Below are 72,089 nucleotides of genomic sequence, written 5' to 3'. Positions count from 1 at the left end.
TATCAGCACCTTAGCGATCCTGGGACTTGTAGTTCTCCAGGGATTCCGGTTATGCCTTACTGGGTCATAGAGATCCCGGTAAGCTCGGATCCGGTGTGCGGTAAATGCTTCGGGGTGAGCTGGTTAAGCTCCTCTGCCCCTTATGTACTAACTCGCCACTCGCCTTCGGCCTACTCGGGCCCTCACTAGGCTATACACATTAACGGCAGCTTGCCGCGCTTCACCGATCTTATGGCGCCGGCACACCTTAAGCTCTATCTGGGCTCCCTGAATCTATCTAGCAGGAGCCTCGTGCTCCACTGCTGAACTATTAACTGAGTTCTCTAGACTAAACTGAGCTCCACTGCAGACTGACCTCTCTTAGGCTTCTCTACTGCAGGAACTCTTCAGAGGAACTGAACTGCTTAGCTCCACCTTCCCTATTTATATTCCTAACGGTCTCCCTCTGCTGGTCTGAGGTGGAAGGTGGAGATGTGTGAATGTTTATGGGGGCCTCTTGTGGAGGATTCCATCAATACTCTCTTCTAGGATCTGTGATACCAAGCGCAGCGGGGCGTCACAGATGCTATTGACGACGAGGTTAGGTTGTGCCTTCCTGGACAGAGACGGAGTACTGGAAGCAGGTCAACAACTGCATCCTCAACCACAACTCTGCCTCTGACCACAAGTCGTAGTGGCTCTTCAGGTCGCATGGGCTCTAAGCCTTGCATAGCCTGGGCATTTATTCAGATCGATAAGGATGACCCAACTCGTGTTATCTTTAATATTTGTCACCAAACGCTAAGTAGAGGCCAAAAAATCCATAGTTTGAGTACTTCATGCACGTACCGTCTCATGGATATGAAGCATAAGTTGCAGTGGGAAGCTCACTGTGCTACAATGCGACCAAGCAGGCTGGGCCAACCACCGTCTGCCCCATCGTGTGCATCCATGGCCTCTTCATCCTCTGTGACTGGGGGGACAGCAGTCACACATGTTTTTGGATGCAGACCTGCCACCTCTTTACCTGCAACAGCCAGTGTGATGGTCCGGTCGTCAGTTCATTGGGAAGTGGAAACACCTGCTGGTGTTGAGCGCTCTCTGACATCGAGAGCACCACCTTTGGATCAAGGCAACCTAACATGTCCGCCTGCATCTTCCTCACAGACTGGCAGTTTGCCGGGGACCCCCTACACAACCCCGTCAAAGCACAACAGCCAGGCCTCGGTCCCTCAGATGTGAAAAAGTAAAAGACCATTTCCTCCTAGCCATGAGAAAGCTAAGAGGTTGAATTTCACCATCTGCAAGCTGTTGGCTACAGAAATGCTGCCTTTCCGCCTGAAGGACACAGTGGATTTTCGAGACCTTATGTCCGTCGCAGTGCCCCAGTACCAGATGCCCAGTCGGCACTACTTCTCAAAGAAAGGTGTGCCTGCGCTCCACCAGCATGTCGCACACAACATCACCCCTTCTTTGAGAAACTCTGTGCGTGACAGGGTGCATTTCACCACAGACACTTGGACGAGTAGGCATGGACAGGGGCATTACATGTCGCTGACTGGGCACTGGGTAACTATGGTGACAGCAGGACAAGGGGCTGCTGTCCAAGTGTTACCGTCCCCACGAGTTTTGCGTCAATCCTCTTTATCTCGAAGTTCCTCCACTGCTTCTGCCTCCTCAAGCTCCTCTCGGTCCTCCACCTGCACCCAAAGTCTGTCTGGTAATGCCACCTGCTTTCTAACTGCGCAGAAGGAATCCTGCACACCTCCTTACAAAGCTGGCAGCAGGGCTCAACAGCATCAGTGTTTACTTTGAAATGTCTGGGAAATGTGAGTCACACAGCTGAGGTCTTGTGGTCAGCTCTGGAGACCCAGTTTCATGAATGGTTGTCTCCACTGGACCTGCAATCAGGGAAGGCCGTGTGCGACAAGGCTGCAAACCTGGGTGCGGCCTTTCGCCAGGGCAATGTCACACATGTGCCTTGTATGGCTCACGTGTTGAACCTGGTTGTCCATAAATTTTTAGCCCACTAGCCCGGACTAGATGGCCTTCTGCAGAGGGCATGGTCGCTGTGTGCTCACTTCCGCCGTTCGCATCCCACAGCTCAACGACTTACATCTCTACAGAAGTCGTTGGGCCTGCCAGTTCACCGGCTGAAATTCGATGTGCCGACATGGTGGAATTCAACCCTGCACATGTTGCAGCGACTGTGGCTGCACCGACAAGCCCTGGTGCAATACGTTCTGACGTATAGCCTGGGCCAGCGAGATCCAGAAGTGGGGCAAATCACGGTGCAGGAGTGGTCTCAGATCAGGGACCTATGAAGTTGACGCGCCCCCTGGGCCGTGGGGTACCCTGAGCCGGGCCGGTAGACGCTGGGGGTTATAGTCACTGTGGCGGTGACCCGGTCCGTGACCCAGGGCAGTCAATCCAGCGGTAATTTGTATATATGGATTTTATAATGTCCGACTACGCCACCTGTGGAGTGCGGCCTAAGGGGCCGCCGCTGCGGAACAGTCCTCTGAATCTGGTGGTTTTGCAGCAATGGTATTATTACTCACCACAGGAAGAGTGTAGCTTCAGGGCAGTGTGGGTGGATGATGGTGGTTGTAGTGCAGGGAGTCAGTAATGAACACAGAGTCCGTGTGATGCAGTCCCAAGATCTTTACTCACAGTTGTTGCAGTCCAGATTACAGGTACCAGAGCATTCTCACCCATCGTGCTGTGCATACTCAGTGAGGGGCTCAGTCCACCCCCAGATAGCTCCAGAGTACTTAGCAGGACCCCCTACTGTGTGTCCTTTCTCTGGCCTTCTCTCTGAACCTCACACCCAGTGACACTTCTATCCGGTATCCTCGGGACTTGGCGGGCAACTTGTGTTCCGTCCCCTGGGTCCTATGTGGCTATCTTCTTAGTGAGACTGGTGTGGACTTTTGCCTGCAGTACATGAAATGCTGCAGCCTCCGGTTTATAGTTGAGCCTTGCTGTTTCTCCTCTAGTTGAGGGACCGGTTCCCCTTATCTGGCCTGACCCCTCTACCTCCTGGTAGCAGCGGGAGTACGGGTGGCCTTCTGCACGGCCCGTAGCCCTTGGGTCCCTTCGGTTCCTGGAGCCATCCTGCTCCCACTCCTTTCTTCTAACCTTCAGTCCTGGGCCTCCCAGGCTAGGCCCGCCTCCGGAGCAGAGCTCATGCCGAGCCGCTGCTCCTGTCACTTTTCCTCCTCTGACTGGCTTGCTCTTTCTAAGATGGCTTCCTATTTATACTCTCCCTGTCATGTGCTCCCCTAAGCACCCACTACATAGGACCCTCCCACCAGCTAGGGACCTGGGACTGTGCTCTCCCTTAGGAGCAATCTCGCCCTACCCCCACTGCGGGTATGTGTTGGATGCAGGTGTTAGGGTCCCGAGCCATATGCCTTCCTTACCTGAGGGTGAGATACCACACCTCTGGGTGAGATGCAGTAACTCTGTGGCGGCTGAACCCTCAGGGGTGCCACACACCCTTCTGCACAGTTTTGAAATGGCGACGAAGATGTTTAGTGCTGACGACAATGCCATTATAGGCATGACTATTCCGGTGATTTACATGCTGGAGCACACATTAAACAGAATTCAGAGTCAGGTGGTGGGACAAGAGGAGGTGGAGGAAGAAGAGGAGGAGTCGTATGCGGAAGGGATAACATCTCCAAGGTCCAGACGGTTGGCAGCACCAAGGCAGCAGGCATGGGAGGGTGGGGGAGAGGGATTAACTAGGGCGCATGGTAGGAGCCAAACTGTTGAGGAATTTGCAGGAGCTAAGGAAGAAGTGGAGGATGAACTGGCGATGGGCATGGAAGACTCATCAGATGAGGGAGACCTTGATCACATTTCTGTTGTGCGAGGTTGGGGGTAGAGGGCAGAGGAAGGAAGCATGATTCTTACCTCGCTACCAACACAACAAGAACTTGGTCCTCCTGGATGCGCAAGACACATGAGTGCCTTCTTGCTGCACTACCTGCAACATGTCCCTCAGATTGCAGAATTCGAAGTAATCCCGACTACTGGGTTGCCACACTCTAAGATCCCCGGTACAAAAGTAAATTTGCCGAAATAATTCCTGCCATAAAAATTGATTGACCCATGCAGGAGTATCTGCAGACGCTGTTGCAGAATCTTACATGTGCTTTTCCACAAAACACCAGTGGTGAATGAACTGAATCTCACTGTTCTAACTTGCCAACCGTGGGACTGTCGAGTCTTCATCACTCAAACCGTAACAGTAACACAGTATCTGCTGGTAACTGCAATTTTTTGGAATCGTTTCACCACTTTTTTAGACCATCCTTTGCAAGGCCACAGGAGACAAGAAGTCTGACACATAGTCAATGCCTAGAGAGGATGGTGCAGGAGTATCTCCAAGTGAACATCGAAGCCATGACTGTGTCACTGGACCCTTGCTCATTTTGGTATTCCAATCTGGAAAAATGGCCGGAGCTCGCCACTCACGCCTTGGAGATCTTGTCATGCCCTGCAGCTAGTGTTCTAGTGTTCTCTCTGAACGTGTGTTCAGCGCTGCAGATGGTGTGCTGACAGATAAGCGCACGCCGCTGTCCACTGAGAATGTAGACAGACTCACGTTCATAAAGATGAACAAATCATGGATTCGCAAGGACTTTTCTAACCCTGTGTTATCCTTGGGAGACTAAAAGCTTGAGGATTTGGTAATATCACCTCACCAACTGTTTTAAGCAACTGTGGGGCAATTGATGCCACTTAACCCTAGAACGCATGACCATAAAAATCTACACTTTCATATACCTGGGGCCTTTTAGGCCCGTGTGCAAATAACATGGAATAACTCAAACTCAAATGACAAACAACTATATACATGAAGAATACCTAGAGTTTCAAAATTCTAACTAAAGTAATCTTGCAGAAAATAAAAAACAATTAACAGGGCAGGACTGCGAGACCCCAGGTATGCGTTCTAGGGTTAAGTGGTGTCTGTGCCACAATTTTGGGAAAAAATGGAGACTCTTTTTGGAGTCCCTTTGCTGTGTCTTACGTGACGTTGGCATCGTCAATTCCAGGTGGGTTGAGTCTCTCCCTCTCCCTTTTAACTGTAAGAAACTACATACACTATGGCTTGGGGTAACACAGATGGTTGAGTCTGAAGAGCTGTTTACTCAGAAGTCTGCTCCAAATCTTCAGTGTCTGCTAGTCAGCGTAGAATTTTTAACTGCATCTAGCCTAGGCAATACTTTGGGCGTAGTAGCCCAGCTGCGATGCAAGCTGCACCGCCTGTGTATCTAATAAGAATTTTTAAATGCATCTAGCCTAGGCACACTGTGGGGACCGCCAACCAAACCGAGACGCTCAGCCCCCCTACCGCCCCCCTTTCCTTGACAATACAATAATGTAACTCTTACAACTGGATGGGTGAGGATCGGTCACAGCTTTATTAACTCTTTATACTCATTCCATTAGAAAGGCATTTTATTTCTAAAATAATTCAGCTTGTTGCAGCATGCCCTGTGTCTACACACCGGCAAGTTGGCCAACAAGTGTAACTCTCCAACATGTCCTTTCTATTTCCAGGCCACGGAGGATCCTGCGTACTTGTATGCAGGACTCTGACCCCCACCCATCACTCTTAACGCTTGTTCCACTCCATCCTGGAGTCCTAACAGGAATATGTCCAGTCCAATATCCATTAAGTGAACACCGTCGGGCCGTATGAGGCCTGCTTTATCTCCTTCCAGTTGTCGGTGTCGTACCACTACACCGCCTCTGTCTCTTCTAAATTTTGCCATCCGAATATTTATTACCCGCCTTCTCCGTTCGATGGCCGTGATGTCTCGCGCACCTTGCCATACCGCTATCGGCACAATCTCTGACCATACTATAGCTAGTTTTGTCAAAAATTCTCTGAAGCGCTCAGAGTCTAGTTTCATTATTGCCATTAGTTATGCGCTCTTGTGATGACCAAGGTTGTTTCCCCCGGCCTGCATAGCTAAGATGACCAGACATCTTGCCTCTCTCCCTACCTTGATTACCTCCAATAGTACCTGTGGCCATAGCAGTCCTCTAATACCTCTCCAGTTGAAATATGTGTTATGAAACTCTAATTTCCTCCCGCCTGGGCGGACTTTCGCCCTTTTTTCTGCCCAATATATATACGAGTGGCCTATCACCCACACTGTTGGCTTAGCATCACCTGTAAAAGAAACAAGCCACGTTAGGATAACAAGTCAGGTCTTATGTATCTTGCCAAACACGTGGATCGCCATCTCCCTATCCTCTGAACTTCCGTTTCTGACAGTCCTGCTCTTGCTGCTTCCGTGGCCGCGCCTATGCGGAATGAGTGTGTCCCGTAATCTTTGGGGTGGCTCCCTGCCGATGTTATGCATTTATTAAATATTGCTTGGAACTGGTATCTTGATAATGGCGTTCCATCAATGTGTGATAGGAAGAAATTACTTTGTGATCTGATGGTTAGATATGTTTTTACTATTGTTACCCGACTCAGTGTACCGTTTGTGGGTTGCAGAAGTACCCAAGTGCCCCTGCCCGCTGGAACCGTTTTCGATTTGTGTATGCGTAGACGTATTGCATTATTGGCTATGACTACATCCTGGTGTAATAAGCCTCCACTGGTGGTAATTTTGGATTGAGGGACTAATTCGCTTATGCATAGCGCCCCGAAGAAGGTGATCACAAATGCAGTAGACAGTAGTGTTGCTTCAAATTGTGAGTGTCTTGTTAATGGTGTTAGGGATATGATGTGAGAAATCAGTTTTAGTGACACAGGACGGGACGTCTACACTCCTGACTTGGCTGACCCCTTTTCCACCCTTTTATGGATTGTCTGATGATGAATCTTTGTCACATCTCCCCAATTCAGTAGTTGGAAGTGAAATGCTACTCCGGTCAGACACCGCTGCGCTGACGCCCCTGATATGCCCCTCATCATTAGCTGGTGGAGAAATTCTATGGTGACTTGTGATCTGGCTTGTTCACATTGGTCAACCCGTCTGCCTGCTACTAGTCATGTCCACTCTTCCCATGCCTTACCGTATGCTTGCCACGTCGACGGGGCAACTGACGCTCTGATTAATGGCATCAACTATTCGCCACTAGATCCCATAGGGAAGGTGGGCAACTGTTGCCCGATGGGTGGACGTTGTGGAGGAGCTCTGTGAAAATCTGCTAATTGAATTGTTATAAAGCGTTAGCAGCAGCTTTAGACCCCTCAGCATAGTGGTTAGCGCGGACCCATACATTGTGTTTTAGGCACAGGAATGCTAGCCTGGGTAGTAGGCCTAGCACTAGGAGAGACGATGATGGCATCTTATTAATGCAGTGAGCTAGGCTGGTGTTTTTTGTTATGAAGCGTATATTTTTGTAAGCCAGGAGCGCGCCCCATATTTCTATTCCTACCACTATTGGGAAGAAAAATTATTTTCAGGGCTAGATGCAGCTAAAAATTATTATTAATTTAAAAGCTGGTGGAGCTTGGTATAGAAGGCCTAATACAATGAGTCCCACACACTGCTAGAAGGCCAAATATTTTTTCAGAGGTAGATGCAGAAAAAAATTATATTCAGTTTGCAACCTGATGGAGGTCAGTATAGATGGACTAATAGAACAAGTCCCACACACTGCTAGAAGGCCAAATATTTTTTCAGAGCTAGATGCAGAAAAATATTATATTCAATTTGCAACCTGATGGAGGTCAGTATCGATGAACTAAAAGAACAAATCCCACACACTGCTAGAAGGCCAAATATTTTTTCAGAGCTAGGTGCAGATAAAAATTATTTTTAATTTGCAACCTGATGGAGGTCAGTATAGATGGACTAATAGAACAAGTCCCACACACTGCTAGAAGGCCAAATATTTTTTCAGAGCTAGATGCAGAAAAATATTATATTCAATTTGCAACCTGATGGAGGTCAGTATAGATGGACTAATAGAACAAGTCACACACACAGCCTAAAGCCCAAATATTTTTTCAGAGCTAGATGCAGAAAAAAATTATATTCAGTTTGCAACCTGATGGAGGTCAGTATAGATGGACTAATAGAACAAGTCCCACACACTGCTAGAAGGCCAAATATTTTTTCAGAGATAGATGCAGATAAAAATTATTTTTAATTTGCAACCTGATGGAGGTCAGTATAGATGGACTAATAGAACAAGTCCCACACACTGCTAGAAGGCCAAATATTTTTTCAGAGCTAGATGCAGAAAAATATTATATTCAATTTGCAACCTAATGGAGGACAGTATAGATGGACTAATAGAACAAGTCCCACACACAGCTAGTAGCCCAAATATTTTTTCAGAGGTAGATGCCAAAAAAAATTAGATTCAGTTTGCAACCTGATGGAGGTCAGTATAGATGGACTAATAGAACAAGTCACACACACTGCTAGAAGGCCAAATATTTTTTCAGAGCTAGATGTAGAAAAATATTATATTCAATTTGCAACCTGATGGAGGTCAGTATAGATGGACTAATAGAACAAGTCCCACACACAGCTAGTAGCCCAAATATTTTCTCAGAGGTAGATGCTGAAAAAAATTATATTCCGTTTGCAACCTGATGGAGGTCAATATAGATGGACTAATAGAACAAGTCCCACACACTGCTAGAAGGCCAAATATTTTTTCAGAGGTAGACGCAGAAAAAAATTATATTCAGTTTGCAGCCTGATGGAGGTCAGTATAGATAGACTAATAGAACAAGTCCCACACACTGCTAGAAGGCCAAATATTTTTTCAGAGCTAGATGCAGAAAAATATTATATTCAATTTGCAACCTGATGGAGGTCAGTATGGATGGACTAATAGAACAAGTCCCACACACAGCTAGAAGCCCAAATATTTTTTCAGAGGTAGATGCAGAAAAAAAATTTATTCAGTTTGCAACCTGATGGAGGGCAGTATAGATGGACTAATAGAACAAGTCCCACACACTGCTAGAAGGCAAAATATTTTTTCAGAGCTAGATGCAGAAAAATATTATGTTCAATTTGCAACCTGATGGAGGTCAGTATAGATGGACTAATAGAACAAGTCCCACACACAGCTAGAAGCCCAAATATTTTTTCAGAGGTAGATGCAGAAAAAAATTATATTCAATTTGCAACCTTATGGAGGTCAGTATAGATGGACTAATAGAATGATGCTATGCCCAAAAGGTTTTACTTCACTAGGTGCAGTAAAAAAATTAGTATTATATACATAGGTGGTGTATCTTACAACACAGATATGCTACTCCACTGACTAACACACTCTGCAATAGGCCAAAAAGGATTAGCTTTGCTAGATTTAGCCAAATGCTGTGAAAAAAACTTGCACAGCACTGGCACAGACCTGCCTAGCAAAAACTGATAGGAACTGATGTAACCTAGTCCTGAAAAGGACTGCAATTACAATTAGTCTTTACTCCCACAACCTCTCTATTTAAGAGCACAGACCTGCTTGATAAAAGTCGTAGGAAATGCTGTAACCTAGTCCTTAAAAGGACTGCAATCACAACTATTCCCTACTCCCAAGCTATCTGTAGATTTGTGTGAAAATTGGCTTGAAATTAACAAAGTATAGCGCACACAGCAACAGCGGTGCCGTCTAACACGCAGCTGCAGCAGTGAGAAAATGGTGTCGACGGGGAAAATGGGTCTTATAGGGCAAGGACATGTTGCATACACTGCCAATGACACATGCCCTTGCTTGTGTGAAAAATAGCACTTCGCTCCGTGTGTGCGCTGCTGATAGGCTGAGAGATTGCACCTCCCCACTGTAAATGCGGGAAAGAGAAAAAAAAATGGAGATCTTCATTATTCCTGCAGAGATCCATCCCCTGCCCCTCCCCCCACCCCGCTGTACACTCAAACTGCGTATTAACATTAATTTTCATCATTACTGAGAAAAAATCCAGTTATGATTTTGGTGCACGAACAGTTATCGTACATAACCTTGAACAGCCAAATTTTTTTCAAATCGTTCGTGTTCACTGAACGGCTCGAACACCGCCCAAAACAGCTCGAATTTGAGATTGGCGAACAGTTCGAGTCGAACAACGCTCATCTCTAGTTGGTATGTTCGGCAAGCTACTACCTCAGCATCTTCCGCAACTTTTCCCTCCTTGAAAGAGTACCCCGTGCATCAGAGCTTGTGCAATGGGAGGGTCAGAGAAAACTGTCTCAGAACTTTGACAGTGTTCCTCTGCCTCTGCTCAATTGCATTTGTGTCTCTCGTGACTGTATTCCTTTTTTGTCCAACGAACTGTGACCTTTGCAGCCAGAGTTTTCAGATGGGAATTTTTTAAATAAGGGCCTTCTCGTACTGGACCATTTTATTAGGTCTGTCCTGCAAGGGAATAAGAGACAGAAAGTTCTACTTGTAGCGTGAGTCTAAAAGTGTCACCAACCAATAATTACTGTCACCCAAAATTTGGACAATGTGAGGGTCACGGGAAAGGCAGCGTAACATAAACACACCCATGTGTGCCAGACTGCAAAGAGGCAAGACTTCCGTGTCCTCACCAAGAGGACGACTGACCATGATCTCCTTTTCATACTCCTCTTCTTTCCCCTCGTCCCTGTCATCAGGCCATCCACGCTGAACAAATCGTATGACAGTTGTGCAGATAGTATTGTCTGTAGCACAGGAAACTAGCTCCTGTTCTTCCCCCTCCTCTTCCTCATTGTCACCCAATCCACGTTTGGATGAGATGAAGCTGGGCTGTGTGGAATCACCCTGTATGGTTCATTCCTCAATCTCATCGTGCTCAGCCTGCAATACATCCTCTTTATTTGTGAACAGAGAGCATTTCAGAAAACAGAGAAGCTGGATGGTGATGCCAATTATGGCGTCATCGCCGCTCACCATCTTGGTGGAGTCCTCAAAGTTCTGGAGGATGGTAAATATGTCTGACATCCATGTCCAAACCTGAAGTCTTATGAGTGGAGTCTGACCTGAATACCGATGGCCTTGTTGATGCTGATAGTCAACAACTGCCCTCTTCTGCTTACAAATCCTTCCCAATATCTGCAATGTAGAGATCCAACGCGTGGGGACATTACAGATCAGTCGGTAAGCTGGAAGCTGAAAATGCAGCTGAAGCACGGCAAGGGCGGCGGAAGCTGAAGCTGACTTTCTAAAATGGACACATAGGCGGCGTACTTTAACAATCAGTTCTGACAGATCCGGGTAGGTTTTTAGAAACCGCTGAACCATGAGGTTAAGCACATGGGCCAGGCATGGTATGTGTGTGAGCTTGCCTTGCCTCAGAGCCGCCACCAGGTTCCGGCCATTGTCACACTCGACCATGCCTGGCAGTAGGTTCAGTGGTGTCAGCTACAATTCTGCCAGCTCTTTCAGAGCTGTCCACCACTTGCCAGCTTGTACCTTTTGTCACCTTAGCATATTAGATTCAGCACAGCCTGTTGACGCTTGGCCGAGGCAGTATTGCAGTGCTTTCAGCTTGCGACTGATGAGGTAATTTTGGAGATGAATGCAGGAGGCGGAAGAGGAGAATGAGATGCAGGAGCTGTAGAATGTGGGGGCAACCCTGATTGACCCAGGCCCGCAATCCTCAGTGTTGCGAGGACGTGTTCCATCCCAAGGTCCGACTGGGTCCCGGCTCCCACTATATTAACCCAGTGTGTCGTCAGTGAGATGTGCCATCCCTGCCCATAAAGCACTTTTCCATGTGTCCATGGTTAGGTGGACTTTCCCAGTAACTGCATTGTTGAAGGTACGTCTAATGTTGTGGGAGACGTGCTCGTGTAAGGCGGGGATGGCACACCAGGAGAAATAGTTGTGGCTGGGGACCGAGTTCCGAGGTTGTGGAAAGCTTCCGTCTCCAAGAGCCTAAAAGGCAACATTTTGAGCGCAAGCATTCACAAAATGTGATTCAAATACACATACATTGAAAGAGTGACTTACAGTTCACACTGAAGACACTGTGTGAGCAGGTTAGTCAAAATTTGGGTCACATGGCTCTAGAGAGGACCAAAATTGATGGAATGGAAGAAGGCAGAAATTGTTAATTATTTTAATATGCGAACTGCGAATGTAGCCATGGCACAGGAGGTAGAACATTGAAAAAAATCATTGGAGAGCTACTTTGAGAGAAAAGACAATAAATAATGAACATTAGGTATCTTTGATCCATACATTAACATTATAATTATTATATTCCCGAAAGAAAAAAGTTCACACGGTTTTCACTTTGTTTTAGGTTTTTCTCTGAGAAAAAATTTCCATTCCAGGAAGAATTTTATATATTTTGACTGTCTAGTCCAATAATCAAAACTATTTCACAATCGAACAACAATAAGTTCCAATAATTCACAGTGCAAACCTTAGTTGTACAGAAAAGTTATTGGCACAAACAACTACTTTCCAATATATAAAGAACAATATCTATCTGTCCATTAATTAGAACTTTGAACAAGGAGCACCTACTCTGCAATCATAAAGCCTCTGTGTATATTAATTTTCTATCAAAAGCAATACGCTTCATGACAGCAAACTGTCTCGAAAGCAACAAATTCATTACAATATGTCAGGAGTGCACAAATCTCTGTGTTTATCATTAACTTCACAGAGAGTTGCTGATGTGAAATGTCTGCTTATAATTTATATTTTACTAATAAGGTCCATTCTCTACTATGGTTGTCAAAATCATTATTCACACAGCTAAAGCATCATAGATCCTCAAGACAGAATTTAAATTGAATGTTGAGACTTTCGTTTATGCAGGATTTTTCACCTGTCCATATTACTTGATGCATTGCTTTCACTTTTCATATGTTTTGTTTTTTAAAGAACTATAAAGGAAACTTTTCATTATAGCTCACAAATCCTACAACTAAAACATTAGGAAAGGGTACTGCCCCCTATCCTATGTTTTACTCCATGTACTCATCAACACTGCTCAAAAACATAAAGGGAATACTCAAATAACACATCCTAGATCTGAATGAATGAAATATTCTCATTGAATACTTTGTTCTGTACAAAGTTGAATGTGCTGACAACAAAATCACACAAAAATCATCAATGGAAAACAATGGAGGCCTGGATTTGGAGTCACCCCTAAAATTAAAGTGGAAAAGCACACTACAGGCTAATCCAACTTTGCTGTAATGTCCTTAAAACAAGTCAAAATGAGGCTCAGTATTGTGTGTGGCCTCCATGTACCTGTATGATCTACCTACAATGCCTGGGCATGCTCATGATGAGGTTGTGGATGGTCTCCTGTGGGAACTCCTCCCAGACATGGACTAAAGCAACTGCCAACTCCTGGACAGTCTGAGGTGCAACGTGACGTTGGTGGATGGAGCGAGACATGATGTCCCAGATGTGCTCAATCGGATTCAGGTCTGGGGAACAGGCGGGCCAGTCCATAGCTTCAATGCCTTCATCTTGCTGGAACTGATGACACACTCCAACCACATGAGGTCTGGCATTGTCCTGCATTAGGAGGAACCCAGGGCCAACTGCACCAGCATATGGTCTCACAAGGGGTCTGAGGATCTCATCTCGGTACCTAATGGCATTCAGGTTACCTCTGGCGAGCACATGGAGGGCTGTGCGGCCATCCAAAGAATTGTCACCCCACACCATTACTGACCCACCGGTCATGCTGAAGGATGTTGCAGGCAGCAGATTGCTCTCCACGCTGTCTCCAGACTCTGTCACGTTTGTCACGTGTGCTCAGTGTGAACCTGCTTTCATCTGTGAAGATCACAGGGCGCCAGTGGCGACTTTGCCAATCCTGGTGTTCTATGGCAAATGCAAAGTGACCTGCATGGTGTTGGGCTGTGAGCACAACCCCTATCTGTGGACGTCGGACCCTCATACCACACTCATGGAGTCAGTTTCTAACTGTTTGTGCAGACACATGCACATTTGTGGCCTGCTTGAGGTCATTATGCAGGGCTCTGGCAGTGCTCCTCCTGTTCCTCCTTGCACAAAGGCGGAGTTAGCGGTCCTGCTGCTGGGTTGTTAACATCCTACGGCCCCCTCCACGTCTCCTGGTGTACTGGCCTGTCTCCTGGTAGAGCCTCCAGCCTTTGGACACTACGCTGACATACACAGCAAACCTTCTTGCCACAGCTAGCATTGATGTGCCATTCTAGATGAGCTGCACTACCTGATCAACTTCTGTGGTTTGTAGAGTCCGTCTCATGCTACCACGAGTGTGAAAGCACAACCAACATTCAAAAATGACCAAAACATCAGCCAGAAAGCATTGGTACTGAGATGTGGTCTGTGGTCCCCACCTTATTGAGTGTGTCTTGATAATTGTCAATAATTTCCATATATTGTCTATTCCATTTGCACATCAGAATGTGAAATTGATTGTCAATCAGTGTTGCTTCCTAAGTGGACAGTTTGATTTCACATAAGTTTGATTTACTTGGAATTATATTCTGTTGTTTAAGTGTTCCCTTTATTTTTTTGAGCAGTGTATATGGGAATCATATAGGAGATGTATTGGACATGTACTTTATAAACGCCTCACAGAAAAGGACTAGTGATGAGCGAGCACTAAAATGCTCGGGTACTTGTTGTTCGAGTCGAGCAAATTAGAATGCTCGAGTACTCGATCCGAGCAACGAGCACCAATGTAAGTCTGTAAGAAACTCGAACATTTTTCCGTGGCCCCCCCGGTATGCAGAGGGCCTAAAAATTGCCCAAATCGATGGGAACCATAGGCGGATTATAATAGGGCAATCTGGGCTACTGCCCAGGACCCCGGGCTCCGGGGGGCCCATGGCCAGATTGCCCTCATTTTAATATGTGGGCGCCAATACGGCAAATACCGGCAGGCAGAGGCAGGGGGGGCCCCTGACCGCTCCCCCAGCAGCTGCGCACGGCCACTGCTTCTTCTTCGGCAGGGCCAGCACTGCACCTGTTAACTTTCCTGTGTGCTGGCCCGGCCATGTCACAGATAGGAGACACGGCCCTGTGCGCGGCCGTGTCTTCTAGCATGATGTCACTGCTGCACCGGAGAGGAGCTAGATGACTGGAGCCGAGCCAGGGGATGGTGAGTGTGTCAGTGAGTGAGTGTGTGATTGAGTGTGTGATTGAGTGAGTGTGTGCAGGCAGATATAATTGTGTGATGTCTGTTTATATGTATTTTTGTGTTTCAAATGTGTTTGTGTGTATGTATATGTCTGTATATGTTTATGTTTATGTTTGTGCGTTACTGCGTGCGGCATCCTGCTGTCTCTGGGGGGGCCATGCGGCCTACCGCTGTGTATAGACGGCTACGTGCGGCCTCTTGCTGTATCTGAGGGGCACCGTGTGGCCTCCCGCTGTCAATAGATGGCTACGTGCGGCCTCCCAGGTCACTGCTGTCAAAAATGTCAGAGTATTACGTCACTTTTACGGACTCACAATAAAACATGCAAAAACGAAACCAAAATGGATTTTACTGGGAAAAATGTTAAGAATAGTGTTGAGCGAGCATGCTCGACACTGATCAGTACTCGCCCGAGCATCTCACTACTCGGGATGTTTGGCGAGCACCAAGCATTTTCGGGTTATTCAGGCGGGCACTCGAATCTCCGCCCTGGATGTTTGGCGCTCTTTACAGAGCCAATGAACATGCAGGGATCGCCAGCCAGTCACTGTAATGCCGCAGCCATGTTGGTTGTGGGCATTACAGTTATTGGCTGGCCGCACAGCGTCACCTCGAGTATTTAAAACTGGGCGCCGCTATCTTGGACACAGTCGCTCCGGATCAGATAGTGTAGGGAGAGTGCTGCTGAGTAGTGTTGAGCCACCCCCGTAGTGTTCGAGTTCGGTTCGGTTCGTCGAACACCCGTGTGTTCGCCGAACTGTTCGTCGAACACCTTCGAACACCGTTAAAAACAATGGCAGGCAAACAAAAACACATAGAAACACATAGAAAACACCTTCAAAGGTGTCCAAAAGCTGACAAACTGCTCAGAAGACATAACTAACACATGGAAAAGTGACAAGTACATATAGTCATGCGAAAATAAAAGAGGTGGAGGAGTAAAAGGAGGGGGAGACACAGATATAGGCATGTCATGCCCTTCTAAAATCCAAAAAGTGAGAAGCCGACACGGCCAGTCCGCTCCTGCCCGTGCCACCTCCGTGTCGCCGGGTTTGTGCCAGAGCCGCGGTGAACCCTGACGGCCAGCCCCCCTCTCCCAATACTGGTGCCTGTCCGCTGGTGGGTCGAGCGAGCCCCCCTGTGGTGGAGGCAGCTCTAAGCTTTTTAATTTAAATTGTCTCTCTAATCTGAATGAATACACTTTAAATCCACTTACAAGGATCTATTGGAGGGCAAGTCTCATGCCAGCAGCTGCGTAATTCCAGCTCCAGTAGCGTCCACTAAAGCTGCTGCAGTTAAAAAGCTTTTATAAGGATCGAGCTCGGCTGTCCACCGCAAGGCATCCTAATGCCAGTCCCAGCCCCTATGCCTTGGGGTGCCTCCTGATGCTCTTCACTAAGTATCCCATGGTCCCGAATCATTTCCTTTGAAAAAATTAAGTGTCTAAACTACAGGTGGTGTAGCTTGCTTAACAGCCAGGATAATCCGCTGACTAGCAGACACTGCTACTAGGCACAAAGTATTTCTTGGGCTAGATGCAGTTAAAAATTTGCAATTAGATACTCTCGTTGGATGCTAAGAAAGCATTCCATAGAGTCTCCTGGCACGCCATATATGATTCTCTTAAAAAGCTTGGGGTAGGGGTCCCTTTTATAGCCAAAATCACGGCCCTGTATCGCAATACGTCACCTAGGCTGAAGATAAATGGAACTGTAGCACCCTGAGGGCTCGGTTGCTACAGACGTATTTCACCTCACCCAGAGGTGTGATATCTCACTCTCAGGTAAGGATGGAGTGTGGATCAGGACCCGACACCTGCATGCATTACACCACATTGCCGTGGGGCAGGGCGACCAATATGCTCCTGAGATGGGCACGACAGTCCCTGTCCCTGGCTGGAGTGGGGGGAGGGAACACTGAGGAAGGGGAACCCTGTAGTGCAGGAGCAGGGAGGAAGCAGTTCCTGGCTGCATTGAGAAGGGAGTATAAAAGGTGGGCACCATCTTAGTTCAGTGCAGAGAAGTCTGAGCAGAAGTGGCAGGGAGCAGGGGCTCTGCATGAGCTCTGCTCCGGAGGCGGGCCTAGTAACAGAGGCCCAGGCCTGGAAGAGGGAGAAGGAAGGAAGAGGAGCGGAGAAGGCTCCAGGAACGAGGAATGAAGGGATCCCAGGGGTGCGGACGGGCGAGTCGCCACCGCACGCCCGAATCCACCTGCGTGGAGGGGTCAGGCCAAAGGGGGAGACCGGTCCCCGAACTAGTGGAGGCAGGAAACGACCCTCAGCTAGAAACCGGAGGCTCTGACATTTTATGTGGCGCAGCCCCTCGCTACACCCACTAGGAAGGCACCACATAGGGTCAGGGAAACTGGCGCCAAGTTTACCAAGAGGAGGCCCGAGGCAGCCGGACAGAAGTGTTGGTAAGAAAGGCCAGACAAAGGACACACAAAGGGGGTCCTGTGAAGTGCTCCAAAGTTATCTGGGAGTTGTCTGAGCCCCTCACCTGGTGAGCACAGCACGACGTGGGCAGCCGTTACCTGCAGACATGGTATGGATAATAAGAACTGTGAGTAAAGGCCCTGGACTGCATCACTGACTCCGTGTCGTTACTGCTGCTGCCCTGCACCATCACCCCCATCCTCCGCATACACTGCCCTGAGGCTATACTCCTCCCGTGGGGAGTTATGCTACGCTCTGCTGCACCCACAACACCAGCCTCAGCGGTCTGCCCTGGAGCGGCGGTTCACTCTGACCGCAATCCACGGGTGGCGTAGTCGGACATTTAAACATCAAAACCACATAAATAGTTCCGCCACTGGTTTGACCGCCCTGAGCCACGGAACCGGGTTGCCGCCACGGAGACTACAACCACCAGCATCCACCAAAAAGGGTCCGGCTCCGGGTGTCCCAAGGCCCAGGGGGCGCGTCAGAACATTTTCATTACCTTTCACAATCACCAATGGGACAAGGCAGGGATGTTCTCTGTCCCCTCTCTTATACATCCTAGTGACGGAGCACCTGCTCTCATCAATTCGCCATAACCCCAATATTAGGTGGATTGAGGTGGGAGGCACCGAGTACAAGTGCTCTCTATTTGCTGATGATGTCCTAGTATATATCACTCAATCACATATATCCATCCCTGCTGTTATGGCTGAAATAGATCACTTTGTTACATGGTCAAATTTTAAAATCAATGCAGCGAAGTCTGAGGCCCTCGATGTCTCTCTCCCCAAATCCATATAGGATTCCATCCAGTCCAACTTTCCCTTTGCCTGGCCCTCACAGGGTATCAAATACTTAGGAATTCCTATTCATAGAGACCTCTCCCATCTATGTTATCTTAATTTTGGGCCCTTTATTGAACAACTCCATACAGACCACGGTTGGCAAGTTAGAACTGTAAGATTCACTACGTGAACCGCTGGTGTTTTGTGGAAAAGCACATGTACACTGCGTTCCAAATTATTATGCAAAAAGTGTTTAGGAGTGATAAGGGAAGAATTTGTTTGTTTGTCAGTTAAACTCATTGATGGTGATGTGTGTCAGGGCTCTTTATATCACTGTAAGCAATTGCAGACACCTGTGCTAATTAGTTTGGCAGGTGTGTCCAATGAAAGGCAAGACTACTTAAGAAGGCTCTCTCACATTATTAAGCAGCCTACATTTTCTGCCAAAATGGGAAAGAAAAAGGATGTGTCGGCTGCTGAGAAGCAACAAATTGTGGAGTGTTTAGGTCAAGGCATGACTACAATCAACATTGTGCGATGATCAGGATGAAGTGTCTTGGCAATCAAGAAGTATGTAGCTGATTCACAGTACACACGTGTGCGTGCTGATAAGGGCAAATTGAGGACTCTTTCCTACAGGCAATTACGTCAGGTTGAAAGAGCAGCGGCCAAAAAGCCTTGTCATAGCAGCAGACAAGTTTTTGAAGCTGCTTGTGCCTCCAACGTCCCCCGAAAAACAAGATGCAGGGTCCTTCAGAGGTTTGCAGCTGTGCATACGCCATCCTGTCGACCTCCTCTATCCACTTCACACAAGCAGAAACGGCTCCAGTGGGCCAAACATTACATGAAGACTGATTTCTAAACAGTTTTGTTCACGGATGAGTGCCGTGCAGCGCTCGATGGTCCAGATGGATGGAGTGGAGGATGGCTGGTTGATGGACACCCCACGCAAACACGGCTACAGCGCCAACAAGGAGGAGGTGGAGTAATGTTTTGGGCTGGAATCATGGGGAGAGAGATTGTCGGCCCCTTTAGGATCCCTGAAGGCGCTAAAGATGAACTCCATAATGTATGTGGATTTTCTCAAACAGCACTTCCTGCCATGGTTCAAGAAGAAGAACCGTGTATTTCACAGCAAGATCATTTTTCTGCATGATAATGCACCATCTCATGCTGCACATAAAACATCTGCATCTCTGGCTGATATGGGCATAAAAGGGGACAAACTAATGGTGTGACCCCCATGCTCCCCTGACCTCTACCCCATTCAGAACCTTTGGAGCATCATTAAAAGGAGTGTCTATGATGGCGGGAGGCAGTCACATCTAAGCAACAGCTCTGGGAGGGTATTCTGTCCTCATGCAAAACAATTGAAGCAGAAACCATCCAAAACCTGACAAATTCAATGGATGAGAGAGTTCAGAAGCTCCTTTCGAACAAGGGGTCCTATGTGAAAATGTAACATCACCTAGAATAAAGTTTTGAGTTGAAAACTGTTTGATTTCAGTTTCTAACAACCTGCTAATGCTTATAATTTCAAAAATGACCATTTTTTTGGTCTTTATTAAAATGAAAAGGTTGATCGAAAAGTTTGGGGGATCTAAGAGTGTGGCAACCCAGTAGTCATGATTACTTCGAATTCTGACAATATGAGGGTCATGCTGCAGGTAGTGCAGCAAGAAGGCACTTATGTGTCTTGCGCATCTCGGAGCCCCAAAATTATTTTCCGGGCTAGATGCAGCTAAAAATTATTTTAAATTTTAAATCTGGTGAAGCTTTAGTATAGATGGCCTAATAGGATCAGTGCTGCACACTGCTACAAAGCCCAAATTATTTTCCAGTCAAGATACAGATAAACATGATTAGTAATTTGAAAGCTTAAAACGGTTGGTAGGGTGATTTTAACCAATCATCAAGCTTTTACTCTCCCCAGGATGACACAGGGGTAGAAAAGTCGTTTCGGATCCATGATTTGTTCATCTTTATGAACGTGAGTCTGTCTACATTATCAGTGGAGAGCCGCGTGCACTTATCTGTCAGCACACCACCAGCAGCGCTGAACACACGTTCAGACAGAACGCTGGCTGCGGGGCATGACAAGATCTCCAAGGCGTAAGTGGCTAGCTCCGGCCATTTATCCCGATTGGAAGCCCAAAAAGAGCAAGGGTCCAGTGACACAGTCGTGGCTTCAATGTTTACTTGGAGATACTCCTGTACCATCGTCTCTAGGCGTTGATTATGTGTCAGACTTCTTGTCTCCTGTGGCCTTGCAAAGGATGGGCTAAAAAAGTGGTGAAATGATTCCGCAAAATTGATGTTACCAGCAGATACTGTGGTTCTGTTACGGGTTGAGTGCTGAACACTTGACGGTCCCACGGTTGGCAAGTTGGAACTCTGAGATTCACTACGTGCACCACTGGTATTTTGTGGAAAAGCACATGAAAGATTCTGCAACAGTCTCTGCTGATACTCCTGCATGCGTGCATCCCTTTCTATGGCAGGAATAATTTCTGCAAATTTACTTTTGTACCGGGGATCTAACAGTGTGGCAACCCAGTAGTCAGGATTATTTCTAATTCTCACAATTCGAGGGTCATGTTGCAGGTAGTGCAGCAAGAAGGCACTCATGTGTGTTGCACATCCAGGAGCACCAAGTCCCTGTTGTGTTGGTGGCGAGGTAACAATCATGCTTCCTTCCTCTGTCCTCTCCCCCCAACCTCGCACAACAGAAATGTGATCAAGGTCTCCCTCATCTGATGAGTCTTCCATCAGTTCGTCCTCCACTTCTTCCTGGGCTCCTGCACCTTCCTCACTAGTTTGGCTGCTACCATGCGCCCTGGTAAAACCATCTCCCCCACCCTCACATGCCTGCCGCCTTGGTGCTGCCGACCGTCTGGACCTTGCAGATGTTAGCCCTTCCGCATACAACTCCTCCTCCTCTACTTCCTCCACCTCCTCTTGTGCTACCACCTGACTCCGAATTCTGTTTAACATGTGCTCCAGCATGTAAATCACCGGAATAGTCATGCTGATAATGGCATCGTCAGCAATAAACATCTTCGTCGCCATTTCAAAACTGTGCAGAAGGGTGCATAGGTCCCTGATCTGAGACCACTCCTCCAGCGTGATTTGCCCCACCTCTGAATCTCGTTGGCCCAGGCTATACGTCAGAACGTATTGCACCAGGGCTTGTCGGTGCTGCCACAGTCGCTGCAACATGTGCAGAGTTGAATTCCACCGGGTAGGCACATCGCATTTTAGCCGGTGAAGTGGCAGGCCCAACGACTTCTGTAGAGATGTAAGTCGCTGAGCTGCGGGATGCGAACGGCGGAAGTGAGCACACAGCGACCGTGCCCTCTGCAGAAGGCCATCTAGTCTGGGATAGTGGGCTAAAAATTGCTGGACAACCAGGTTCAACACGTGAGCCATACAAGGCACGTGTGTGACATTGCCCCGGCGAAGGGCCGCACCCAGGTTTGCAGCATTGTCGCACACGGCCTTCCCTGGTTTCAGGTCCAGTGGAGACAACCATTCATGAAACTGGTTCTCCAGAGCTGACCACAACTCCTCAGCTGTGTGACTCACATTTCCCAGACATTTCAATGTAAAAACCGCCTGATGACGTTGAGCCCTACTGCCAGCATAGTAAGGAGGTGTGCAGGATCCCTTCTGCGCAGTTAGAAAGCTTGTGGCATGACCAGACAGGCTTTGGGTGCAGGTGGAAGACCGAGAGGAGGTTGAGGAGGCAGAAGCAGTGGAGGAACTTTGACATAAAGAGGATTGACGCATAACTCGTGGGGACGGCAAGACTTGGACAGCAGCCCCTTGTCCTGCTGTCACCATAGTTACCCAGTGCCCAGTCAGCGACATGTAACGCCCCTGTCCATGCCTACTCGTCCAAGTGTCTGTGGTGAAATGCACCCTGTCACACACAGAGTTTCTCAAAGAAGCGGTGATGTTGTGTGCGACATGCTGGTGGAGCGCAGGCACACCTTTCTTTGAGAAGTAGTGCCGACTGGGCATCTGGTACTGGGGCACTGCGACGGACATAAGGTCTCGAAAATCCTCTGTGTCCACCAGGCGGAAAGGCAGCATTTCTGTAGCCAAGAGCTTGCAGATGGTGAAATTCAACCTCTTAGCTTTCTCATGGCTAGGAGGAAATGGTCTTTTACTTGTCCACATCTGAGGGACCGAGGGCTGGCTATTGTGCTTAGACGGGGTTGATAAGGGTGTCCCCGGCAAACTGCCGGTCTGTGAGGAAGATGCAGGCGGACATGTTAGGTTGCCTTGATCCAAAGGTGGTGCTATCGATGTCGGACAGCGCTCAACACCAGCTGGTGTTCCTACCTCCAAAGAAAATGATGACCTGCCAATCACGCTGGCTGTTGCGGGTAAAGAGGTGGCAGGTCTGCGCCCCAAAACAGGTGTGACTGCTGTCCCCCCAGTCACAGAGGATGAAGAGGCCGCGGATGCACAAGATATGGCAGACGGTGGTTGTCCCGGCCGGCTAGGCCGCATTGTAGCACACTGAGCTTCCCACTGCAACTTATGCTTCATGTCCATGTGCCGGTTCATGCATGAAGTACTCAAACTATGTATTTTTTGGCCTCTACTTAGCTTTTGCTGACAAATGTTACAGATAACACGAGTTGGGTCATCTTTATCGATCTGAAAAAATGCCCAGGCTATGCAAGGCTTAGCACCCATGCGACCTGAAGAGCCACCACGACTTGTGGTGAGAGGCAGAGTTGTATTTGAGGATGCAGTTGTTGACGTGCTTCCAGTACTACGTCTCTGTCCAGGAAGGCGCAACCTGACCTCGTCGTCACTAGCATCTTCCTCCACCTCCTCTGCTGACCTCATATCTTGGCTGACTGTGGGTTGACAGTAAGTGGGATCTCCAACCTCATCATCATCACCCTGTGTGTTATCACACCCGTCGTCCTCAGAGCCAACCTGTTCCTGCCCTGACAAAAAACTAAAGTTGTCACTCCAATCAGGTATTTGAGTCTTATCATCGTCTTCCTCATTGTCTCCACCAACAGGAGTTACAGTTTGGGAATGAGGGTCTACATTATGGTCAGAACCTTCTGCGTCTGGTCCTGGATCCGACTCATAAAGATTCTGGGCATCAGTGCAGATCATTTCCAAGTCTGGATTCACAGAAGCGCTGGAGTCGACCTCTGATTCCCAGGCTATAGTATGAGTAAACAGCTCTGCAGACTCAACCATCTGTTCTACCTCCTACTCAGACGGGCAGCTGGAGATTTGGGAGCTGTGAGGAAGCAAGTGCGATTTGGGTGACACCTTTGAGGACTGGAGTATTTGTGATGTTGAAGTTGATGTGGAGGAGAGCCCACTTAAAGGAGCACTTGATATCCGTTGAAGCACCTGCTGTTTTTGTGCCTCATCTTGAATTTGTAGCGATTGGCGTGGCCGTAAGAAAGGGATCTTATCACATTGTCCGCTAAAAGAAGTAGACATTTTAGTTTGGCTGGAAGATGGTCTTTCTTCTGCAGATGTTACTGTTGCTTTAACACTGTTATGTTCTGCTACCAAAGCTAAGGAAAGAGAGGAGATCTGTCCCTACTATAGGACTCAGCTGAATCCCTACGATGTAACAGGGAACCTGATCCTGCGATCAGACCTGCTAAAGTCCTAATCTAGTCTGTACGGAGACCTATAGATGTGGGGAGGGAATCCCTACAAGTACTAAGGACTGGGAGGAATATGGGACACCTCCTAACAGAAATAGTAGCAGACAGACGAACAAACAAAATAGATAGAACATAGAGGTCCGTAGACCAAGCAAACTAACAGAGCTAGATACAGAGCACAGGCTAGCTAGAAAGTAGATATACAATGAAGTCCAGCAAAGCCAGAAGGGCGGAGCAGGATTAAATAGGCCAACAAGGTCATGTGACCAGCAAAGGAAAAAACCTAAGAGCAAGGTTCTAACAGTACCCCCCCTTCTAAGAGGATCCTCCGGATCCCCTAGGACCAGGCTTATCAGGAAATCTCCTGTGAAACGCTCTGATAAGTCTGGACGCGGAAACATCATCTGACCTCACCCAAGAGTTATCCTCGGGTCCGAAACCTTTCCAGGCCACAAGATACTGCAAACTACCTCTATACCGTCTAGAGTCAAGGATGCGAGAAATTTCATATTCCCCGTCCTCCACCACCGGAGGAACAGAGGCAGAGGCGTCACCATCCGACACAACAGCTTTTTTTAACAGAGAGACATGAAAGACCGGATTAATTCTCCAGGAGGTAGGAACCTCCAACCTAACAGCAGATTGGTTGACAACCTGAAGCACCTTAAAGGGCCCTACAAACTTGGGACCCAATTTCTTAGAAGGAATCCTCAACCGCAGATTCCTAGAGGACAACCAAACCATGTCACCAACAGCGAACAAAACCTCCTGTCGTTTCCTATCAAAGTAGTCTTTAGATTTTCTGTTGGCCTCCTGAAGATTACCACGCACATCCGTCCAAACTCTTTCCAAATCACCGGAAAAATTCTCCTCCTCAGGCACGGCAGATCCCAACTTGGAGAACGACCCAAACGACGGATGTCTCCCAGAACAACAAAAAAAAGGCGAACAACCAGCAGAAGAAGATGTATGATTGTTCAGAGCAAATTCGGCAAGTGGCAGAAACTCAGACCACCCCTCTTGATTGTCTGCCACAAAACAACGCAAGAACTGCTCAACATCCTGGTTTTTCCTTTCTGTCTGGCCATTAGATTCAGGATGATATCCGGACGAAAACGACAAATGAATTCCCAACCTGTCACAAAAGGCACGCCAAAAACGAGCCACGAACTGAGGACCCCTATCAGAAACAATGTCAGTAGGAACGCCATGAAGTCTGACAATTTCCTTGACAAAGGCCTTAGCGAGAGTTTTAGCGCAGGGCAGTTTGACGAAGGGAACCAAGTGACACATCTTGCTAAAACGGTCCACGACCACCCAGATGACAGTAAAACCCTCAGAGGGGGGAAGGTCAGTTATAAAGTCCATAGCCAAATGTGTCCAAGGAGCACTGGGGACCTCCAAAGGACAAAGTAACCCCGCAGCAGGAGTATGTGAGGACTTAGATCTAGCACATATAGTACATTGGCGCACCCACTTAATGACTTCCTTCTGCCATCCAGGCCACCAAAAACTGCGACCCACCAGTCTCTTGGTCTCAGAGATTCCGGGATGACCTGCCAACCGAGATTCGTGACACTCAACAAACAAATCTCTCCTAAAGTTCCCAGGCACAAACAACCTCCCATGAGGAGTGTTAGATGGGGCATTCTCCTGAGCTTTAAGAATCTCATCTTCCAAAACGGAGTCTAAAGCAGCTATCACAACACCTTCTTGTAAAATGTTTTCCTCTTTCTCAGCACCGACTATGGGAGAAAAACTGCGAGACAAGGCATCCGCCTTAACATTCTTAGTACCAGGGATGTAAGTAACGGAGAAATTAAACCGCGAGAAAAACATTGCCCACCTAGCCTGACGGGCATTCAGGCGCTTGGCAGCATCAAGATATATCAGATTTTTATGATCCGTAAGAACCTGAACGGGAAATTCCGCACCTTCCAAGAAGTGGCGCCAGTGTTCAAATGCGAGTTTAATAGCCAATAATTCCCGATTACCAATATCGTAATTCAATTCAGTCTCCGAAAATTTTTTTGAAAAAAAGGCACAGGGATGTAATCCATCCCCGTTATCCTGAGACAATACTGCGCCAACCCCCACAGAGGAAGCATCAACCTCAACCAAAAACGGCCTAGTAACATCAGGCTGCATAAGGATGGGAGCAGAGGTGAACCTCTCCTTGAGATACACAAAAGCTTCAATGGCCTCAGAAGACCACTGAACCGCATCAGCACCTTTCCTGGTGAGATCAGTCAGAGGTTTGACAATACTAGAAAAATTTTTTATGAATTTTCTATAGTAATTGGCGAAACCCAAAACCTCTGTATCGATTTCAAACCAATAGGCCTAGGCCATTCCTGCACAGCCTGAACCTTAACCGGATCCATCTCAAAACCTTTGCTGGAGATAATGTAGCCCAAAAAACTAATTCTCTGTACAGCGAACTCACATTTCTCCAGCTTAGCAAAAAGCGAATTGTTCATTAATAACTGTAATACCTCACGCACGCTCCGCCAATGAGACTCCAGATCTGGCGAATAAATCAAAATGTCATCCAAATACACAACCACATTTTTACCGATCAAAGGTCTAAGGATGTCATTAATCAGATTCTGAAAAAATGCAGGAGCATTAGTAAGACCAAAAGGCATAACCAGATTCTCAAAATGACCCACAGGAGTGTTAAAAGCAGTCTTCCATTCATCACCCTCCTTCATGCGCAACAGATTGTATGCCCCCTTAAGGTCAATTTTAGAGAAACACTTGGCCCCCAATAACTGGTTAAACAGATCAGGAATCAATGGCAGTGGGTAAGGATTGCGTACCGTAATTTTGTTAATCTCACGAAAATCCAGACAAGGACGTAAACCGCCGTCCTTTTTTTTTACAAAAAAAAAATCCAACCGCCACAGGAGACTTAGAGGGCCTAATGTGACCGGCGGCCAAACTTGTCTGTATGTATTCCTCCAAAGCCTTCCTCTCAGGAATAGTAAGGTTAAATAAACGACTTTTAGGAAGAATCGCTCCAGGGACAAATTCAATAGAACAATCATAGTCTCTATGGGGAGGCAAAACCTGCGATTCTTTCTCAGAAAAAACTCTCCAAAAATCCTGAATAGGAACAGGCAATTCTCCCCTATCCAAAGCTGCAATACGCCCGTTACAACACTTGTCATAACATTTATGGCTCCAGGATTTAATTTCACTGGTAGACCAATCCAGTACAGGATTGTGAAATTTTAACCAGGGCAAACCCAATATTACTGGAGAAGGCAAGTTATTCAACACTACCAAATCCAATTTCTCATGGTGAACACCATTAATAGTGAGAGGAAATTCACTGACCTTGAGAGTAATATTCTTCAAAGGGGAGCCATCCACAGAAACCACAGCAATGGGGGATGATAAAGGTTCAGGTTTTAAATTGAGTTTTTCCACGAATCCCACCATCAATTAGATTCAGTGTAGACCCGCAATCAACAAACACCCGAAATTCCATTAATTTTTCCTGAGCAATCGTGGAAGCAGCTAAAAATATACCCTTGGAGTTTAAACAGGCAATACGGGCGTGACTGACCATTTTTTTTTCTTTCTTCATACGAAGCTCACAGCCTTTAATCAAATGACCAGATTTTCCGCAATAGAAACACAAGCCTTCCGAAAAACGACGGTCTTTTTCTTGAGAGCGAGGTGCCACCGATCCAATCTCCATCGGTTCACCACTGTTAGTACACACATTATCATAACCAGAAACTGACATAGCAGAGGATTTGCTCTCATTAACCCTAGCACGCAGTCTTCTATCCACCCGTATAGCTAATTGCATAGCCTGTTGCAAATCCTCAGGTGTAGGATAAGCAATTAGCAGGTCTTTAACCCTTTCACTGAGCCCAGCAAGAAATAGACTTTTCAGAGCAGAATCGTTCCACCCTGTTTGAGTGGACCAACGACGAAAATGAGTACAATATTTTTCCACATTACCTGATCCTTGTTTTAAACGTCTCAACTCAGTCTCAGCTGATGCCACACGGTCAGGATCATCATATAATAATCCTAAAGCAGAAAAAAAACTATCCACTGATCTGAAGCATGTATCACTAGGTTGCAAAGAAAAGGCCCACTCCTGAGGCTCTTTGCGCAAAAGTGACATTATGAACCCTACGCGCTGGGATTCATCCCCAGAGGACTTGGGTCTCAAACGAAAATACAATAAGCAAGCATTTTTAAATGAAAAAAATTCTCGATGTTCACCAAAAAATAAATCCGGCAAACATACCTTAGGCTCCAAGAAATATGCTCCAGGACAGTTACTCACGTGCTGATGGAGCTCGGCCACTTCCAGAGAGAGTCCCTGCAGGTGTTTAGCCAAATCCTGAACCGACACCATGATGGAACAAAAAAAAAAAAAAATCTTTCCTTAGAGAATTTGCAGGCTGGACTTACTGTTATGTTCTGCTACCAAAGCTAAGGAAAGAGAGGAGATCTGTCCCTACTATAGGACTCAGCTGAATCCCTACGATGTAACAGGGAACCTGATCCTGCGATCAGACCTGCTAAAGTCCTAATCTAGTCTGTACGGAGACCTATAGATGTGGGGAGGGAATCCCTACAAGTACTAAGGACTGGGAGGAATATGGGACACCTCCTAACAGAAATAATAGCAGACAGACGAACAAACAAAATAGATAGAACATAGAGGTCCGTAGACCAAGCAAACTAACAGAGCTAGATACAGAGCACAGGCTAGCTAGAAAGTAGATATACAATGAAGTCCAGCAAAGCCAGAAGGGCGGAGCAGGATTAAATAGGCCAACAAGGTCATGTGACCAGCAAAGGAAAAAACCTAAGAGCAAGATTCTAACAAACACCTACCCCACGGACACAACCTTTTTTCCCCTTCCCAACACGCCTATTCCCCTTTCCACCAGCAGCAGGCCTTTTTCCACTCATTTTGGTGGTTAACTAATTCACAACTCTGGAGTTGTTTGCACAAAAAAACAATGGATGGTAACCGAGCAGAGCTGAGTGGCCAAACTGTGGTATTAGGCCAAAACTATTGGCTGGGTTAGATGCAGAAAAAAATTATATTCAATTTGCAACCTGATGGAGGTCAGTATAGATGGACTAATACAACAAGTCCCACACACAGCTAGAAGCCCAATATTTTTTCAGAACTAGATGCAGAAAAAAAATATATTCAGTTTGCAACCTGATGGAGGTCAGTATAGATGGATTAATAGAACAAGACCCACACACAGCTAGAAGCCCAATATTTTTTCAGAGCTAGATGCAGAAAAAAATTATATTCAGTTTGCAACCTGATGGAGGTAAGTATAGATGGATTAATAGAACAAGACCCACACACAGCTAGAAGCCCAATATTTTTTCAGAGGTAGATGCAGAAAAAAATATATTCAGTTTGCAACCTGATGGAGGTCAGTATAGATGGACTAATACAACAAGTCCCACACACAGCTAGAAGCCCAATATTTTTTCAGAGGTAGATGCAGAAAAAAATATATTCAGTTTGCAACCTGATGGAGGTCAGTATAGATGGATTAATAGAACAAGACCCACACACAGCTAGAAGCCCAATATTTTTTCAGAGCTAGATGCAGAAAAAAATATATTCAGTTTGCAACCTGATGGAGGTCAGTATAGATGGACTAATACAACAAGTCCCACACACAGCTAGAAGCCCAATATTTTTTCAGAGGTAGATGCAGAAAAAAATATATTCAGTTTGCAACCTGATGGAGGTCAGTATAGATGGACTAATACAACAAGTCCCACTCACAGCTAGAAGCCCAATATTTTTTCAGAGGTAGATGCAGAAAAAAATATATTCAGTTTGCAACCTGATGGAGGTCAGTATAGGTGGACTAATAGAACAAGTCCCACACACTGCTAGATGGCCAAATATTCTTTCAGAGCTAGATGCAGAAAAAAATTATATTCAGTTTGCAACCTGATGGAGGTCAGTATAGATGGATTAATAGAACAAGACCCACACACAGCTAGAAGCCCAATATTTTTTCAGAGCTAGATGCAGAAAAAAATTATATTCAGTTTGCAACCTGATGGAGGTCAATATAGATGGATTAATAGAACAAGACCCACACACAGCTATAAGCCCAATATTTTTTCAGAGCTAGATGCAGAAAAAAATTATATTCAGTTTGCAACCTGATGGAGGTCAGTATAGATGGATTAATAGAACAAGACCCACACACAGCTATAAGCCCAATATTTTTTCAGAGCTAGATGCAGAAAAAAATTTGATTCAGTTTGCAACCTGATGGAGGTCAGTATAGATGGACTAATAGAATGATGCTATGCCCAAAAGATTTTACTTCACTAGGTGCAGTAAAAAAATTGGTATTCTATACACAGGTGGTATATCTTGCAACACAGATAGGCTACTCCACTGACTAACACACTCTGCAATAGGCCAAAAAGGATTAGCTTTGCTAGATTCAGCCAAATGCTATGAAAAAAACTTGCACAGCACTGGCACAGACCTGCCTGGCAAAAACTGATAGGAACTGATGTAACCTAGTCCTGAAAAGGACTCCAATTACAATTAGTCTTTACTCCCACAACCTATCTATTTAAGAGCACAGACCTGCCTGATAAAAGTCGTAGGAAATGCTGTAACCCAGTCCTTAAAAGGACTGCAATCACAACTATTCCCTACTCCCAGGCTATCTGTATATTTCTGCGAAAATTGGCTTGAAATTAACAAGGTATAGCGCACACAGCAACAGCGGTGCCGTCTAACACGCAGCTGCAGCAGTGAGAAAATGGTGGCGACGGGGAAAATGGCTTGGTCTTATAGGGCAAGGACATGTGACATACACTGCCAATGACACATGCCCTTGCTTGTGTGAAAAAAAGCACTTCGCTCCGTGTGTGCGCTGCTGATAGGCTGACAGATTGCACCTCCCCACTGTAAATGCGGGAAAGAGAAAAAAAAATGGAGATCTTCATTGTTCCTGCAGAGATCCATCCCCTGCCCCTCCCCCTACCCCGCTGTACACTCAAACTGCGTATTAACATTAATTTTCATCATTACTGAGAAAAAATCCAGTTATGATTTTGGTGCACGAACAGTTATCGAACATAACCTCGAACAGCCGAATTTTTCTCAAATTTTTCGTGTTCGCCGAACGGCTCGAACACCGCCCAAAACAGCTCGAATTTGAGATTGGCGAACAGTTCGAGTAGAACAACGCTCATCTCTACTGCTGAGCTAGGGAGAGATTTATACTGCAAAATAGGTAGTGTAGGGTCTCTAAAGCCTGCAAAATCAAACACACAGTCCTTCTGAGGACTAATATCCATCCCAGATACCAACAAACACTGCATTACAGTACTGTGTGCTGCTGCTGTTCAAATTGGTAGACTTAGCTCCAGGTCTCAGGGGCCAGGAAAAATCCTTTTTTTTTCATCTAAATCCTCTTTTTTTTTTTTTTTTTGGTTCAGTGTCTCGCTGACTGTTCAGACACAAATATATCTGTTTAAAAGATTCTGGTGTAGGACAGCGAAATAGAACTGTGGTTTTCCTCTTCCTAGGTTCAAATCTGGGTGTAATCCACCTTTTTGCCTTTTTTGCATAAAAAAAAAAACAGTTTGAGTGTCTCGCTGACTGTTCAGACACAAATATAGCTGTTTAAAAGATTCTGCTGTAGGCCAGAGAAATAGAACTGTGGTTTTCCTCTTCCACGGTTCAAATCTGGGTGTAATCCACCTTTTTGCCTTTTTTCCATTAAAAAAAAACAGTTTGAGTGTCTCGCTGACTGTTCAGACACAAATATATCTGTTTAAAAGATTCTGGTGTAGGCCAGAGAAAAGAGCTGTGTTTTTCCTCTTCCACGGTTCTAATCTCCGTTCTATAATCCCTTTTGCCATTGATAGTGTGAGTGTTAGCTATTTTACTTGATTTACAATGGGCAAAGTGCGTGGCAAGGGATTTGGACCTGGACATTCTGGTGATGGTGCGTGCAGAGGACGGGGCCTTGGCCAAGGTGAAAATGTCCAACAACCAACAGCCACATCTTCTCGCTCCCAGTTCTTGACAGAATTACTAGGGAAGCACACAACACCACTATTGCGAACTGATCAGTGTGAACAGGTTATTAATTGTATAGCAGATAATACTTCCAGTCAACTGAGCACCACCTCCTGTGGTCTGTCTTCCACATGGTCAAGTGTTAGTAGCCGTGCGTCTCGACCGCATACTCCTACTCACCCTGATGCTCCTTCCTCCCACCATGCCGAGTGTCGTCAGGCAGCAACTGATCCCACAGTTGTACACTCTGAAGAGCTGTTCACTGGTCCATTTACATATTTGGGCCCATCGCCTGCTCCACTTGATGTGGTGGAAGAGGAGATCCCATGTAGCGATGCCCAAATATTTGAACAGCCACAGCCAGAGGAAGTCGACGCTGTCAATTTGTCACAAGAGGTGGACGATGACGAGACACAATTGCCACGAAGTGAGGAGGAGGATCGTGGTGCGCAAGTGGAAGAGGAGGAGGTGGTGGATGATCTAGTAACTGACCCAACGTGGCAGGAGGACATGCAGAGTGAGGCCAGCAGCACACAGGGGAGGGAGGCAGAGTACCCCAACAGGCAGGAAGAAGCAGTGTGGTGGCCCCAGACAGAAGGAGGACAACCGTTCCCCGTAACACCAACACGAGGGATGTTGCCAATACAACCGGTAGGTCTTCCAGAGTCTGGAATTTTTTTAAAGACTCTGCTGATAACCCCAAAAAGGCCATTTGTACCAACTGCCAGGCCAGCATCAGCAGGGGTGACAAAACTACCAGCCTGACCACCACCAGCATGATCAGGTACATGTCAACAAAGCACCCGACTTTGTGGGGTGTACCCCGGGGGCCACGACCAGTGTCAGCGGGTGTCACCACTGCTTCCTTTCGCTGTTGTGCGTGTAAGAGAACCCCCTGTAGTGCATGCAAGGCAATCTCCTGTCCATACTGCATGCAAAGATGCCCCCTCCTCTCAGTCTTCACTTGTTATGGCAGTTTCTCAAGAAACATCATCAACGTCAACGTCCACGTCCCATCACAGCGTTCAATTGTCCATATCCCAGACCTTTGAATGAAAGCGCAAATTCGCAGCCAACGCCCCACAGGCCACAGTCTTAAATTCACAAATTTCACAACTGCTTGCATTGGAAATGCAGCCTTTTAGGCAGGTGGAGACAGAATCCTTCCGCAACCTTATGGCGGTGGCCGTCCCTCGGTACTCGATCCCCAGCCGACACTATTTTGCCCAGTGTGCCATCCCCGCACTACACAAGCATGTGTCCCAAAACATCTGCCGTGCCCTCAACAACGCAGTTACTGGGAGAGTCCATCTGACAATGGAGACGGGGACAAGTGCTTGTGGCCAGGGATGGTACATCTCCCTGACGGCACACTGTCGGACCTTGGGACGGAACACATCCTCCCCACACCGAGGATTGCGGGCCCTATGTCAGTTAGAGTTGCCCCCACAGTGTATAGCTCCTGCGCCTCATCCTCCTCCTCCTCATATTCAGCCTCCATCTCAGATAACACCACATCAGTTACAAGCTGGAAGCACTGCAGTACTGCCTCAGACAAGCGGCAACAGGCTGTGCTGAAACTCATAAGCATAGGTGATAAACCTCACACTGCTTGTGAGTTCTGGACAGCTGTGAAAGAGCAGGCAGATCTGTGGCTGAGACAGCTGAACCTACATCCAGGCATGGTCGTGTGTGACAATGGCCGTAACCTGGTGGCGGCTCTGAGGCGAGGCGAGATCACACACGTACCATGCCAGGCTCATGTGCTTAACCTCGTGGTTCAGAGGTTTCTTAAATCATACACCGAGTTGCCAGATCTGCTCATCAAAGTACACCGCCTGTCAGCTCAATTTCGCAAGTCGGCTACAGCTTCCGCCGCCCTTGCTGTGTTGCAGAAGCGTTTGCAGCTTCCGGCACACCGACTGGTGTTTGATGTCCCCACACGATGGAACTCTACCCTCCACATGTTGCAAAGGATTTGTGAGCTGAAGAGAGCAGTTGTGGAGTACCAGCTGCAACAAGGCCGTCGATATTCAGGTCAGACTCCACACATAAGACCTCAGGAGTGGAGCTGGATGTCTGACATGTGTACCATCCTGACAATCTTTGTGGAGTCCACCAAAATGGTGAGTGGCGATGACGCCATCATTAGCGTCAGCATCCCACTTGTCTGTCTTTTGCAATGCTTTCTGCAGAGAATTAAAGAGGAGGCATTGTAGCCAGATTATGATGAGATGGATCAAGAAGCCATAGTGGGCAATTCCACACAGCCCAGACTCATCTCATCCCAACGTGCAATGGGGAACAATGAGGGAGAGGAGAAGGACGAGGAGGAGGAAGAACAGGAGCTGGTATCATGCACTGTAGACGATAGTACCATTACAACTGTCATACAGTCGGTTCTTCGTGGGTGGCCTGAGGACAGGGGGGAGGAGGAGGAGAAGGAGGAGAGCATGGTCAGTCGTCATCTTGGTGAGGACACGGAAGTCTTGCCCGTTACCAGTCTGGCACGCATGGCTGACTTTATGTTACGCTGCTTTAACCGTGACCCTCGCGTTGTCAAAATGTTAGTTGACAGTCCTTACTGGTTGGTGACAATTTTAGACCCCCGCTACAAGGAGAACTTTCACTCTCTTATTCCTGAGGTGGAGAGGTCTACAAAAATTGGGCAGTACCAGAAGGCCCTTGCTGCAGAACTGTTAAAAAAATTCCCATCTGAACACGCTAGCGGCAGAGGTTACAGTTCATTGCCCAACCAAGGCGTACAGGTGACAGAGATGCAACTCCAATCCAGTAGAGGCAGGGGAACACGGTCAACATTCTGGGACAGTTTTCTGAGACCTGCCCAGCTTACAGACCCTGAGGCGCGGGGTACTCTCACAAGGAGTGGAAAGTTTCAATAGATGTGAGGAAGTACCTTGTCAACCGTACCAGTGTCCTCCATGATTCCTCTGTGCCTATTAATTAGTGGGTATCCAAGCTGGACACTTGGAATGAACTCGCTCTGTATGCCTTGGAGGTCCTGGCCTGCCCTGCCGCTAGTGTGTTATCGGAGCGTGTTTTTAGTGGCTCTGGGGGAATTATAACTGATAAGAGCATTCGTCTGTCAACTGACAATGCTGACAAGCTGACCCTTATCAAAATAAACAAGGGCTGGATTGGGCCAGACTTCTCATCACTAGAGATGAGCGGTGTTTGAATCAAACTGTTCGCCAATCTCAAATTTGAGCTGTTTTGGGCGGTGTTCGAGCCGTTCGGCGAAAACGAACGATTTGAAAAAAATTCGGCTGTTCGAGGCTATGTTCGATAACTGCTCGTGCACCAAAATCATAACTGGATTTTTTCTCAGTAATGCTGAAAATTAATGTTAATACGCAGTTTGAGTGTACAGCGGGGCGGGGGGGCAGAGGATAGATCTCTGCAGAAATAATGAAGATCTCCATTTTTTTTTCTCTTTCCCGCATTGAGAGTGGGGAGGTGCAATCTGTCAACCTATCAGCAGCGCACACACGGAGCGAACTGCTTTTTTTCACACAAGCAAGGGCATGTGTCATTGGCAGTGTATGTCACATGTCCTTGCCCTATAAGACCCAGCCATTTTCCCCGTTGCCACCATTTTCTCACTGCTGCAGCTGCGTGTTAGATGGCACCGCTGTTGCTGTGTGCGCAATACTTTGCTAATTTCAAGCCAATTTTCGCACAAATCTACAGGTAGCTTGGGAGTAGGGAATAGTTGTGATTGCAGTCCTTTTAAGGACTAGGTTACATCATTTCCTACGACATTTATCAGGCAGGTCTGTGCTCTTAAATAGATAGGTTGGGAGTAAAGACTAATTGTAATTGCAGTCCTTTTGAGGGCTAGGTTACATCAGTTCCTATCACTTTTTGCCAGGCAGGTCTGTGCCAGTGGTGTGCAAGTTTTTTTCACAGCATTGGCTAAATCTAGCTAAGCAAATCCTTTTTGGCCTCTTGCAGTGTGTGTTAGTCAGTGGAGTAGCCTATCTGTGTTGCAAGCTACACCACCTGTGTATAGAATACCAATTTTTTTACTGCACCTAGTGAAGTAAAACCTTTTGGGCATAGCATCATTCTATTAGTCTATCTATACTAACCTCCACCAGGTTGCAAATTCAATATAATTTTTATCTGCATCTAGCTCTAAAAAAATATTTCAGCTTGTAGCAGTGTGTGGGACTTGTTCTATTAGTCCATCTATACTAACCTCCACCAGGTTGCAAATTCAATCTAATTTTTTTCTGCATCTAGCTCTGAAAAAATATTTCGGCTTGTAGCAGTGTGTGGGACTTGTTCTATTAGTCCATCTATACTAACCTCCACCAGGTTGCAAATTCAATATGATTTTTTTCAGCATCTAACTCTGAAAAAATATTTCGGCTTGTAGCAGTGTGTGGGACTTGTTCTATTAGTCCATCTATACTAACCTCCACCAGGTTGCAAATTCAATATAATTTTTTTCTGCATCAAGCACTGAAAAAATATTTCGGCTTGTAGCAGTGTGTTGGACTTTGTCTATTAGTCCATATATACTAACCTCCACCAGGTTGAAAATTCAATATAATTTTTTTCTGCATCTAGCTCTGAAAAAATATTTCGGCTTGTAGCAGTGTGTGGGACTTGTTCTATTAGTCCATCTATACTAACCTCCACGAGGTTGCATAATCAATATAATTTTTTTTTACACCTAGCTCTGAATAAATATTTCAGCTTGTAGCAGTGTGTGGGACTTGTTCTATTAGTCCACCTATACTTACCTCCACCAGGTTGAAAATTCAATATAATTTTTATCTGCATCTAGCGCTTAAAAAATATTTTGGCTTTTAGCAGTGTGTGCGACTTGTTCTTTTAGTCCATCAATACTAACCTCCACCAGGTTGCAAATTCAAGCTAATTTTTTTCTGCATCTAGCTCTCAAAAAATATTTCGGCTTGTAGCAGTGTGTGGGACTTGTTCTATTAGTCCATCTATACTAACCTCCACCAGGTTGCAAATTCAATATAATTTTTTTCTGCATCTAGCTCTGAAAAAATATTTCGGCTTGTAACAGTGTGTGGGACTTGTTCTATTAGTCCATCTATACTAACCTCCACCAGGTTGCAAATATAGTATAATTTTTATCTGCATCTAGCTCTGAAAAAATATTTCGGCTTGTAGCAGTGTGTGGGACTTGTTCAATTAGTCCATCTATACTAACCTTCACCAGGTTGCAAATTCAATTTAATTTTATCTGCATCTAGCTCTGAAAAAATATTTCGGCTTGTAGCAGTGTGTGGGACTAGTTCTATTAGTCCATCTATACTAACCTCCACCAGGTTGCAAATTCAATATAATTTTTTTCTGCATCTAGCTCTGAAAAAATATTTCAGCTTGTAGCAGTGTGTGGGACTTGTTCTATTAGTCCATCTATGCTAACCTCCACCAGGTTGCAAATTCAATTTAATTTTTTTCTGCATCTAACTATGAAAAAATATTTCGACTTGTAGCAGTGTATGGGACTTGTTCTATTAGTCCATCTATACTAACCTCCACCAGGTTGAAAATTCAATATAATTTTTTAATTCTTCAAGCTCTGAAAAAATATTTCGGCTTGTAGCAGTGTGTTGGACTTGTTCTATTAGTCCATATATACTAACCTCCACCAGGTTGAAAATTCAATCTAATTTTTTTCTGCATCTAGCTCTGAATAAATATTTCAGCTTGTAGCAGTGTGTGGGACTTGTTCTATTAGTCCATCTATACTAATCTCCACCAGGTTGCAAATTCAATTTAATTTTTTTCTGCATCTAGCCATGAAAAAATATTTCGACTTGTAGCAGTGTGTGGGACATGTTCTATTAGTCCATCTATACTAACCTCCACCAGGTTGCAAATTCAATATAATTTTTTTCTGCATCTAGCTCTGAAAAAATATTTCGGCTTGTAGCAGTGTGTGGGACTTGTTCTATTAGTCCATCTATACTAACCTCCACCAGGTTGCAAATTCAATTTAATTTTTTTCTGCATCTAGCTATGAAAAAATATTTCGACTTTTAGCAGTGTGTGGGACTTGTTCTATTAGTCCATCTATACTAACCTCCACCAGGTTGCAAATTCAATATATATTTTTTCTTCATCTAGCTCTGAAAATATATTTCGGCTTGTAGCAGTGTGTGGGACTTGTTCTATTTGTCCATCTATACTAACCTCCACCAGGTTGAAAATTCAAAATAATTTTTATCTGCATCTAACCCAGCCAATACTTTTGGGCTAATACCATAGTTTGGCCACTCAGCTCTGCTCGGTTCCCATCCATTGTTTTTTGTGCAAACAACTCCAGTGTTGTGAATTAGTTAACCACCAAAATGAGTGGAAAAAGGCCTGCTGCTGGTGTAAAGGGAAATAGGCGTGTTGTTAAGGGACAAAAAGGTTGTGTCCGTGGGGTAGGTGTTAAAGCAACAGTAACATCTGCAGAAGAAAGACCATATTCCAGCCAAACTAAGATGTCTACTTCTTTTAGCGGACAATGTGATAAGATCCCTTTCTTACGGCAACGCCAATCGCTACAAATTCCAGATGAGGCTCAAAAACAGCAGGTGCTTCAACGGATATCAAGTGCTCTTTTAAGTGGGCTCTCCTCCACCTCAACTTCAACATCACAAATACTCCAGTCCTCAGAGGTGTCACCCCAATCACACTTGCTTCCTCACAGCTCCCAAGTCTCCAACCGCCCGTCTGAGTACGGTGTAGAACAGATGGTTGAGTCTGCAGAGCTGTTTACTCATACTATAGCCTGGGAATCAGAGGTCGGCTCCAGAGCTTCTGTGAATCCAGACGAGGAAATGATCTGCACTGATGCCTAGAATCTTTATGAGTCGGATCCAGGACCAGACGCAGAAGGTTCTGACCATAATGTCTACCAAAGTTCCCAAACTGTAACTCCTGTTGGTGGAGACAATGAGGTAGACGATGATGAGACTAAAAAACCTGATTGGAGCGACAACTTTAGTTTTTTGTCAGGGCAGGAAGATGTTGGCTCTGAGGACGACGAATGTGATAACACACAATGTGATGATGACGAGGTTGGAGATCCCACTTACTGTCAACCCACAGTCAGCCAGTCGATGAGGTCAGCAGTGGAGGTGGAGGAGGATGCTAGTGACGATGAGGTCAGGTTGCGCTTTCCTGGACAGAGACATAGTACTGGAAGCACGTCAACAACTGCATCCTCAAACAAAACTCTGCCTCTGACCACAAGTCGTGGTGGTTCTTCAAGTCGCATGTGTGCTAAGCCTTGCATAGCCTGGGCATTTTTTAAGATCGATAAAGATGACCCAACTCGTGTTATCTGTAACATTTGTCAGCAAAAGCTAAGTAGAGGCCAAAAAATACACAGTTTGAGTACTTCATGCATGAACCAGCACATTGATATGAAGCATAAGTTGCAGTGGGAAGCTCACTGTGCTACAATGCGGCTTAGCCGGCCGGGCCAACCACCATCTGCCACATCTTGTGCATCTGCGGCCTCTTCATCCTCTGTGACTGGGGAGACAGCAGTCACACCTGTTTAGGGACGTAGACCTGCAACCTCTTTACCAGCAACAGCCAGCGTGATTGGCAAGTCATCATTTTCTTTGGAGGTGGAAACATCAGCTGGTGTTCAGCGCTGTCCGACATCAATAGCACCACCTTTGGATCAAGGCAACCTAACAAGTCCGCCAGCATCTTCCTCACAGACCGGCAGTTTGCCGGGGACACACTACTCAACCCCGTCTAAGCACAACAGCCAGCACTCGGTCCCTCAGATGTGGACAAGTAAAAGACCATTTCCTCCTAGCCATGAGAAAGCTAAGAGGTTGAATTTCACCATCTACAAGCTCTTGGCTACAGAATTGCTGCCTTTCCGACTGGTGGACACAGAGGATTTTCGAGACCTTATGTCCTTCGCAGTGCCCCAGTACCAGATGCCCAGTCGGCACTACTTCTCAAAGAAAGGTGGGCCTGCGCTCCACCAGCATGTCACACACAACATCACCGATTCTTTGAGAAACTCTGTGTGTGACAGGGTGCATTTCACCCCAGACACTTGGACGAGTAGGCATGGACAGGGGCGTTACATGTCGCTGACTGGGCACTGGGTAACTATGGTGACAGCAGGACAAGGGGCTGCTGTCCAAGTCTTGCCGTCCCCATGAGTTGTGTGTCAATCCTGTTTATCAATGTTCCTCCACTGCTTCTGCCTCCTCATCCTCCTCTTGGTCCTCCACCTGCACCCAAAGCCTGTCTGGTCATGCCACAAGCTTTCTAACTGCGCAGAAGGGATCCTGCACACCTCCTTACTATGCTTGCAGCAGGGCTCAACGTCATCAGGCGGTTTTTACTTTGAAAGGTCTGGGAAATGTGAGTCACACAACTGAGGAGTTGTGGTCCGCTCTGGAGAACCAGTTTCATGAATGGTTGTCTCCACTGGACCTGAAACCAGGGAAGGCCGTGTGCGACAATGCTGCAAACCTGGGTGCGGCCCTTCGCCGGAACAATGTCACACACGTGCCTTGTATGGCTCACGTGTTGAACCTGGTTGTTCAGCAATTTTTAGCCCACTATCCCGGACTAGATGGCCTTCTGCAGAGGGCACGGTCGCTGTGTGCTCACTTCCGCCGTTCGCATCCCGCAGCTCAGCGACTTACATCTCTACTGAAGTCATTGGGCCTGCCACTTCACCGGCTAAAATGCGATGTGCATACCCGGTGGAATTCAACTCTGCACATGTTGCAGCGACTGTGGCAGCACCGACAATCCCTGTTGCAATATGTTCTGACGTATAGCCTGGGCCAACGAGATCCAGAGGTGTGGCAAATCACGCTGGAGGAGTGGTCTCAGATCAGGGACCTATGCACCCTTATGCACAGTTTTGAAATGGTGACGAAGATGTTTAGTGCTGACGATGCCATTATCAGCATGACTATTCCAGTGATTTACATGCTGGAGCACATGTTAAACAGAATTCGGAGTCAAGTAGTGGCACAAGAGGAGGTGGAGGAAATAGAGGAGGAGGAGTTGTATGCGGAAGGGCTAACATCTGCAAGGTCCAGATGGTTGGCAGCACCAAGGCGGCAGGCATGTGACGGTGGGGTAGATGGTTTTACCAGGGCGCATGGTAGCAGCCAAACGAATGAGGAAGGTGCAGGAGCCCAGGAAGAAGTGGAGGATGAACTGATGGAAGACTCATTAGATAAGGGAGACCTTGATCACATTTCTGTTGTGCGAGGTTGGGAGGAGAGGACAGAGGAAGAAAGCATGATTGTTACCTCGCCACCAACACAACAGGGACTTGGTGCTCCTGGAAGCGCAAGACACATGAGTGCCTTGTTGCTGCACTACCTGCATCATGACCCTCAAATTGTGAGAATTAGAAATAATCCTGACTACTGGGTTGCCACACTGTTAGATCCCCGGTACAAAAGTAAATTTGCAGAAATTATTCCTGCCATAGAAAGAGATGCACGCATGCAGGAGTATCAGCAGAGACTGTTGCAGAATCTTTCATGTGCCTTTCCACAAAACACTAGTGGTGCACGTAGTGAATCTCACAGTTCCAACTTGCCAAACGTGGGACCGTCGAGTGTTCAGCACTCAAACCGTAACAGAAACACAGTATCTGCTGGTAACATCAATTTTGCGGAATCATTTCACCACTAGAGATGAGCGTTGTTCTACTCGAACTGTTCGCCAATCTCAAATTCGAGCTGTTTTGGGCGGTGTTCGAGCCTTTCGGCGAACACGAACAATTTGAGAAAAATTCGGCTGTTCGAGGTTATGTTCGATAACTGTTCGTGCACCAAAATCATAACTGGATTTTTTCTCAGTAATGATGAAAATTAATGTTAATACGCAGTTTGAGTGTACAGCGGGGTGGGGGGAGGGGCAGGGGATGGATCTCTGCAGGAACAATGAAGATCTCCATTTTTTTTTTCTCTTTCCCGCATTTACAGTGGGGAGGTGCAATCTGTCAGCCTATCAGCAGCGCACACACGGAGCGAAGTGCTTTTTTTCACACAAGCAAGGGCATGTGTCATTGGCAGTGTATGTCACATGTCCTTGCCCTATAAGACCAAGCCATTTTCCCGTCGCCACCATTTTCTCACTGCTGCAGCTGCGTGTTAGACGGCACCGCTGTTGCTGTGTGCGCTATACCTTGTTAATTTCAAGCCAATTTTCGCACAAATCTACAGATAGCTTGGGAGTAGGGAATAGTTGTGATTGCAGTCCTTTTAAGGACTAGGTTACAGCATTTCCTACGACTTTTATCAGGCAGGTCTGTGCTCTTAAATAGATAGATTGTGGGAGTAAAGACTAATTGTAATTGGAGTCCTTTTCAGGACTAGGTTACATCAGTTCCTATCAGTTTTTGCCAGGCAGGTCTGTGCCAGTGCTGTGCAAGTTTTTTTCACAGCATTTGGCTGAATCTAGCAAAGCTAATCCTTTTTGGCCTATTGCAGAGTGTGTTAGTCAGTGGAGTAGCCTATCTGTGCTGCAAGATATACCAACTTTGTATAGAATACCAATTTTTTTACTGCACCTAGTGAAGTAAAATCTTTTGGGCATAGCATCATTCTATTAGTCCATCTATACTGACCTCCATCAGGTTGCAAATTGAATATAATTTTTTTCTGCATCTAGCTCTGAAAAAATATTGGGCTTCTAGCTGTGTGTGGGACTTGTTGTATTAGTCCATCTATACTGACCTCCATCAGGTTGCAAACTGAATATATTTTTTTCTGCATCTACCTCTGAAAAAATATTGGGCTTCTAGCTGTGTGTGGGACTTGTTGTATTAGTCCATCTATACAGACCTCCATCAGGTTGCAAACTGAATATATTTTTTTCTCCATCTACCTCTGAAAAAATATTGGGCTTCTAGCTGTGTGTGGGACTTGTGGTATTAGTCCATCTATACTGACCTCCATCAGGTTGCAAACTGAGTATATTTTTTTCTGCATCTACCTCTGAAAAAATATTGGGCTTCTAGCTGTGTGTGGGACTTGTTCTATTAATCCATCTATACAGACCTCCATCAGGTTGCAAACTGAATATATTTTTTTCTGCATCTACCTCTGAAAAAATATTGGGCTTCTAGCTGTGTGTGGGACTTGTTCTATTAATCCATCTATACAGACCTCCATCAGGTTGCAAACTGAATATATTTTTTTCTCCATCTACCTCTGAAAAAATATTGGGCTTCTAGCTGTGTGTGGGACTTGTGGTATTAGTCCATCTATACTGACCTCCATCAGGTTGCAAACTGAGTATATTTTTTTCTGCATCTACCTCTGAAAAAATATTGGGCTTCTAGCTGTGTGTGGGACTTGTTCTATTAATCCATCTATACAGACCTCCATCAGGTTGCAAACTGAATATATTTTTTTCTGCATCTAGCTCTGAAAAAATATTTGGCCTTCTAGCAGTGTGTGGGACTTTCTCTATTAGTCCATCTATACTGACCTCCATCAGGTTGCAAATTGAATATAATTTTTTTCTGCATCTAACCCAGCCAATAGTTTTGGCCTAATACCACAGTTTGGCCACTCAGCTCTGCTCGGTTCCCATCCATTGTTTTTTTGTGCAAACAACTCCAGAGTTGTTAATTAGTTAACCACCAAAATGAGTGGAAAAAGGCCTGCTGCTGGTGTAAAGGGGAATAGGCGTGTTGGGAAGGGGAAAAAAGGTTGTGTCCGTGGGGTAGGTGTTAAAGCAACAGTAACATCTGCAGAAGAAAGACCATCTTCCAGCCAAACTAAAATGTCTACTTCTTTTAGCGGACAATGTGATAAGATCCCTTTCTTACGGCCACGCCAATCGCTACAAATTCCAGATGAGGCACAAAAACAGCAGGTGCTTCAACGGATATCAAGTGCTCTTTTAAGTGGGCTCTCCTCCACATCAACTTCAACATCACAAATACTCCAGTCCTCAAAGGTGTCACCCCAACCGCACTTGCTTCCTCACAGCTCCCAAATCTCCAGCTGCCCGTCTGAGTATGAGGTAGAACAGATGGTTGAGTCTGCAGAGATGTTTACTCATACTATAGCCTGGGAATCAGAGGTCGACTCCAGCGCTTCTGTGAATCCAGACGAGGAAATGATCTGCACTGATGTCCAGAATCATAGAATCATAGAATCATAGAATGGTAGAGTTGGAAGGGACCTCCTGGGTCATCTGGTCCAACCCCCTGCTCAAAGCAGGATTCACTAGATCATCTCAGACAGATGTCTGTCCAGCCTCTGTTTGAAGACGTCCATTGAAGGGGAACTCACCACCTCTCGTGGCAGCCTGTTCCACTCATTAATCACCCTAACTGTCAAAAAGTTTTTTCTAATATCTAATCTGTGTCTCCTCCCATTTAGTTTCATCCCATTGCTTCTAGTCTTTCCTTGTGCAAATGAGAATAAAGATGATCCTTCTACAATGTGACAGCCCTTGACATATTTGTAGACAGTTATTAAGTCTCCTCTCAGTCTTCTTTTTTGCAAGCTAAACATTCCCAAATCCTGCAACCGTTCCTCATAGGACATGGTTTGCAGACCAGTCACCATTCTGGTCGCTCTTCTCTGAACTTGCTCCAGTTTGTCTATGTCTTTTTTAAAATATGGTGCCCAAAACTGTACACAGTATTCCAGATGAGGTCTGACCAAAGAGGATTAAAGACCGATAATGACTTCACGTGATCTAGACTGTATGCTTCTGTTAATACATCCCAGAATTGTATTTGCCTTTTTTGCTGCTGCATCACACTGTTGACTCATGTTCAGTCTATGATCTATTAGTATACCTAAGTCTTTTTCACATGTACTGTTGCTTAACTCTATTCCTCCCATTCTGTATATGCTTTTTTCATTTTTATTGCCCAGATGTAGTACTTTGCATTTTTCCCTGTTAAAAACCATTCTGTTGGTTGCTGCCCACTGCTCCAGTTTATTTAGGTCTTTTTGAATCCTCTCTCTCTCTTCTCTAGTATTAACTATCCCTCCTAGCTTTGTGTCATCAGCAAATTTAATCAGTTTACCCTCAATTCCTTCATCTAAATCATTGATAAAGATGTTGAACAATACAGGTCCCAGGACGGAGCCCTGTGGTACCCCACTTGAGACATTCATCCAGCTGGATGTGAAGCCATTTACAACCACCCTTTGAGTCCGATCACTAAGCCAGTTATGAATCCACCTAACAGTTGCCTGGTCCATTGCATACTTGGTCATTTTTTCAATAAGGATGGTGTGAGATACTTTGTCAAATGCTTTGCTGAAGTCAAGATATACTATATCTACAGCATTTCCCTGATCCACCCAGTCAGTGATTCTGTCATAGAAGGAAATTAAGTTAGTCTGACATGACTTGTTAGTTACAAACCCATGCTGACTCTGGTTAATCACTTCATTCTTATCCATGTACTTACACACATGTTGTTTAATAATTTGTTCAAAGATCTTTCCTGGTATAGAAGTCAGACTCACCGGCCTATAGTTCCCTGGGTCCACCTTCTTCCCCTTTTTGAAGATAGGAACAACATTTGCTCTTCTCCAGTCTTCTGGGACTTCTCCTGTTCTCCAAGAATTTTCAAAGATTATGGAGAGTGGTTCTAAAATTTCTTCTACGATCTCCTTCAGTACTCTGGGGTGTAATTCATCTGGACCTGGAGACTTGAACTCATTTATGTTAGCTAAATATTCCCTCACAATCTTTCTGTTTACAGATAACTTGGATTCCTCTATTCCTTTAAAAGGACAGTGAAGATCAGTTGATGTTTCATTTTCTTTCTGAGAGAAAACAGATGCAAAATAGGAATTAAAAAGTTCGGCCTTCTCAACATCCTCTCTTACCATTTCTCCATTTTCATCCTGTAAAAATCCTATAGCATCTTTGACTTTTCTTTTACTTTTGACATATCCCCAAAATCCTTTTTTATTGCTTTTGACATCTCTTGCAAGCCTTAATTCATTGTCAGCTTTAGCTAACCTGATACGTGCCCTGCAGGATCTGCAGACTGCATTATAATCTTCTTTAGATATGCCTCCCTCTCTCCATTTAATAAACATTTCTTTCTTTCTTTTTAGCATGTGTTTAAGTTCTGTGTTCATCCATCCTGGTTTCCTTAAATGCTTCCCATTCTTCCTACTTTTCGGGATTGTTAACGATTGTGCTTTGAGAATCTCATTTTTAAAAATTTCCCATTCTTCCTGGACATTTTTGTCCTTAAGGACATCCAGCCATTGGATCCCTCCTATTCTCTTTCTGAGTCTCTTAAAATCTGCCTTTCTAAAATCTAACCTTGAAGTCTGAGTCTTCACATGTCTTCCTCCTCTAGTTATCCAAAATTCTATAATAGCATGATCGCTGCCTCCTATGGTCCCAGCCACCTTTACCTCCTCAACCATTTCCTCCCTGTTTATAAGGATTAGATCCAAAGTAGCAGATCCCCTTGTTTTCTCCCCTACCTTTTGGAAGATAAAGTTGTCAGCAAGAGAGGATAAGAATTTGCTTGACCTGTTAGTGTTACTTGAGAGAGATTCCCAACAAATGTCTGGATAGTTGAAATCTCCCATGACCACTACGTCATATTTTTTGGAGAACTTGGTCATTTGATACATAAAGAGTTCATCCATATCTTCAGCTTGCCCAGGTGGCCTGTAGTAAATGCCTACAATGGTGTCCTTTCCGTTGTTCTCTCCTTGCATTCTTACCCAAACAGTTTCCACAGAACTCCCAGTCTCTGAAGCTTCAATCTCTGTGCAGATATACGCTTTTCTAACATACAATGCAACACCTCCTCCTCGTTTATCAAGTCTGTTTCTTGCAAATAAGTTGTATCCTTTTAGCCTTTTATTCCAATCATGTGTATCGTCCCACCAAGTTTCAGTGATTCCAATGACATCATATTCCTTTTCCTGCATTAGTAGTTCCAATTCTCCTTGTTTGTTGCCCATGCTTTGTGCATTTGTATAAAAACATTTTAGTTTGTGATTGGTTTCTCTTCCTCCCATATTTTTATTATTTAAATTGTTTTGTCTTTGTTCTTCCTTTCCACTTCCAGTAGCAGAGATCTCAATAGTATTTGTCAGCTGTATGGCTTTTTCTGGCCTTTTGCTTCCCTTCCCACATTGTTCTAGTTTAAAGCTCTTCTGATGAGTGTAGCAAGGCGACTTCCAAATACATGTTTTCCAGTCTTCGTAAGGTGCACCCCATCTCATCAGAGGTCGACTCCAGCGCTTCTGTGAATCCAGACGAGGAAATGATCTGCACTGATGCCCAGAATCTTTATGAGTCGGATCCAGGACCAGACGCAGAAGGTTCTGACCATAATGTAGACCATCATTCCCAAACTGTAACTCCTGTTGGTGGAGACAATGAGGAAGACGATGATAAGACTCAAATACCTGATTGGAGCGACAACTTTAGTTTTTTGTCAGGGCAGGAACAGGTTGGCTCTGAGGACGACGGGTGTGATAACGCACAGGGTGATGATGATGAGGTTGGAGATCCCACTTACTGTCAACCCACAGTCAGCCAAGAGATGAGGTCAGCAGAGGAGGTGGAGGAAGATGCTAGTGATGACGAGGTCAGGTTGCGCCTTCCTGTACAGAGACGTAGTACTGGAAGCACGTCAACAACTGCATCCTCAAACACAACTCTGCCTCTCACCACAAGTCGTGGTGGCTCTTCAGGTTGCATGGGTGCTAAGCCTTGCATAGCCTGGGCATTTTTTCAGATCGATAAAGATGACCCAACTCGTGTTATCTATAACATTTGTCAGCAAAAGCTAAGTAGAGGCCAAAAAATACATAGTTTGAGTACTTCATGCATGAACCGGCACATGGACATGAAGCATAAGTTGCAGTGGGAAGCTCAGTGTGCTACAATGTGGCCTAGCCGGCCGGGCCAACCACCGTCTGCCATATCTTGTGCATCCGTGGCCTCTTCATCCTCTGTGACTGGGGGGACAGCAGTCACACCTGTTTTGGGGCACAGACCTGCCACCTCTTTACCAGCAACAGCCAGCGTGATTGGCAGGTCATCATTTTCTTTGGAGGTGGTAACACCAGCTGGTGTTGAGCGCTGTCCGACATCGATAGCACCACCTTTGGATCAAGGCAACCTAACATGTCCGCCTTCATCTTCCTCACAGACCGGCAGTTTGCCGGGGACACCCTTATCAACCCCGTCTAAGCACAATAGCCAGCCCTCGGTCCCTCAGATGTGGACAAGTAAAAGACCATTTCCTCCTAGCCATGAGAAAGCTAAGAGGTTGAATTTCAACATCTGCAAGTTCTTGGCTACAGAAATGCTGCCTTTCCACCTGGTGGTCACAGAGGATTTTCGAGACCTTATGTCCGTCGCAGTGCCCCAGTACCAGATGCCCAGTCGGCACTACTTCTCAAAGAAAGGTGTGCCTGCGCTCCACCAGCATGTCGCACACAACATCACCGCTTCTTTGAGAAACTCTGTGTGTGACAGGGTGCATTTCACCACAGACACTTGGACGAGTAGGCATGGACAGGGGTGTTACATGTCGCTGACTGGGCACTGGGTAACTATGGTGACAGCAGGACAAGGGGCTGCTGTCCAAGTCTTGCCGTCCCCACGAGTTGTGCGTCAATCCTCTTTATGTCAAAGTTCCTCCACTGCTTCTGCCTCCTCAACCTCCTCTCGGTCTTCCACCTGCACCCAAAGCCTGTCTGGTCATGCCACAAGCTTTCTAACTGCGCAGAAGGGATCCTGCACACCTCCTTACTATGCTGGCAGTAGGGCTCAACGTCATCAGGCGGTTTTTACATTGAAATGTCTGGGAAATGTGAGTCACACAGCTGAGGAGTTGTGGTCAGCTCTGGAGAACCAATTTCATGAATGGTTGTCTCCACTCGACCTGAAACCAGGGAAGGCCGTGTGCGACAATGCTGCAAACCTGGGTGCGGCCCTTCGCCGGGGCAATGTCACACACGTGCCTTGTATGGCTCACGTGTTGAACCTGGTTGTCCAGCAATTTTTAGCCCACTATCCCGGACTAGATGGCCTTCTGCAGAGGGCACGGTCGCTGTGTGCTCACTTTCGCCATTCGCATCCCGCAGCTCAGCGACTTACATCTCTACAGAAGTCGTTGGGCCTGCCACTTCACCGGCTAAAATGCGATGTGCCTACCCGGTGGAATTCAACTCTGCACATGTTGCTGCGACTGTGGCAGCACCGACAAGCCCTGGTGCAATAAGTTCTGACGTATAGCCTGGGCCAACGAGATCCAGAGGTGGGGCAAATCACGCTGGAGGAGTGGTCTCAGATCAGGGACCTATGCACCCTTCTGCACAGTTTTGAAATGGCGACGAAGATGTTTAGTGCTGACGATGCCATTATCAGCATGACTATTCCGGTGATTTACATGCTGGAGCACATGTTAAACAGAATTCGGAGTCAGGTGGTGGCACAAGAGGAGGTGGAGGAAGTAGAGGAGGAGGAGTTGTATGCGGAAGGGCTAACATCTGCAAGGTCCAGACGGTCGGCAGCACCAAGGCGGCAGGCATGTGAGGGTGGGGGAGATGGTTTTACCAGGGCGCATGGTAGCAGCCAAACTAGTGAGGAAGGTGCAGGAGCCCAGGAAGAAGTGGAGGACGAACTGATGGAAGACTCATCAGATGAGGGAGACCTTGATCACATTTCTGTTGTGCGAGGTTGGGGTAGAGGACAGAGGAAGGAAGCATGATTGTTACCTCGCCACCAACACAACAGGGACTTGGTGCTCCTGGATGCGCAACACACATGAGTGCCTTCTTGCTGCACTACCTGCAACATGACCCTCGAATTGTGAGAATTAGAAATAATCCTGACTACTGGGTTGCCACACTGTTAGATCCCCGGTACAAAAGTAAATTTGCAGAAATTATTCCTGCCATAGAAAGGGATGCACGCATGCAGGAGTATCAGCAGAGACTGTTGCAGAATCTTACATGTGCCTTTCCACAAAATACCAGTGGTGCACGTAGTGAATCTCACAGTTCCAACTTGCCAACCGTGGGACCGTCAAGTGTTCAGCACTCAAACCGTAACAGAACCACAGTATCTGCTGGTAACATCAATTTTGCGGAATCATTTCACCACTTTTTTAGCCCATCCTTTGCAAGGCCACAGGAGTCAAGAAGTCTGACACATAGTCAACGCCTAGAGACGATGGTACAGGAGTATCTCCAAGTAAACATTGAAGCCACGACTGTGTCACTGGACCCTTGCTCTTTTTGGGCTTCCAATCTGGATAAATGGCCGGAGCTAGCCACTTACGCCTTGGAGATCTTGTCATGCCCCGCAGCCAGCGTTCTGTCTGAACGTGTGTTCAGCGCTGCTGGTGGTGTGCTGACAGATAAGCGCACGCGGCTCTCCACTGATAATGTAGACAGACTCACGTTCATAAAGATGAACAAATCATGGATCCGAAACGACTTTTCTACCCCTGTGTCATCCTGGGGAGAGTAAAAGCTTGATGATTGGTTAAAATCACCCTACCAACCGTTTTAAGCTTTCAAATTACTAATCATGTTTATCTGTATGTTGGCTGGAAAATAATTTGGGCTTTGTAGCAGTGTGCAGCACTGATTCTATTAGGCCATCTATAATAAGCTCCACCAGATTTAAAATTACTAATCATGTTTATCTGTATCTTGACTGGAAAATAATTTGGGCTTTGTAGCAGTGTGCAGCACTGATCCTATTAGGCCATCTATACTAAAGCTTCACCAGATTTAAAATTAATAATAATTTTTAGCTGCATCTAGCCCGGAAAATAATTTTGGGGCTCCGAGAAGCGCAAGACACATAAGTGCCTTCTTGCTGCACTACCTGCAGCATGACCCTCATATTGTCAGAATTCGAAGTAATCATGACTACTGGGTTGCCACACTCTTAGATCCCCCAAACTTTTCGATCAACCTTTTCATTTTAATAAAGACCAAAAAAATGGTCATTTTTGAAATTATAAGCATTAGCAGGTTGTTAGAAACTGAAATCAAACAGTTTTCAACTCAAAACTTTATTCTAGGTGATGTTACATTTTCACATAGGACCCCTTGTTCGAAAGGAGCTTCTGAACTCTCTCGTCCATTGAATTTGTCAGGTTTTGGATGGTTTCTGCTTCAATTGTTTTGCATGAGGACAGAATACCCTCCCAGAGCTGTTGCTTAGATGTGAACTGCCTCCCGCCATCATAGACACTCCTTTTAATGATGCTCCAAAGGTTCTGAATGGGGTAGAGGTCAGGGGAGCATGGGGGTCACACCATAAGTTTGTCCCCTTTTATGCCCATATCAGCCAGAGATGCAGATGTTTTATGTGCAGCATGAGATGGTGCATTATCATGCAGAAAAATGATCTTGCTGTGAAATACACGGTTCTTCTTCTTGAACCATGGCAGGAAGTGCTGTTTGAGAAAATCCACATACATTATGGAGTTCATCTTTAGCGCCTTCAGGGATCCTAAAGGGGCCGACAATCTCTCTCCCCATGATTCCAGCCCAAAACATTACTCCACCTCCTCCTTGTTGGCGCTGTAGCAGTGTTTGCGTGGGGTGTCCATCAACCAGCCATCCTCCACTCCATCCATCTGGACCATCGAGCGCTGCACGGCACTCATCCGTGAACAAAACAGTTTTGAAATCAGTCTTCATGTAATGTTTGGCCCACTGGAGCCGTTTCTGCTTGTTTGAAGTGGATAGAGGAGGTCGACAGGATGGCGTATGCACAGCTGCAAACCTCTGAAGGACCCTGCATCTTGTTGTACGGGGGACGTTGGAGGCACAAGCAGCTTCAAAAACTTGTCTGCTGCTATGACAAGGCTTTTTTGCCGCTGCTCTTTCAACCTGACGTAATTGCCTGTAGGAAAGAGTCCTCAATTTGCCCTTATCAGCACGCACACGTGTGTACTGTGAATCAGCTACATACTTCTTGATTGCCAAGACACTTCATCTTGATCATCGCACAATGTTGATTGTAGTCATGCCTTGACCTAAACACTCCACAATTTGTTGCTTCTCAGCAGCCGACACATCCTTTTTCTTTCCCATTTTGGCAGAAAATCTAGGCTGCTTAATAATGTGAGACAGCCTTAAGTAGTCTTGCCTTTCATTGGACACACCTGCCAAACTAATTAGCACAGGTGTCTGCAATTGCTAACAGTGATATAAAGAGCCCTGACACACATCACCATCAATGAGTTTAACTGACAAACAAACAAATTCTTCCCTTATCACTCCTAAACACTTTTTGCATAATAATTTGGAACACAGTGTACATGTGCTTTTCCACAAAACACCAGTGGTTCACATAGTGAATCTTACAGTTCTAACTTGACAACCGTGGTCTGTATGGAGTTGTTCAATAAAGGGCCCAAAATTAAGATAACATAGATGGGAGAGGTCTCTATGAATAGGAATTCCTAAGTATTTGATACCCTGTGAGGGCCAGGCAAAGGGAAAGTTGGACTGGATGGAATCCTATATGGATTTGGGGAGTGAGACATCGAGGGCCTCAGACTTCGCTGCATTGATTTTAAAATTTGACCATGTAACAAAGTGATCTATTTCAGCCATAACAGCATGGATGGATATATGTGATTGAGTGATATATACTAGGACATCATCAGCAAATAGAGAGCACTTGTACTCGGTGCTTCCCACCTCAATCCACCTAATATTGGGGTTATGGCGAATTGATGAGAGCAGGTGCTCCGTCACTAGGATGTATAAGAGAGGGGACAGAGAACATCCCTGCCTTGTCCCATTGGTGATTGTGAAAGGTGATGAAAATGTTCTGACGCGCCCCCTGGGCCTTGGGACACCCGGAGCCGGACCCTTTTTGGTGGATGCTGGTGATTGTAGTCTCCGTGGCGGCAACCCGGTTCCGTGGCTCAGGGCGGTCAAACCAGTGGCGGAACTATTTATGTGGTTTTGATGTTTAAATGTCCGACTACGCTACCCGTGGATTGCGGTCAGAGTGAACCGCCGCTCCAGGGCAGACCGCTGAGGCTGGTATTGTGGGTAGTGTTGAGCCACCCCGTAGTGTTCGGGTTCGGTTCGGTTCGTCGAACACCGGGATGTTCGAGGAACTGTTCGTCGAACTGTTCGTCGAACACCTTAGAACACCGTCGAACACCGTTAAAACCAATGGCAGGCAAACAAAAACACATAGGAACACATAGAAAACACCTTCAAACGTGTCCAAAAGCTGACAAACTGCTCAGAAGACGCTTTCTTTAAAAAAGCCGGCCGGCAATTCAGCAGCGGCATACACCGGTACCCGACAATTTAGACATGAAGGAATAGAGCATCACACATAGATTAGATAGATAGAAACATGTCAGTCACATATATATGAAGTACAGTGACAGTGTTGCTTACTGTACTTGTCATTTAGTGTAAAGGATTTATTAAAAAATATAATAGTGTTTTCGTGCACCGTCTCTTTAAAAAAGCCGGCCGGCAATTCAGCAGCGGTACCCGACAATTTATAACAGACAGAATAGAGCATCACACATAGATTAGATAGATAGAAACATGTCAGTCACATATATATGAAGTACAGTGACAGTGTTGCTTACTGTACTTGTCATTTACTGCAAAGGATTTATTAAAAAAAATAATAGTGTTTTCATGCACCGTCTCTTTAAAAAAGCCGGCCGGCAATTCAGCATCTGTACCCGACAATTTAGAATAGAAGGAATAGAGCTTGACACATAGATTAGATAGATAGAAACATGTCAGTCACATATATATGAAGTACAGTGACAGTGTTGCTTACTGTAATTGTCATTTAGTGTAAAGGATTTATCAAAAAAAATAATAGTGTTTTCATGCACCGTCTCTTTAAGAAAGCCGGCCGGCAATTCAGCATCTGTACCCGACAATTTATAACAGACAGAATAGAGCTTCACACATAGATTAGATAGATAGAAACATGTCAGTCACATATATAATAAGTACAGTGATAGTGTTGGTTACTGTACTTGTCATTTAGTATTAAAATAAAGGATTTATTATTAAAAAAAATTGGCGTGGGATTCCCCGTAATTTTAGTCTCTAGCGGAGGTTAAGCAGACGGCTGGGGCAGATGTTTGAAGCCTGGGAAGGGGGTAATACCCACGGAGCTTCCCAGGCTACTAATATCTGCCCCCAGCTGAATACCTAGCCTTTACTAGCTATTAAAATGGAGGACCCCCCAAAAAAAATGACGTGGGGTCCCCCCTAATTTAATAGCTAGCAAAGGCTAGGCAGACAGCTGGGGGCTGATATTAATAGCCCAGGAAGGGAGCCATGAATATTGGCCCCCTCCCAGGCTAGAAACACCAGCCGTCAGCCGCCCCAGAAATGGCGCATCCATAGGATGCGCCAATTCTGGCACTTAGCCTCGCTCTTCCACGCTGCCCTGGTGCGGTGGCAGGGGGTAATAGGGTTGGGGTTGATGTCAGCTTATAAAGCCAGCTGACATCAAGCCCAGGTTAGTAATGGAGAGGCGTCTATAAGACACCCCCATTACTAACCCCATAGTCAAAGTTAAAAAAAAAACACAAACACCCAGAATAAAGTCCTTTAATTGAAATAAAGACACAATTCTTTATTGTTCTAAATTAAACCATACTTACCATCACGCCCATTCCAGCTGAAGCCAACGATCTCCTGCAATAAAAGAAAGATAATAAAGCAACCTCATCCTTACCTTTCCATGGTTCCCAGGACAGCTCCAGCTCTGCTACATCGAGATGACTGGCTGGACCGCAGCAGAACGCTGCCATCCAGCCTGTCATCCCACGGACACTGAGAAGCGCAGGCATGCTTGCGCTCCTCAGTGTCTGACTGTGACGGCATCCAGATGAGCCGACAATGAACTCGGCTCACCTCATGTACGTCACTGACAGCGTGGGAAAATTCTCCTGCACTCAGCGCTTCAGCGTGAGAATTTTCCCACGCTGTCAGTGACGTGCATGAGGTGCGCCGAGTTCATTGGACATGACCTCGGCTCATCTGGATGCCGTCACAGCCAGACACTGAGTAGCGCAAGCAAGCCTGCACTTCTCAGTGTCTGCGGGATGACAGGCTGGATGGCAGCGTTCTGCTGCGGTCCAGCCTGTCATCTCGATGTAGCAGAGCTGAAGCTGTCGTGGGAGCCATGGAAAGGTAAGGATGATGTTGCTTTATTATTTTTCTTTTATTGCAGGAGATCGTTGGCTTCAGCTGGAATGGGCGTGATGGTAAGTATGGTTTAATTTAGAACAATAAAGAATTGTGTGTTTATTTCAATTAAAGGACTTTTTTCTGGGTGTTGTGTTTTTTTTAAATACTTTACTAGAAATTCATGGTGGTCATGTCTAATATTGGCGTGACCCCATGAATTTCGGGCTTAGGGCCAGCTGATAATGCCAAGCTGGCCTTAACCCCTTTATTACCCAGTGAGCCACCGCACCAGGGCCCTGGATGAGTTGGGTACAGCGCCAGAAGATGGCGCTTCTATGAACGCGCCATTTTCTGGGGCGGCTGCGGACTGCAATTTGCAGCGGGTGGGGCCCAGAAAGCTTGGGCCTCCCTGCGCTGCAGATTCCAGCCCCCAGCTGCCTAGTTGTACCTGGCTGGACACAAAAATAGGGCGTAGCTCCACGCATTTTTTTTTTAGATTCATGAAATTCATGGAATAATTAAGAAAAAAAGGGCTTCCCTATATTGTTGTGTCCGGCTAGGTACAAATAGGCAGCTGGTGGTTGGGAGCAGCCCGTTGCTGCCTGCTGTACCTGACTGGACACAAATATAGGGCGAAGCCCCACATCAATTTTTTTTTCATTATTTCATGAATTTCCTGAAATAATTTAAAAAAAATTGACGTGGGGCTTCGCCCTATATTTGTGTCCAGTCAGGTACAGCAGGCAGGAACGGGCTGCCCCCAACCACCAGCTGCCTATTTGTACCTGGCCAGACACAACAATATAGGGAAGCCCTTTTTTAAAAAAATTATTTCATGAAATAATTAAAAAAAAATTGACGTGGGGCTTCGCACTATATTTGTGTCCAGCCAGGTACAGCAGGCAGGGACGGGCTGCCCCAAACCACCAGCTGCCTATTTGTACCTGGTTGGACACAACAATATAGGGAAGCCCTTTTTTTCTTAATTATTCCATGAATTTCATGACATAATTTAAAAAAAAAATGCGTGGGGCTTCGCCCTATTTTTGTGCCCAGCCAGGTACAACTAGGCAGCTGGGAGCTGGAATCCGCAGCGCAGGGAGGCCCAAGCTTTCTGGGCCCCACCCGCTGCAAATTGCAGTCCGCAACCGCCCCAGAAAATGGCGCGTTCATAGAAGCGCCATCTTCTGGCGCTGTACCCAACTCATCCAGGGCCCTGGTGCGGTGGCTCACTGGGTAATAAAGGGGTTAAGGCCAGCTTGGCATTATCAGCTGGCCCTAAGCCCGAAATTCATGGGGTCACGCCAATATTAGACATGACCACCATGAATTTCTAGTAAAGTATTTAAAAAAACACAAACACCCAGAATAAAGTCCTTTAATTGAAATAAACACACAATTCTTTATTGTTCTAAATTAAACCATACTTACCATCACGCCCATTCCAGCTGAAGCCAATGTCTTCTGCAATAAAAGTAAAATAATAAACCAACATCATCCTTACCTTTCCATGGTTCCCAGGACAGCTTCAGCTCTGCTACATCGAGATGACAGGCTGGACCGCAGCAGAAAGCTGCCATCCAGCCTGTCATCCCGCGGACACTGAAAAGCGCAGGCTTGCTTGCGCTCTGCAGTGTCTGGCTGTGACGGCATCCAGATGAGCCGAGGTCATGTCCAATGATCTCAGCTCACCTCATGCACGTCACTGACAGCGTGGGAAAATTCTCCTGCACTCAGCGCTACAGCGTGAGAATTCTCCCACGCTGTCAGTGACGTGCATGAGGTGAGCTCATTCATGTCCAATGAACTCAGCTGACCTCATGTACGTCACTGACAGCGTGGGAGAATTCTCACGCTGAAGTGCTGAGTGCAGGAGAATTCTCCCACGCTGTCAGTGACGTGCATGAGGTGCGCCGAGTTCATTGGACATGACCTCGGCTCATCTGGATGCCGTCACAGCCAGACACTGCAGAGCGCAAGAATGCCTGCGCTTCTCAGTGTCTGCGGGATGACAGGATGGATGGCGGCGTTCTGCTGCGGTCCAGCCTGTTATCTCGATGTAGCAGAGCTGAAGCTGTCCTGGGAACCATGGAAAGGTAAGGATGAGGTTGCTTTATTATTTTTCTTTTATTGCAGGAAATCGTTGGCTTCAGCTGGAATGGGCGTGATGGTAAGTATGATTTAATTTAGAACAATAAAGGAATGTGTCTTTATTTCAATTAAAGGACTTTATTCTGGGTGTTTGTGTTTTCTTTTAACTTTGACTATGGGGTTAGTAATGGGGGTGTCTTATAGACGCCTCTCCATTACTAACCTGGGCTTGATGTCAGCTGGCATTATAAGCTGACATCAACCCCAACCCTATTACCCCACTGCCACCGCTACAGGGCAGTGGGAAGAGCGAGGCTAAGTGCCAGAATTGGCGCATTCTAAGGATGCGCCATTTCTGGGGCGGCTGACGGCTGGTGTTTCTAGCCTGGGAGGGGGCCAATATTCATGGCACCTTTCCTGGGCTATTAATATCAGCCCCCAGCTGTCTGCCTAGCCTTTGCTAGCTATTAAAATAGGGGGGACCCCACGTCATTTTTTTGGGGGGTCCCCCATTTTAATAGCTAGTAAAGGCTAGGTATTCCGCTGGGGGCTGATATTAGTAGCCTGGGAAGCTCCGTGGGTATTACCCCCTTCCCAGGCTTCAAACATCTGCCCCAGCAGTCTGCTTAACCTCCGCTAGAGACTAAAATTAAGGGGAACCCCACGCCAATTTTTTTTTAAATAAATCCTTTATTTTAACACTAAATGACAAGTACAGTAATCAACACTGTCACTGTACTTCATATATATGTGACTGACATGTTTCTATCTATCTAATCTATGTGTGAAGCTCTATTCTGTCTGTTATAAATTGTCGTTTACTGCTGCTGAATTGCCGGCCGGCTTTTTTAAAGAGACGGTGCATGAAAACACTATTATTTTTTTTGATAAATCCTTTACACTAAATGACAAGTACAGTAAGCAACAATGTCACTGTACTTCATATATATGTGACTGACATGTTTCTATCTATCTAATCTATGTGTGAAGCTCTATTCTTTCTGTTCTAAATTGTCGGGTACCGGTGTATGCCGCTGATGAATTGCCGGCTTTTCATGTTTCACTGTGAGCACTGTTCCCATCGATTTGGGCAATCACTGTAATGCCACAACCACCATGGCTGTGGCATTACAGTGAGTGGCAGACAATCCCTGCATGATTGGTGCTCTAAATAGCGCCAGACATGCAGGACACGATTTTGGTGCACGAACAGTTATCGAACATAACCTCGAACAGCCGAATTTTTTGCAAATCGTTCGGGTTCGTCGAACAACTCGAACACCGCCCAAAACAGCTCGAATTTGAGATTGGCGAACAGTTCTAGTCGAACACCGCTCATCTCTAGTTGTGGGTGCAGCAGAGCGTAGCATAACTCCCCACGGGAGGAGTATAGCCTCAGGGAAGTGTATGCGGAGGATGGGGGTGATGGTGCAGGGCAGCAGCAGTAATGACACGGAGTCAGTGATGCAGTCCAGGGCCTTTACTCACAGTTCTTATTATCCAGACCACGTCTGCAGGTAACGGCTGCCTACGTTGTACTGTGCTCACCAGGTGAGGGGCTCAGACAACTCCCAGATAACTTTGGAGTGCTTCACAGGACCCCCTTTGTGTGTCCTTTGTCTGGCCTTTCTTACCAACCCTTCTGTCCGGCTGCCTCGGGCCTCCTCTTGGTAAACTTAGCGCCAGTTTCCCTGACCCTATGTGGTGCCTTCCTAGCGGGTGTAGCGAGGGGCTGCGCCACATAAAATGTCACAGCCTCCTGTTTCTAGCTGAGGGTCGTTTCCTGCCTCCACTAGTTTCGGGGATCGGTCTCCCCCTTTGGCCTGACCCCTCCACGCAGTTGGATTCGGGCGTGCGGTGGCGACTCGCCCGTCCGCACCCCTGAGATGCCTTCGTTCCTCGTTCCTAGAGCCTTCTCCGCTCCTCTTCCTTCCTTCTCCCTCTTCCAGGCCTGGGCCACTGTTACAAGGCCCGCCTCCGGAGCAGAGCTCATGCACAGCCCCTGCTCCCTGCCACTTCTGCTCAGACTTCTCTGCACTGGACTAAGATGGTGCCCACCTTTTATACTCCCTTCTCAATGCACCCAGGAAATGCTTCCTCCCTGCTCCTGCACTACAGGGTTCCCCTTCCTCAGTGTTCCCTCCCCCCACTCCAGCCAGGAACAGGGACTGTCGTGCCCATCTCAGGGGCATATTTGTCGCCCTGCCCCACGGCAATGTGGTGTAATGCATGCAGGTGTCGGGTCCTGATCCACACTACATCCTTACCTGAGAGTGAGATATCACACCTCTGGGTGAGGTGCAATACTTCTGTAGCAACGGAGCCCTCAGGGTGCTACAGTTCCATTTATCTTCAGCCTAGGTGACGTATTGCGATACAGGGCCGTGATTTTGGCTATAAAAGGGTCCCCTAGACCCCTACCCCAAGCTTTTTAAGAGAATCATATATGGCGTGCCAGGAGACTCTATGGAATGCTTTCTGAGCATCCAACGAGAGTATCTAATTACAAATTTTTAACTGCATCTAGCCCAGGAAATTCTTTGTGCCTAGTAGCAGGGTCTGCTAGTCAGCGGATTATCCCGGCTGTTAAGCAAGCTACACCACCTGTAGTTTGGACACTTCATTTTTTCAAAGGAAATGCTTCGGGACCACGGGATACTCAGTGAAGAGCATCAGGAGGCACCCCAAGGCATAGGGGCTCGGACTAGCAGTAGGATGCCTTGCGGTGGACAGCCGAGCTCGATCCTTATAAAAGCTTTTTAACTGCAGCAGCTTTAGTGGACGCTACTGGAGCTGGAATTACGCGGCTGCTGGCATGCGACTTGCCCTCCAATAGATCCTTGTAAATGGATTTAAAGTGTATTTATTCAAATAAGAGAGACAATTTAAATTAAAAAGCTTAGAGCTGCCTCCACCAAAGGGGGCCTCGCTCGACCCACCAGCGGACAGGCACCAGTATTGGGAGAGGGGGGCTGGCCGTCAGGGTTCACCGCGGCTCTGGCACAAACCCTGCGACACGGAGGTGGCACGGGCAGGAGCGGACTGAACGTGTCGGCTTCTCACTTTTTGGATTTTAGAAGGGCATGACATGCCTATATCTGTGTCTCCCCCTCCTTTTACTCCTCCACCTCTTTTCTTTTCTCATGACTATATGTACTTGTCACTTTTCCATGTGTTAGTTGTGTCTTCTGAGCAGTTTGTCAGCTTTTGGACACCTTTGAAGGTGTTTTCTATGTGTTTCTATGTGTTTTTGTTTGCCTGCCATTGGTTTTAACGGTGTTCGAAGGTGTTCGACGAACAGTTCGACGAACAGTTCGGCTAACACACGGGTGTTCGACGAACCAAACCGAGCTCGAACACTACGGGGGTGGCTCAACACTATTCACCACTTTTTTAGCCCATCCTTTGTAAGGCCACAGGAGACAAGAAGTCTGACACATAGTCAACGCCTAGAGACGATGGTACAGGAGTATCTCCAAGTAAACATTGAAGCCATGACTGTGTCACTGGACCCTTGCTTTTTTTGGGCTTCCAATCTGGATAAATGGCCGGAGCTCGTCACTTACGCCTTGGAGATCTTGTCATGCCCCGCAGCCAGCGTTTTGTCTGAACGTGTGTTCAGCGCTGCTGGTGGTGTGCTGGCAGATAAGCGCACGCCGCTCTCCACTGATAATGTAGACAGACTCACATTCATAAAGATGAACAAATCATGGATCCGAAACGACTTTTCTACCCCTGTGTCATCCTGGGGAGAGTAAAAGTTTGATGATTTGTTAAAATCACCTCACCAACCGTTTTAAGCTTTCAAATTACTAATCATGTTTTTCTATATCTTGGCTGGAAAATAATTTGGGCCTTGTAACAGTGTGCAGTACTGATTCTATTAGGCCATCTATACTAAACTCCACCAGATTTAAAATTACTAATCATGTTTATCTGTATCTTGGCTGGAAAATAATTTGGGCCTTGTAGCAGTTTGCAGTACTGATTCTATTAGGCCATCTATACTAAGCTCCACCAGCGTTCAAATTAATAATAATTTTTAGCTGCATCTAGCCCGGGAAATAATTTTGGGGATCTTAGATGCGCAAGACACATGAGTGCCTTCTTGCTGCACTACCTGCAACATCACCCTCAGATTGTCAGAATTCGAAATAATCCTGACTACTGGGTTGCCACACTCTTAGATCCCCCACACTCTTCGATCAACCTTTTCATTTTAATAAAGAACAAAAAAAATGGTCATTTTTGAAATTATAAGCATTAGCAGGTTATTAGAAACTGAAATGAAACAGTTTTCAACTCAAAACTTTATTCTAGGTGATGTTATATTTGCACATAGGACCCCTTGTTCGAAAGGAGCTTCTGAACTCTCTCGTCCATTGAATTTGTCAGGTTTTGGATGGTTTCTGCTTCAATTGTTTTGCATGAGGACAGAATACCCTCCCAGAGCTGTTGCTTAGATGTGAACTGCCTCCTGCCATCATAGACTCTCCTTTTGATGATGCTCCAGAGGTTCTGAATTGGGTTGAGGTCAGGGGAGCATTGGGGTCACACCATAAGTTTGTCCCCTTTTATGCCCATATCAGCCAGAGATGCAGATGTGTTATGTGCAGCATGAGACGGTGCATTATCATGCATGAAAATGATCCTGTTGCGGAATACACGGTTCTTCTTCTTGAACCATGGCAGGATGTGCTGTTTGAGAAACTCCACATACATTGTGGAGTTCATCTTTACCCCTTCAGGGATCATAAAGGGGCTGACAATCTCTCTCACCATGATTCCAGCCCAAAACATTACTCCACCTCCTCCTTGTTGGCGCCGTTGCCATGTTTGCATGGGGTGTCCATCAACCAGACATCCTCCACTCCATCCATCTGGACCATCGAGCTTTGCACGTCACTCATTGGTGAACAAAACAGTTTTGAAGTCAGTCTTCATGTATTGTTTGGCCCACTGGAGACATTTCTGCTTGTGTACAGTGGATAGAGGAGGTCGACAGGATGGCTTACGCACAACTGCAAACCTCTGAAGGACCCTGCATCTTGTTGTTCGGGGGACGTTGGAGGCACCAGCAGCTTCAAAAACTTGTCTGCTGCTATGACAAGGCTTTTTTGCCGCTGCTCTTTTAACCTGACGTAATTGCCTGTAGGAAAGAGTCCTCAATTTTCCCTTATCTGCACGCACACGTGTGTACTGTGAATCAGCTACTTACTTCTTGATTGTGCGATGATCAGAATGAAGTCTCTTGGCAATGTTGATTGTAGTCATGCCTTGACCTAAACACTCCACAATTTATTGCTTCTCAGCAGCCGACACATCCTTTTTCTTTCCCATTTTGGCAGAAAATGTAGGCTGCTTAATAATGTGGGACAGCCTTCTTAAGTAGTCTTGCCCTTCATTGGACACACCTGGCAAACTAATTATCACAGGTGTCTGCAATTGCTTACAGTGATATAAAGAGCCCTGACACACATCACCATCAATGAGTTTAACTGACAAACAAACAAATTCTTACCTTATCACTCCTAAACACTTTTTGCATAATAATTTGGAACACAGTGTACATGTGCTTTTCCACAAAACACCAGTGGTTCACGTAGTGAATCTTACAGTTCTAACTTGCCAACCGTGGTCTGTATGGAGTTGTTCAATAAAGGGCCCAAAATTAAGATAACATAGATAGGAGAGGTCTCTATGAATATGAATTCCTAAGTATTTGATACCCTGTGAGGGCCAGGCAAAGGGAATGTTGGACTGAATGGAATCCTGTATGGATTCGGGGAGGGAAACATTGAGGGCCTCAGACTTCGCTGCATTGATTTTAAAATTTGACCATGTAACAAAGTGATCTATTTCAGCCATAACAGCAGGGATGGATATATGTGATTGAGTGATATATACTAGGACATCATCAGCAAATGCAGAACACTTGTACTCGGTGCCACCCACCTCAATCCACCTAATATTGGGGTTATGGCGAATTGATGAGAGCAGGTGCTCCGTCACTAGGATGTATAAGAGAGGGGACAGAGGACATCCCTGCCTTGTCCCATTGGTGATTATGAAAGGTGATAAAAATGTTCTGACGCGCCCCCTGGGCCTTGGGACACCCGGAGCCGGACCCTTTTAGGTGGATGCTGGGGGTTGTAGTATCCGTGGTGGCGACCCCGTTCCGTGGCTCAGGGCGGTCAAACCAGTGGCGGAACTATTTATGTGGTTATGAGGTTCAAATGTCCGACTACGCCACCCGTGGATTGCGGTCAGAGTGAACCACCGCTGCAGGGCAGAACGCTGAGGCTGGTGTTGTTGGTGCAGCAGAGCGTAGTATAACTCCCCACAGGAGGAGTATAGCCTCATGGCAGTGTATGCGGAGGATGGGGTTGATGGTGCAGGGCAGCAGCAGTAACAACACGGAGTCAGTGATGCAGTCCAGGGCTTTTACTCTCAGTTCTTATTATCCAGACCACTTCTGCAGGTAACGGCTGCCCACGTCAAACTATGCTCACCAGGTGAGGGGCTCGGCCAACTCCCACATATCTTTGGAGCGCTTCACAGGACCCCCTTTGTGTGTCCTTTGTCTGGCCTTTCTTACCCCACCAGTGACCACGCTTCTGTTCTGCTGCCTCGGGCCTCCTCTTGGTAAGCTTTTCGCCAGTTTCCCTGACCCTATGTGGTGCCTTCCTAGCGGGTGTAGCGAGGGGCTGCGCCACATAAAATGTCACAGCCTCCAGTTTCTACCTGAGGGTCGTTTCTCGCCTCCACAAGTTTCGGGGACCGGTCTCCCCCTTTTGCCTGACCCCTCCACGCAGGTGGATTCAGGCGTGCGGTGGTGACCCGCCCGTCTGCACCCCTGGCATCCCTTCGTTCCTTGTTCCTGGAGCCTTCTCCGCTCCTCTTCCATCCTTCTCCCTCTTCCAGGCCTGGGCCTCTGTTACTAGGCCCGCCTCCGGAGCAGAGCTCATGCAGAGCCCCTGCTCCCTGTCACTTCTGCTCAGACTTCTCTGCACTGAACTAAGATGGTGCCCACCTTTTATACTCCCTTCTCAATGCACCCAGGAACTGCTTCCTCCCTGCTCCTGCACTACAGGGTTCCCCTTCCTCGGTGTTCCCTCCCCCCACTCCAGCCAGGGACAGGGACTGTCGTGCCCATCTCAGGAGCATATTGGTGGCCCTGCCCCACGGCAATGTGATGTAATGCATGCAGGTGTCGGTGTCCTGATCCACACTCCATCCTTACCTGAGAGTGAGATATCACACCTCTGGGTGAGGTGCAATACCTCTGTAGCAACCGAGCCCTCGGGGTGCTACAGTTCCATTTATCTTCAGCCTAGGTGACGTATTGCGATACAGGGCCATGATTTCGGCTATAAAAGGGTCCCCTAGACTCCTACCCCAAGCTTTTTAAGAGAATAACATATGGCGTGCCAGAAGACTCTATGGAATGCTTTCTCAGCATCCAACAAGAGTATCTAATTACAAATGTTTAACTGTATCTAGCCCAGGAAATACTTTGTGCCTAGTAGCAGTGTCTGCTAGTCAGCGGATTATCCCAGCTTTTAAGCAAGCTACACCACCTGTAGTTTGGACACTTAATTTTTTCAAAGGAAATGCTTCGGGCCCCCGGGATACTCAGTGAAGAGCATCGGGAGGCACCCCAAGGCACAGGGGCTGGGACTGGCGGTAGGACGCCTTGCGGTGGACCGCCAAGCTCGATCCTTATAAAAGCTTTTTAACTGCAGCAGCTTTAGTGGACGCTGCTGGAGCTGGAACTCTTTTTTTATTATAAAAATAGAAAACCATACAAAATACATATTCCACACTTAACCAATTCCCCTACCACAACCCAACCATAAACACAAAACCTTAACGAAACATGTCCTCATCTGGATCCACACTAAAATGGGAAAGAAAACATATAAACTTTATAGACCTTATACAAGGCCCATATGACCTCAGAAATAAAACAAACACCCTAGCAGAGTTCAAAGAGATTTTTAGGAGTCCCGGATGTCCATCAGGCTCTGTCAAAAAGTTTCCTTACCGGAGGGAGCATTAGAGTCCATGAGTCATTGAGTCCTAGAATCTCTTGTAAGTCCTGGCATGGGTAAACAAAAGTCCGTTTCCCAGCCTGCTCTGCTCTGATCCTTTCCTCTCCTTAGTTTTAGTTTATACTTTACTCCTTAGCTTACTCCTCTTCTTCTCCTTCTCCTTCTCCTCCTCTTTGACTCCTTAACCCTTCTCCTCCTCCCGAGCTCCTCACCCTTCATCCTCCAGGCTCCGACATAGGACAAGGAGAGAAAAAAAAAGAGAGAAGGGCCCGCATTACACACTATCACACTTCCTTCACTTCTCAACCTACAAAAAACCCCGGTCCACCGCCCCAACATAATTCATATGGCAATCCGCCAAACCAAACTATAACTAAAACTTATCCCATCCACACTATACACACATATATATATACATACACACACATACATACATATATATATATATATACACATACATATACACCGACATATACATATTATTATTTTTTAAAAAAAAAATTTTATTTTTTTTTTTTATTTTTATTTATTTTTTTTCCCCCAACTCTTATCACAAAAGAAAGGATCATAGCTTTAACACCTAAAACATATATAACACATATAACGCATATAACACATATATAACACCTCAAAACACATATTTACTCTTACCCATCAACCTAACCTGTGGGGTTTACCTTCACCCCACTACTGCATTTCCCCTAATATTTATCACAGCTGACTAACAACTGTGCATATTTCTCCCAGAACAAAATGACATAACAACATAACATCTCACCAAAAACAATACATTTCTCAGCCATGGCTCGGTGCTTGCGAGCCCCATACATTGCCTAGAGTTTTGAAAACAAAAGACTGCGGTGGAAGTTGACAGCCCACCACCAGGAGCCGGAAACAGGTTTATTTTTGTGTAGTAGGGAAAGTGCCTATCTTACCCTCACTATCTCAAAACTGCCCCTAATTAAAAACCTATCCCTATCTATCCCTCCCTGCCCCTATCGCTCTATCTACCTCACCACGTGCCTAACAATCTTTCCCTCCTCTGTCCCTAGCTGTCCCTATGCGTATCTCTCCCTTCTGCCTAAATACCTGCCCCTACTGCTGTTACACTGAAAATAATCTGGCCCTCAAGGCACTTCAAAAGAAAGACCCCTCCAGAGGCGGGAGGCCTTCTTAGTGCCCAGCCTGTCAAATTCCAGCGAGCGCACTTTACCGAGGTCACCCAGAATGTTCCTAACCACCTCATCCATGGGGAGGGTTTTCTGCTGAGTGGACACTAGACAGCGTGCATTCCACGTGTAGAACCTGACCACTAAACTAACTAGGAATAACCCCAGGGACCCGAATGCTCCGTACGCCCACTCCGGATAGGAGAGGCGAGCCAGCCTAGGCCAGCCTATGGAAGCACCCACCCTGTTGTAGACCCCTGTATTAAAGGGGCACTGAAGGAGGAAGTGCTCCATGCTTTCCAGCACGTCGCAGCAATCCTCACGGGGGCAACCCCGGTCATCAGAATTCCTGTACTTCAAATTGCCCCTTACATACAGCCTCCCGTGAAAGCAGCGCCAGGCCAAGTCCCAAAACTTCAAGGGTATCCGAGTAGAAATTAGCAACCTCAGCCCCCCCTCCAGATCCCGACCTGGGCAATCCTTGAGGACCAGAGGCTTCTGGAAACGGGTCAACAGAAACTTTCTGTCAAGGAATTTCCTCGGCATAGTTCTGATCTCCCACATTCCCAGACCCCACTGGCGGATCACCTTCAAAACCAGGGTAACATAAGCTGGGAGATGCCCGTGTGGTGTACGTAGGTCCCTAACTCGCCCTCCTGACTCCCATTCCTGGAAGAAGGGTCGAAGCCATCCCTTGCAGGAGAAAACCCACGGAGGAGCCCTCTCTGGCCAGAGGTTCCCTATGTTGGTTTTAAGGAAGGCATTCACTAAGAATACCACCGGGTTGACCATACCCAACCCGCCTAGTCTCCTCGTACGGTATGTGACCTCCCTCTTGACTAGGTTGAGCCTGTTTCCCCACAACATCTGGAAAAACAGGCCGTAGACCTGTGTCCAAAGAGGTTCTGGCAAAATGCAAACGCTGCCCAAATAGTTCAGCAAAGGCAGAAGGTAACCCTTGATCAGGTTCACCCGCTCCCTTAGGGTCAAAGTCCAACCCTTCCACTGGTCCACCTTTTGAGTGGCGATCTTTAGCCTGCCCTCCCAATTTAGCTGGGGGTAATCACCCGGGCTGAAATTGATGCCTAAGATCTTTGCTGTGGCTTGGGGTTCTGGGAGGGTGTCCGGGAGACTGAAACTAGGGTCTCCCCCTCCCAGCCAGAGACTCCCACACTTCTCCTGGTTGATCTTAGACCCAGATGCCTCCGAGTAGCGATCAACCTCAGACATCACCTAGTCCGCCTCCTCTTTCGAGGATACAAACAAGGAGACATCATCGGCATACGCCACTGCCCTCAAGGTGGCCTCCGGGGCCGCCCGGTCCATCCGGACTCCCACCAACGGTCCACCCTCGATCCTCCTTAAAAAGGGGTCGAGGGCGAACACGTATAACAGCGGGCTCAACGGACAGCCCTGGCGAACCCCAGATTCCACCTCAAAAGGGCGGCCAGACCAACCATTCACCAGCGGGAAAGTCTCAGCCCCTGCATACAATGCCTTTAACCAATTTACGAACCCCCCGGGCAGACCGTACCTCAAAAGGACACACCAGAGGTAGTCGTGGTTCACCTGATCAAAAGCCTTTGCCTGATCTAGGGACAGCAGAAACCCCTTCCAGAAGCCAGCCCTACCCTGCTCCACTGCCTCTCGGACACCAAGTACAGCACTAAATGTGCTGCGGCCTGGAACAGAGCAATGCTGGGACCCCGAGAGGAGCCGGGGTGCAAATTTCACCAACCGATTAAAAAGCACCTTTGCCAGAACCTTCCGGTCCCTATTGAGAAGAGCTATGGGACGCCAATTCTCAATACGGGATGAGTCCCTACCTTTTGACAGGATAATCAGGGCAGACCTCCTCATTGAACGGGAAAGAGCACCCGAGGAAAGGCACTCGTTGAACACCTCCGTCAAGAGGGGGACCAAAGAGTCCCTAAAGGTTTTATAAAATTCAGACGTTAAGCCGTCTGGACCTTGCGATTTCTTGAGCCGAAGCCCATCAATGGCCAGTCTCACTTCCTCTTCCCTGATTGCCTCAGTCAAAACGCCGAGAGAGGGGTCATCCCCTGGCTCAGGAACGGCTTCGGCCAGGTAAGTCGACGTCACATCTCGATCTAGATTCCTCTTTCCCAAGAGGCGTGAGTAGAACGACCTGACGACTTCCAGGATCCCTGATTTGGATCTGTTCAGGGAACCTGTACCATCGATCAGGCCGGTCACTACTTTACGATTCACTGACATCTTACAGTTTCTGTAGGGGTCAGGCGAGCGGTACTTCCCGAAATCCCTCTCAAAAACCAAAGATGTGTGTCTATCATACTGACTCCTCTTGAGCAAAGACTTCACTCTGGAGATCTCCTCACGGTCACCTCCAGTCGAGACGAGCTGCTCAAGTTTCCTCCTCAGGCCCTGGTACAGGCGGTACCTGCTCAAGCTCCTGAGGCTAGAGAGCTGGCGGAAGAAACTCGCAACCCGATCTTTGAACATCTCCCACCACTCAGACTTAGTGCTACACAGATCCAACAGCGGTACCTGGCTCTGAAGAAAATCCTCAAAGGATTGTCTCTCCTCCGCTTCTTCCAGCAGTGATGAATTCAGCTTCCATAGTCCTCTCCCCATCCGGGGGGTTTCTGAAACATTCAAGGAAAAGAAAATTAGACAGTGATCGGAGAATTCCACCTCCACAGCGGACACTGCTGAAGAGACGGCCTCCTCCTTTAAAAAAAACCTGTCTATTCTGGACCTACAACTACCCCTATAATAGGTGAAACCACTGTGACCTGGGGTGTGCCGGATGTGGACATCCACCAGGCGAGCATCACTAGCTATACTATTCAGAGTCACGCTATCGTAAGCCAGCCGGCCATTGGAGCCTCCCCGGTCACGTAATCTTGTGACGGTGTTGAAGTCCCCTCCACTTTGATTGGGGACCGTAGATGTTTATGAGCCGAAGCTCCTGTCCCCCCATGAAGATGTCTAAAACCAAGCACCGCCCCATTTCTACTTCGATAACCCTCCGGCATTCTACCGCTGCGGTCTTAAAAAGGACCGCCACCCCGCTATACGGCTCGGCCGCAAGAGACCAGTATGAGGGCCCACACCTCCACTCACTTCTTGCCTTGTGAATGGCCCCCATGTCAGTTAGTCTGGTCTCCTGCAAAAATAAAATTTCAGCCTCAAACCGGGTGAGAAAATCAAAGGCCGTAAATCTAGCCGCATCTGATTTTATGCTGGCGAAATTAATGGACGCCAGTGTCAACGGGGTGGGTGCAGCCATTGGGTGATCGAATTAGATGGCTTTCTTCTTCCCTCCACCCCCCTCACTGTCCGACAAAGACCCCTTGCTGTCACGCTCACGGCGTTTGAGGGACACTGTCATATCCAGAGCACCTCCCCCTCCCCTTTTTTCCTCACCCCCAGGTTCAGGGACAGTCCCTCCCCCAGAGGAAGATGGCATACCCCCTGAGGGAAGGACCTCGCCGTCCCCCACAGGCCCCTCAGGTGGCTCCCCCGGCTCTTTGCCCTCGATCCCCGCCACATCAGGGTCCTCGAGGACTCCAAACCGGTTGGAGACAGAGATCAGAGGGGAGATCATGGAGCCCTCCGCCGGCACCTTGCTGGTCAAGGGGGGGGCAGATTATTTTACCCCCTTCCCATTGATCTTCCTCGTCCTCCTTCGCCTCTTTTTTTGGGTTTCACTGTCACCCTCTGCTGTATGCTGCACGTCCATGTCCTCCTCAACACTTTCATATTGGGAGGAATCTGAGAGCGCAGCCGCCTCCTCCTTCTCCATCCTCCTGGTCTCCTCACTCAGCGCCTCCTCCCCCAGGGCCTCAGTGGCACCGGTCGAGACCCCTGGAGGGGGGGCAGTCATCACCCCAGTTGACTGGGGATCCCCCTGCCCTTCCCCAACCAGGCGCCTCTCCTGCCTCCGATGATAAGAGGGGCCCCGGACCTTCTTGTTCTTCACTGGCCCCTCAGCCCCCCCGCTTCCACCAGCCTCAGGCTCAGCAGAGGGCGCACTGCTGGGATCCACCCCGACACGGCCACCCTCCGCCTGACCAAAGACGGCGTTGGCGAAGGAACGAGGGCAGCGACTGAACGGATGCCCGACGGCATCACACAGGTGGCACCGGACCGTACCACAGGAGGCGGCGAGATGGCCTATCCCACCACACAGGGTGCATTTCTGCACCCTGCATGCTGCACTAAAGTGCGTGGGATCACCGCACCTGTGGCACACTTTCGGCTGCCCCTCGTAGAAAACCAGGATCCTGTTGCTCCCTAGGAAAGCCGAGGAAGGGATGTGGGTGACAGTGCCGCTGGACCTCTTCAACCTCATCATGAAGGTCCAGCCCCCTGACCAAATGCCCTCCTCCATGATCTTTTTTGGTGCCTCCACCACTTCTCCGTACCTACTGAGCCAGGTCATGATATCGACTCCCGAAAGTGACTCATTGCACGTCAGCACGGTCACCTTCTTAGGGCCATTCTGGAACGATATCGCCTCCGCGACAAGACCCCGCCAGCTGGGCATCTCTTTTGCCAGCTCATAGTTCGACCAGAAAAGCTCCATACCCTCCGGCCGAACAAAGCTAACATCAAAGATGGAGGCGCCAAAAGGATGTATCAGGGCAAAAATGTCATTCGCCCTGAATCCCATCTCCAGGAGGAGCTTCACTACCCTTGATCTTGGTGGGCACGCATCATTACCCCTCCACCGGAGACGGACTACATTTCTCCTGGACATCCCCCGCCTGGCTGTAGGGAGAGACCATACAGTCTCTCCCCCCTTTTTCTCTTAGAAAGCGGCCTGTCCAAATTTGTCCAACCAAAAGGACAGGTCCACATCCCTCCCCTCTACTTGGATCGTCCGATCCCCACGCCTCAGGGCCTGCACAAGATGGCGGTGGAAATCTCCCTCTCCTGAGCCTGAAGGTGAGGAAGACCCCGCCACAGCCAGTGAAAAATTCATTCCGGCGCCGCCATTAGCGCCGGCACCCCTCACTTGATTGGACGGTGGACCGGCCCTCACCTCACCATTCACCCCCCTTGCATCACCAGCCTCACCACTCACCCTGCCCCCTCCCAAAACTGGCCATTCATCCATCTCCACACATTCCCAATTTTCTCCATTTTTTCCATTGGCGCCATTCACACCATAAACCTGCATTTCCCCCCCCCGCGCTTTTCCCCTCCCCCCACTCATATTCTGCCCCTCCCCTGCCGCTCTCACACCAGACCCCATCTCATTATTCCCTCCTTTGTTATTATATTTCATATTACTCACATTAACCATAGTGTGCTGATTAGGAGAAGCTGGTGTTATCCTATGGAGCCTGGGCTTAGGAATGGGTGGTATGGGTGCCTTGGGTGTAGTCTCCTCTTTCCTTTCACAGCCCTCACTGCTGTCGACCAAGCTGGACACGCCCCCTGCCTTAGCAGAGCCTGCAGCCACAGTGGGAGCTGCTGCAGAGCGTTGCTCCTCCATTCCCGCCTGCAGAACGTTTCCCCTGAGGGGACCAGCCACCGCCGAGGACCCCACCGAACCAGGTAAGACCATGCCAGCGGG

Source organism: Phyllobates terribilis, unplaced genomic scaffold, assembly GCF_046119375.1.
Source record: "Phyllobates terribilis strain yellow unplaced genomic scaffold, ASM4611937v1 Scaffold_2__4_contigs__length_985480577, whole genome shotgun sequence".
Lineage (NCBI taxonomy): Eukaryota > Metazoa > Chordata > Amphibia > Anura > Dendrobatidae > Phyllobates > Phyllobates terribilis.
The sequence above is the reverse complement of the archived record's forward strand: the minus strand, read 5'-3'. Positions refer to the sequence as shown.